A 72,089-nucleotide genomic window follows, 5' to 3' on the forward strand; every position below is an offset into this window, starting at 1 on the left:
CTTCTGAAGGTATACATACCTCCAAAACACAGAGAGCTGCTGATCATCTTTCTTTTTCAATTGTTTCATCAGGAAAAATCTTTCTCAGGTGATGAAACATACAAGCTAAATTAAAATGCATTCGACTCACTGGCAAGTTACATGAGCAAGAATAATGTGATCACAGTACCTGGAAGTTTTTGATTTATAACCATACTGTTCTCTACTTATATGGCTGCAGTCTAGGAGGCAGAGCAATGAATCATTACAATTGTCTATCCGGGAAATGTCAAAGGATTAAGTAAGGACAGAAGAAGAGAGAAAAGGAAGGAACACACAATTCTGAACAAGCAACATTCTTCAGTTAATGGAACTGTATCAGTAACACATGAAGCCAGTGCTATAGAAATAATAATTAAAATTTCAAGTAAAAGTACAAATAAAGCATAATGCTTAAACTTTCTGGGTGGAAGGCAGATTACCATTAGGAGCACTGATAACTAAATTATTCCTCCATCAATAACTTTACAATCTTCTTCTATGTACTAACAGTTTGATAAAACAAATTTAAATTAAGGAAATGGATTAGAAATCTGAATCAATCATCAATGGATTCAATTTTTTTTAAAGAACACACAGTTTAACTGACGCTTTGCCAATACAAAAATAAGCATCCACAGAATGTTTATTTACTGCTTAAATTATTTCATATTTTCACATGTTGTGAACAGAAAATATATTTTACCTCACACATAGTAAAAGCAAATAAGTGCAATCTTTCAAACATTAAAAACCATAATCAAATCTGTACAACAGATAAATAAATGTATACCTCTAACAGTTAGCTTATTTAAAAACAAAAACATTTATTGCCCAAAGTCACCAATTTACTTTAAATTCTACACTATCATACATCTCAGTCAAAACGACTTGAATCTTTACTACACTGCATGTCTAGATTGATAAATATATATTTTTTAAAACAGAAGGGGATAATAGGAAATACCAAAATGGCTAAAAAGAGCTTTCCAAACATTGGAAATAATATATAAAAATTAATTCATGGGGAGAAAACATATTATCCACAGGGTAACTGGTTTTACACTGGTATATAGCTTAAGGAAAACAAACAGATGGATGTTTGGCATTTTTATAAAAAGAAGCAATGACATTATCAACTATGACAAAACCCTGTCGTGGAGCCTTAGAACAACTCTGTGACAGACAAAGTGTACAAAGATTGAGACTTACATACCCGAAAACCAGAGTTAGGAGAAAAATCAAGTTAGGTAACATGTAACACCAGAACATGAAAACATATAAATTAAAGGTATACTGTTTATCACTCCACATCATTGCACATACAAGAAGAAGACAATACTGCAAGTCATTTTGAATAAAAAATTTTCAATGAAGTAGGAAGTTCCACAATGAGTACAGGTACAGTCTTATTACCACAAATTTAGTAAATATTAAAATACTCAGTGGTGTCACTAAGCTAATTAAATTATCTATCCTTTTTATTGGAAAGCTAATCATTTCCCTGCCTTCATATGTTAACTCAGAATCATTTATAAATGGAAACAGACCCGGTAGAAAAGACTTTTCACATGCAATCCTGTATGATGCATTTTTTTTCAGTATTTCACATGGGGTATGTATATTACCTATACACAGAACCACACGCGTTCAATAGACATTACTAAACTGTCCTTTTGACACACGCTTGTATTTACATAGACACTGTATCTCTTCATAGATGTTCTCTCCTTTAGGCAGACACAAAGTAAGCCTGAAGAATGTAAGCTTTTTAGGATTTTAGGAGCCTAATGTCTTGATTTATCTTGAATGGATGATAAGATGAGTAGTCCACAAAAAAATGCGGCTATACATGCCAATCTTTTCAAGAGAGATGAGTTATCTTTAGGAATAATAATAGTGGCAAGATCATTAGTGATCTGAGAAATTTCATGTGCCACACAAACAAAGATGAAAGTGCTGACAATGATGTTGAGCACAGGGTTTCCGGGTATGAGTACCAAGATTCCCCTTGTATCTGCTGCCAGCCATATGTGATATTGGCAAATGAACAGCTAGGAGAGAAAAAAAGTTAAAATTAGACACATAGACAGTACATGAATAAGTAACAGTTTTTCCTAATTTAAGGACTCAACAGCACAGGAACACTAGAAGACTTTTCAGAAACCATTTGATTCTGCCCACTATTGGCTCTGAAAGTTACTACAGAGTCTACTATTCACGACTCCTAGCTCCATACAATTTCTTATGCACCCAATGACAGAACACAACATTGACACAAGAACTCAAAGAGAAACTTATTGTCTCTATCTTAAGGTAAATCTTACACTCTAAATTGTATGATTATGCTTTAAAACATTCTGTTTCAAATAGTAAAGTGCACACTGTATAAACTGTACTTCAAAACCTGTTCAAAGTGATTTTGTAGATATTTTCATATTAAGTAGCTCATACAAAATGTAATGAGTTTAAATATTTTCCCATAATATCCAATTATTAAAGGTGAATTTTATTATGATAAGCATCACTAATCAAATTCCAGTAATATAATGCTTATTTATGGAGAAGATCAACAAATCAAGATCCTTCTAGCTTGATTTCATTTATATCTGGTCTAATATTTTTTTCTCTTCTGATCTCGGCATTTGGTTGTGTCAAAACTTAAGACAATGTGAAGAATGTTTTGAAGGACATCTACATTTAGTCATTTTTAAATTAGGCTTTAAAAACTTCTAAAATATTTTACTGTTATTGAAAATTATGAGTTTTTTGCCTATTTTCCTACATAAAATAGCTCTGGCTTCAAAAAGTATATGTCAGATTTACATACCCACATATATGTACATGTGCAGATGTACACGAACACACACAAACACAACCTTACTGTGTATGATAAAGCAAAATATTAATGTACCAACCTCTAAGGAAATTTTTCCAAACCAAGCAAAAAAGGAACTGTAAACTGAACGGGCATATCCAGGGATGTTCCTTATTAGAATAAAGGCTAAAATCTGAGGAAAAACCATAAAGGTAAATATTATTAACATACTTATTTAAAAGTATTTTATATGAAGCTTTAAGTGGCAACTTCAACCTATGTATTTTTAACTTGATACATATACAAGTTTTTAAAAATTAAAGCACTGGTAAAGATTTGTTGTTGTTTAGAGTCTAGCCAAACTGGATTTCTTAACATATGGTATTGCATATTATATACCAAGGCAGGTCTGAAGGAATGCAAGGCTGAACAGTTGTAGACTGCAGAAAACACAAACCTGCCTGATGCCCTTTGTGTAAAAAAAACTAGTATCATATTTGTGAGGCAGAACTTCCTTAAATTCCATGATATACTTTTGCTATTTCCATAATGTATGTGCCTGACTGGCAGTCACTCTGCTTATTGTCCTCAAAATCCTTTCTCCCTCTCTCTCTCTCTCTCTGTACGTAACTCTGCTCTACTAACTTGCTCCCTGTCTTGATGTTCTGCCTTACCATAGCCCAAAGACAAATGAGCCATGCGATCATGGACTACATCCTTTAAAACCATGAGCCAAAACAAATCTTTCCACCCTTAAATTGTGTTTCTCAGGTATTCTGTAACAGCAATGGAAACCTGTTTAATGCAATCCTCCTTCCACTGAAAGTCATGTTGGCATCAGAAATGGCAGGACCATGAATGTCTTCATGTACGCTTTGTGTGGTCTGGAAGATTATATCTTGAACTGCACTCACTCTCCAGCTTTTGGGATCTTAGTCTTCGCCCCTCAAATCTTTTTGTATCAGGTAGAGCAATTTTACATTTTCTAAACTTTCAATTTATAGTCTCACATCCGTCCAGTACTTACTTTATTAAGCAAAGAACTTATCCTAGAATTCACCCTCCTTAAAAACAGCAAGAAATTGTAAAGAAAAAAGGAGTTTTCACTTTCACAACTACCTTTCAAAACTTTTTTCTTATAAAAGGTTTAGAAAACCTATTTACATTTCAGAGGAAAACTCCATATTTGGTTCAGGGTCTCTGTCAAAGGCTCTAGAAAATCTCTGGGATGCATAGAAGGTTAGGAAATAGAGGAGAGAGGCGGATAACTCTAACACTGGGAAAAAGGTACCAAAGTGAACTTCTCAGGTCTGATTCAAATGAGTGATTCTCATGGACCAAACACTCAAATTGGAATTATGCCTTTTGTTTGCATTAGTTTTGAGACAAAAGGCACTTAATCTTTTGGATTTGTTTTTGCATCTATATGAATGGAGAAAAGCTTAATTTTGAAATGTGGATGTGAACATTAAATGAGAAAACATATATGAAGTGTCTGTTACATATTAATATAATACATATTGTATTATATAATTATATATTCTGATAATAACATATAATTATAATAATTATATATTTAGATATATAACATATTTTAATTATATATTTAAATATATAATTACATATTTAAATATTATAGCTATTAGAATTCATTAAAAGCATATTAGGTAATTAATAATATATGTGATCTACATTCAGTAGTAAAAACCATGAATGTAAGGCCTAAATAAAGCCTTTAATAGTTTTATTATAATTAAAATATTACACCAGCTACAATGTAAAATACATATACATACCAAATAGCCTAAGCAAAAGAAAATCTGGGAACAGTCCCAAGCAAATCACTCTCCTTCTTTCTCTCTTGAACATATTCAAGTCTTGTGTTTTGACATACACTTAGTAAACAATGTGATTGGGGAGGAGAAAATCAAAGAAACAACCATGGAGAACACAGTTGAGGTCTGAGGAATTATTCTTACTAGCTTCAAATAGATATATAATGATGTTTAAAATTTGAACGGCATTTATAACTTGCTGGGTACTGTCCTAATCACCTGTTCTATAGCAAAGTACTTCTGGAAATTTCCATCCAGACCGGCAAAACCGAAAGGTGAGAATTCAAAGACTGATCATAAGTCTTCTGATTCGGCTAGGCTGGGAAATACTTTCCAATAAAACACTAGGATTACTGTACATGTTTGAAATCCTAAAGGAGCTTCCTCAGATAAACACTCTACGATCTCTCTCTCTCATCTCTTTCATACACATACACACTCTCTCACACACACATACAAGCATATATCTCTTTCTGTTCACATCTATGAATAAGGGTGAAATGGGTCAGGATATGGCATCTGAAGCTATCTGGATCCTCGTGACTTTTACAATGTGAGACAAATGTTGAAGAGTCATAGCCAATAAAACTAATGCTTGGTTCACTCTGTGCTCCCATCTACTCTTTTACTCTGCAATGCAAAGGCTGAGGCCCTCACAACAAAATTAACTGCAAATATGAGTATGTGGAGGCTGGTGGCTGGGAAGGCAAGTCATAAGCCTCAGGACCGTTATGTTGGTGTTATTCTATATGTTGCTACTCTCTGCTCCCTTAGACTCCTGTGTATTGGCGCAATGTGAGTGATGTCCCCTCTCATCCTGTGAGTCGCAAAGTGATATCTGATATAAGTAGGTACCACTACTGTCTACAGAAGTCGTGAAAATACTGTATGAATATGGCGTAAAGTTTAAAATTTCATTATTTATTATGTTTGGGGCATCTCTCACCTGCTTGGCAATACTGAGTAAATAGAGGTCTAAAAGAAATAAAATAAACTAGGTACCAGTGGCTCACACCTATAATCCTAGCTACTTGGGAGGCTGAGATCAGGAGGATCACAGTTCAAGGCCAGTCCAGGCAAAAAGTTCATTAGACCCACAACAGCTCAGTGTGGGGTGTGTGCTATCATCCTATCTACACAGAAGGCTGAGAGATGGGGATTTGCAGTTCCAGGTCAATCCAGGCACAAAAATTCATAAAACCTCATCTCAACAGAAAAAAGATGGGCATGGTGGTACACGGCTCTCATCCCAGGCAGGAAGTGCAAAATAGGAGGATTGTGGTCCAGGCTGGCCTGAGCAAAAAGTAAGCCCTTATCTCGAAAATAACCAGAGCAAAAAGAGTTTGGAGGTGTTATTCCAGCAGTAGAGCTCCTTGAAGCCCTTCAAAACCCCAGTAACACCAAAAAAAAAAAAGTCCCTGAACTGAAGAGAAGAGCTAAGAAACTCTCCTTACTCTTGGCTGGGCTACTCATCTTTTTTCTTTTTGTTGTCCTGGGGTTTGAACACTTGCAAAGCAGGTGCTCAACCACTTGCATCACACTTCTAGCTGGGCTACTCAACTTTTAGACTTTAACTGAAACACAACTTCCCCAAGAACCTTGCTCTGATATCAAGATAGTTGGGAAGAACTCCCACATGTTTCCTAAGCCATCTGTACTTAACCATCCACTCACAATGTCCTCTGATTATCTGCAACCATCTGCAAAATGTAAATCTGACTTGAGCTGTCCCCAGCCTCTGCCCACCTCTCAACCATTACCACACACTGCTCTAGATCTGGCCGATCTCCAGCCCCATTGATCTTCTTAAGTTCCTTGGATATACAATGCTCCCTTCCACCATAGAACCTAAGTTCTTGCTGCCCACTGAGACTTTATCCCTGCATTCTCAGTTTAATTTTCTCAGGGAAACCATCCTTAATGCTGCTCACCTTCCCTTCAACTCCAGGTAGGTTATATACCCTCTCTTATTATATTCTATGATAGCATTATATTCTTTATTTATGATTACTATCTGTAAGAGAAAAATGTAGGCTCCACGAGGGCAGGAACTACACCTGATTTGGTTTCCACTGGAATACCTGAAATGGATTAAGTATCAAAATTCGGTTAGGTAACAAATAATTATTGATTCATATTGCCACTTTTGTTAAGTTTCTCGAGAACAAGAGCCATATCTTGTTTAACCTTGAGCCTCATATCTAGTATGGTACTTAACACACAGTAGATAACTGATAACTATAATTAAATTAAATAATGAAATTTGAATAAATGATGAAAAACAAATATGTGACAGGAATTAACATTTTCTAAGTGACAAATACTGAGTTAGACCATTTCCAAACATTTAACATAATAACCCTTTGAGAGAGAGATCTTAGTGTCTCTATTATTATAGAGGAAAGAGGGCCTAGAAAGATTAAATAACTTCCGTATGTTTTCTGCAGTTTAAACTCAAATCTCTTCGCTCCTGAAGATCTTGTTCTTGTCAAAAAAATTTCTGTAAGTCAAGACAATTACCTGGAGCTAAGTATGGTAGCCCAGCACTCAGAGGCTAAGAAAGGAGGATTGTCAGTTCAAGATCAGCTTGTGCTATGCAGCAAGCCCCTATCTCAAAAAAAAAAAAAAGAAGAAAAAGATAACTACCTGTACCACAGAAACAGATGGGTGGAGTTCATTACACTCTGCTTTGTTTTTACAACTGCTAGCCCAGATGGAATAGGTCTAGAAGAAAAAAAGTACACATCAGTTAACAAAAAGGTTAGACTTCAGCAGGAATAGTTCTCACATCTTTCATAGTTTTATTTACAACATTATAGTCTATGGCACTATATAAAAAAGCAACAGAAAAATTGCAGGTTTATTCATCACTTGTTTTAGTCTGATTCATTTCCAAATATGAAATGAGAGAGAGACACCAACAGAGATTTATGCTTTTCTGGAAACAGTGATCATGAGGTAGTGATATCTTTTCACATTAAACATCTTATATTTTTTTCCAAATTGGATTACATCCTTTAAAATTCCTATTTCACTAAACTCTTAGTTATTCTTCATATTTAACTTTTATGCATTCTCTTTAGAATTTATTTCCAGTTAGAAAAGAATTTAAAAAGTAAAGACATTTACTAAAAATATTTGATTACATTCCTTTATCTTAAAGTTAACTTTCTATACCATTTAAGATTTTGGAAAATTAGGTTATATTTCAAAACTTACCAAGAAAGAAACTACTGAAATAAACAAAAGGAAGTTTGAAATCTTGTTTGAGAAAAGAGGTTCACCCTTTCCTTCAGAAAGTACTTGGCGCTTCTGCAAAGCCAGATAAATAAATGCAAACAGCATTCCATGAAAGACTACCTGTAAAAATAGAGAAAATTTGTTTTAAAGTGACTTTTCAGAAACTAGCAAAATATTTGGTTAATGAAGACTATATTAATAAAAGTAAGTAGGTTTAAAAATTTAAAGGTTTAGAGTTCCTATGAAGAACTTAAACTTGAGTTTCTATGAACAACACACTTATAGAGTAGAACTTCAAATAATAAAATAAAGCTAGTGATTGTTAGAAACCATAATAAGCAACAGACAAGGGAGTGTCTCTCCTGATGGCATGAGATAAAACTGGTTCATCATTAGCAGCCCAGTGGCAAGCAACAGAAAGCACTCATTTCTTTCCCTGGTGCTGGGGAGTGCAGCCAGGGCCTTGGGCATGCTAAGCACATGCCTTGCCCTCCTCAGTCTATACCCCACTCCCAGCAACTTAAAAACAGAAACTCTCCTAAAGACACACGGCAAAACTTACACGCACTCAACTACAGAACACATTTTACATTGATACTTTCAGCCAAATAAAACCAACACTACCACCAGTTCACACTTTTAAAAAGGGGAATATATATATAAAAATGAAAAATAGTATGGTAGAGCAGAAAGCACACAAACTTTCTTTCTTTTTAAAACAAAGAATAAATAAATAGACTTGATATGAATTATCATTACAACAGACTATTTGTATTGATCCCTGCAAAAAACTCATATGCTGAAACCTAATCTCTAATGTGACAGTTTTGGAGACAAGGCATCATCCGGGAAGTGATAAGGTCATGAAAGTAGAACCTTTATGATGGGATTAGTACCCTTGCATGAGATTCCAGACAGCTCTCTTATCCCTTCACCACATAAGAACACAGTGAGAATATGGCTGTCTATGAACAAAGATATAAGTCCTCAACAAACACCAAATCTGCCAGCACCCGAGCTTGGATTTCCCAGTCACACGCATCTATGGTATCGTACTAAAGCAACCCATACAGATCAACAAGCATATTATAGTAGACTGCTATGAGACTTCAGCAAGATCTTTTATTCTTATACGCATTAGAAGCAATAAAGTGCAATGGAAAGTGCAAAGGCACTGGAAATCAGTAATGTCACAGAACAGGCACTAAGAAAACATTTGCAGAAAGGAAAAATCGGTCACAGATGGCAAGAAAAGATGAGTGAAGTAATTAGCACTTAATTAGTGTCTACTATTCTCTAAATACTCTGCTAGGTGTTTTACATTCTCAGCCAAGTGAACCTTAACCATCTTTTAAGATTAAGTTCATGGAATAATCAAATACATTGCTGTTTCTTCTTTGAATACTTCTGTCACAAAATCCACATTGCATGGTGCAGCACTCCATTATAAGTAGTAATCTTAGGTTTTAAGACTAAATCACAAAGCCTTAGAAGCCTGTTGGTATGTTTTCTTTCTCTAATATATACTTCACAACACCAACATCTAGGGCACATATTAGGATTCAATAAATATTGTTCTGAAAGGCTGAAGCACATATATATGGACCACCTATAAGTTAAAATTGTAACTCAGACAAAGGCTACTTTATAGACAACATTTTTGTAGTATTTTCTTGTTGATAAGTGTATACATGCATACTCTTTTCCTGCTGTAAAGAAAAAGGAGGTGAAGGACTGTTAATGACTTACTAGATCAATGTTTCCTTATTCTTAAGCTAAATAAAAACACATTAAAGTCTCCCAATCATTTTCTAACAATATAATTTCAAATGGTAAAACATCACAAAGTAAATACATACGTAACGGTCTAACCTCCATCTGAACCACCATTCATATACATTTCCTTTCAGTTCAAAACACTTGGACAACGGCCAAAGAGAAAAGATCTTCTCAAATGCACCCTGACAAAAAAGGAATCCAGAAAAATTAAGTTAGGATACAAGACATTTGCTTTGCAATTCTGCTGGAAAGTGTACTTTTCTAAAGTTATGATTATATAAAAGCCTCTCAATTTTTAAACTATTCATTTCACTTGAAAATATGATTTCAATTGAAATTCCTTTTAAAATAAAATTATTTTTACCAATGAGCAAAAAAGATGACTTAAAGCTTTTGAAACTTACATTTCATATGAAAGCTACTAAGACTATAAAAAAATTTTAACAACATAGTAGCTGGAAAATCATTCTATTTATGATTTCTACTCTAGTATGTAAACAGTTAATATTTAGTAATCATACATAAAAATACAAACTACTTCGGCCAATATGGTATAAATATCCTAAAGAATGATTATTAAGGTTATGATACAGTTTTTCTTTCTCTGAATGTTCTTAATAATATGTAATTAGCTATGAGAGTTAAACAAGTCCTCTGAATTAGTCACCTTAATCAAACAGACTCAAATGCCATTATTAGGCTTTGAAACAAAGTTTACAATTTTAATCTGGTCAAGTTAGAGAATGGTACCCTCTTATGAATCTGACAGCCTGGAAAATCTGAGAATGAAGGGGCAGAAGTCTTGGGAACATTCCTGCACATTAATGAAGTCTTTCAAAGAAGAGGACAAAAACCTCCATTTCCAGACCAAAGAATGACGACAAACTCTATTAAGGAAAGCTCCATTATTGGACCTAATGCCGCAGCATAACAACAACAACAAAAAAATCATGATCTTTTAAACAGTTAAAAAAAAAACTGTGAAAATAGTATTTTAGGTAATGCTGAATGAATCCTTAGGTCAGAAGAACTTTGTTACTTTAACGAAACACAATAGTCACCATTTAACCACAAAATTTAAAATGCACAGAGCAAATTAAAAACAGCTTGTATCAAAATCTATGCCTTAGAAAATTAAAAATGATTCTTACTAAAAGCTGCAATCTAAAGTGCTCAGATCTATATGTATATAGATCTGAATATAGATACAGAATGTAGTAAATATTAAATATAGATATAGTATCTTATTGATCATATATATGTAGCATGTCTGTGACATAACAGATGTATTTATAACTTAATCTTTTATTTTGAATTACAATTCATTTCTTATGTGATCAATGAACAAGTTTCACTGAGCACTGCACTGGGCTGTGTACTCTTTTTCTGTGTCTCCAGGGGTCAATGCTGACCCAAAGCTGGAGGAACCTCTTATTCTGTCTATTGAATCTCTGGTCAGCTTCCTTTCTTTCTCTCAGAAGTGCTCACAGAGTGTTGGGAATTTTAATGAACAACTGTCAAGTAGTTGTTGCCGTTACCTAACTATTTTTTTTATATATTTGCCTGCTGTTTCCTTATTATTTTGTCTCCTATAAAAAAACCTCTGATGTCATGCAGAAATAGAAGTGGTTTAAAGACTTGTAAGCATGAAAATAAGTATAAAGGCCTACAAAAAAAAAAACCCTCCCTTAAACAGCTTTGCAGAATTATACATACACACAAAAAAACCTACAGGGCATTTATACCTGACACAGTCTGGTACAAAACAGTGTACTGGAGATGCAAGTAAACTGTAGAATATGTCAAAACTATATGCATTCAAATTAAAATATTTTATTCTAAATATCATGCTACCTAAGTAAAATGTCTGCCTGATAGATTTAACCAGCACACAGATTGACACCCTGCTAAAACAACATAAAATACTGACCATCAAAATGGGAGGATAAAAGGTCAGAACTAGGAAAATGACCAAAAGTTTCCTTGAATTAAATAAATGACACACACAAACCCTTTGCACCTACATTCATTTTACTAGCTGCCAAAATTTTACTCTATGCAGTTATGGAAAAATCAAGTAATAGTTTGATGCAATGAATAATGCACTAACCAAGTTGCAAATTCTGTCAAGAGAATTTTGATTTCCACTTAGAGTAGTGTCTTATAAGAGGCATTCAATAAACGTTTGATTGATCAAAGTCAAGTAAAATGGATCTGGAACAATTGCCAGAAGAAGAGCTTTAAATTGCTCTTACAACAAAAACAGTGGTAACAAAAGTAGATAGGTCTCAAAAGAACTACACTGAGAAGGCAACTACAGAATGACACTTTTATTACAGTCATTAAAAAATGAAGCTAGGAAAAAAAAAGCTCTGACTCTTCTCACATACTTTAATAGACTTGAACTTTAAAATAAAACATTACAAAACATAAACTGAAAAGACTATACAAACCTGAGAATATGCCAAAAAACATATGCATAACAGCAAAAAGGCTAGTTTCAGCAGTAAGCCAAAATGCCAGAAACAATTTCCTAAGAGAGAAAATATTCAATTTACTAAGAAATATAAAGCCACATTGTAAAACATATTAAGTACTCTCTGTTTAACATTTTTACACCCTGATTAGTTCTCAAAATAATTTAAGGTTGCATATAGGGATACACAAAATATTAGGTGGTATAAATTATAGTATGACAAAGGGGAAAAAAAGGAATGAGTGTTGCTAGGAATAAGGCTACAATGTGTAACTGATAGCTTATACACCTGCTGCTCATCTACTATAAACATATTTAAAAATACCTCTTGGATTTAATTATATCTATTCATTATTGAAAGTTACAACAAAACGTGGAGTAATATATTCAATGTAATGCTGAAAGTCATGTTACTACTGCCTAAATATCAAAGTTCCAAGGACAGCTTAAGTTCCCCAATGGACTAGGATTTAACTATAAATTTTAACATATACATATTTAAAATTATGTGTCCAAAGTTTATATATAGATCATTTATTTGATTAATAGGCCAGGTATGTGCAGAAAAAGTACACAATAGAGGCTGTTCAAAGACACTAATGTACTTTTTTTTTTTTTTTTTTTTTTTGTAGTTCTGTAGTTTGAAAAATTCAGGGCCTCAGGCTTGCTAGGCAGGGGCTCTACCACTTCATCCACTCTCCCAGCCGTATTTTGTGTTGGGGTCTTGAAAACTATTTGCCCAGGTTGGCTTTAAATCTCAATCTTCCTGATCTCTGCCTCCTGAGTAGCTAGGATTATAGGTGTAAGTCACTAGCACCCAGCACTAATGAACTTTTTAATGGAAAATGGAATTCTTTTCTGAAAAATTATTGATATTATAATGAAAGCAATGGAAAAATATTTTTATATACAATATTTACTTGAAAGTCAAATATACTTTTAAAACATATAAATGTATTACATCTAAAAATATAAAATTCTTTATTTTTCTAAACAAAGGGGAAGCTTTCATTTTAATAATATGATCTTAAGGGGAAAAAAAAGCATTAAGATAAATGACTGCGGCCTTACTTTGAATATGACCATGGGAAATTTGAAAATGACAGGTTTTTTTTTTTTTGTGTGTACTTGAGTTCCTTATATGAAAAACAGGTTGAAAATAACTGCTTAAATTGTTGTCTAGAAGATAAATGATTAGTGCTTTCAAACTGTTTGACATACGAATGTCAAATATTTGCAAATTAATGTTTACTCAAAATCTCTCTTTCTCTTTATATTTATCTATAGCTATATATGTAAGCACTTAGCAAAACAGAGCCACCAATACTGAAGTAGATGTGGGCCCTGAAGCTAAATTTGGCTTTCCTCTCTCTATGAAAACTGTTGCATTTTTGTTACAGGAAAACATACACATAATTAATGTAAACTAGTATTCTCAGTGTTATATTATATTGCATATTATTTTCTGCAGTGAGCTACTTTGCAACTTTTTAGAAATATAGTTTAAAATATCAAAACTATATGCAAATTTAAACTGTCTACACATTTCAATAGAAAGATAGCCTTTAGCAACTAAAACAATGTATTTATTAACATTAGTAAGAAAGTATATTTACCATTTGCTTTTTTTTGGATTATTTGAGGCCAGAGTGCTAAAGTAACATATATGACAATGAACCACACAGTGACCAAGGGGACAAAGTAATAGAATTGATAAGGCCGGTCCATTACTATACATAACACCACTACCAGGAAGTTAAGACGAAATAAGACCTATGAAAAAGAAGAAGAAAATGGTTTTCATTCCAGGTATACATGAAAAGCAAAGACATCAGTTTTTCTTTCTGACAGAGCATTAACATTTAAGACTCAAATGACTGTTCAAGTATATTTTATTAATCCCTATTTATATTCATCCTACAATCACTATAAAGAGCTGAATATAAAATATTTATGTTATCATTATATTAAATCCCAGTGAAATACCAGCCTGAGCTTTCCTCTAGCTCCAACTATCATCTTGTTAAATGTGGGGGAAAATGGCAAACTTCCTTCCTAGGGCTCCAGTTCATAAGCAGAGATTGGATTACCTCAAGAAAAGGGTGTCCATTTCATCTCATTTGATGTTGATTTACCCATTTGGGATTAAACTGAGAATTGTCATAGACACAAAGTAATATTACTCATATTAAAAAATGTCTCTGGGACCTTTGTTACAATCATCTCAGATATTAGTTTGAAGTCATTCAAAAAACATAAAATTTAGGCAGATTTTTATTAGTGCTTTACCACTTACTATGTAACCTTGGGCAGATTATTTAACCTCTCTGAGCTTCAGTTCCCATCTCTATAAACATAAAATAACTCAAGGTTGCAACAGAGGGTAAATAAAACAGTGTTTAAAAACTACTTAGCACAAGGTAGAAAGCTAGTAAATATTAACCTTCTTTACAGAGAGAAGTGTAGCATATTTTAATAATTCTATGTAACTGTGTATATTTCTATAAAACTAAAGTGAATCAACAACATAATGTTGTTCCTTGTGTATCTGTGGTTTTATTATATATTGATCTGAATTATATTTTCTATCAAAAATAAATTATCTCAAATGACTAAAGAACACAGAAATGTAACTTTAAAGTGCTATTTCATAAATTCAAATTATTCATGGTTTTTTAATGAGTATATTCATATTTTCTCAACAGAAACAGAAGCATGTTGAATTTAAAGAAAAAATAACTGAATGCAGTCCTACCTGACATACTCTATGGATTCCAAAGTCTCCTTTGATCCAAAAGTATGAGAAATGCCCATATCCTGTCTGAAATAGATATGCAGCAACCAGAACTCGAATGTGCATGTACACAGGCAAAAACTGTTAACAAAAATAGGTAAAATACACAGCATAAAATACTGAATTATCATAACAAGTACATTAAAAAAGAATATAAATCATCATTTTCATTTGGCATTAGTTCAGTGAAAGGATTTATTCAACAAGTTAGGCATTATAGCAGGGATTATAAAAATAAAGACTTTTGGAATCAGATAGACCTACATTAAAATTGTAGTTATGCTACTTTCTAACCACATAACTTTTGAGTGTTCAAAGCCACAAAATGAGACTTTCACCTCCTTCATTAAATAGTTCTTACAACGAGTGGATGAAACAGGAGGCACTTGGTAGACTGCCCCAGTGAGAATTCAATACACAATAGTGGTAATCAGTAATCACCATATATCCTGATTACCCTGGAGATCATATTTTCCTAATAGTAGGTAAAAAAAAAAAAAAAATCAAACACCCACATTATGCTCCCCTTAAAAATAGAAACTGTAAATAAAATAGTCACATGGCTACTTATAATACTTAATATACCTAGGAAAAATACGTATTTAGAAAACATGCAAGCATAATTTAGAAATATTTCTATCCCACTCTTCTTCATGGAACAAATTCCTACATCACTGTCTTCATCATGATCAATCTCCTTAGAATCATTTACTATGACTTTTCAAAGAATCACATGCTCACTTGTAAGCTGAAATACAACACATTTCAAATCTACATATGTTAAGAATCACCAGAAATCCTTCCTTATTTATAAGTACTAATTTTTCACCATTTCACCTGTCTACCACTCACTCACTGATACACCTTTTTTCTGTCTTTTTTTTTTTTTTTTGAGACATGGTCTCACTATGTAGTCCAAGCTGGGTGTGAACTCATGGTTCTCTTGCTTTAGCTTCTCAAGTCTGGGGTTGAAGGCATTCATCACTGTGCCTGGCTCTTACATCACTTCTTAATATGATCTTTAAAAGGCTTGAGCTGGTGGAGAGGCTTAAATGGTAGAGCGCCTGCCTAGCAAGCATGAAGTCCTGAGTTCAACCAAAAAACAAACAAACAAGATTTGTTCAGTGCCATACAGTACTTGCAATTGATAATTTTCTGTGGCTTACATTTAAAAAATCCATCTGATTACCTCTGCAATTAAGCATTAACACTGCTAAAGTATCCTCCCTAAGCAATTCTTTGCAGGATAAAATAATTAAGGGGACACCTTAAAATAGATCATGTAAGGCAGAGCTGGATGTATCTTTTGCATGCATCCTGAAACGCATCTTCATTCTTTTTGAAGGATTATATTCTGAGAGGAAAAAAAGATGAACTTAACAATGGATCAGAAACTCTTCTACATAGCCTCTGTTCTAACCAAACTGATAGACTCTCTGTCTCCTAAACTGATCCTTTTTGTGCTTCTCGTCAACTATCTTTTGTTCCTGTTTATTCAGCCTTAGCACGTTCTTCCCCTCACCAAATTTTGCTTATTTAAACCCTATTCTTCAGAACCAGATTAAAAACCTGAATACCTCCTGGGGATGTAGCTTGGTGGTAGGGCAATTACTTGCTTAGCATGCGCAAAGCCCAGGGTTCAATTGCAGCATGTCCAAAAAAAAAAAAAAAGTTTACTGTCAGCTGAAAGTTATTTCTCCTTCATCTGAGTTCAACAATCTATATATCATGCAGTGTTTAAAATATCCCCTTCATAGATCTGTCTAAGTACTTTATTTCTTACTTACTTACTTATCATAAGGCAGTGCCTCACTATGTATCCCAGACTGGCCTCCAACTCACCATCCACTCCCCCCCCACCTCCACCCACCAAGTGTGTGGATTACAGGCCTGTGCCACCATGCCTGATAAGCAGTTTTTAGTATCAGGAACTATCCAGACTCCCAGGACAAGCCAGTCCATTGTCAGATGTGATTAACTGCTAAGTTCCTTTTCATGAAAAGTGGAAATCTAGCTATAAAAGCTGTAATTTCAGTCCTCTACAGCAGCACTGTCCAGCAGAAATGAAATAGGAGCCATGTGGGTAATTTGTTAATGTGGCTACTGAAAACATTTAAAAAGTTAAAAGAAACAGATGAATCTAATTTTAATAAACATATTTTACTCAATATATCCAAAATATTATCATTTCAACATGTAAAGAAGGTATTTTACATTCTTTTTATGTGAAGTTCTTAAACTTATTATTACCATTAATCAAACAATCTGGGATGTATCTCACACATACAGCACATCTCAGTTGTCACTCACTGCATTAAAGTGCTTCATAGTGACCCGTAGTTGCTGCCTAGCAGAGAGGAGAATTTAGCTCTAGGTCCATATGTCCCAGGTAAATCTCTCTTAGATCTGATAGCTCTACAAGTATTTGAAAAAGATGTCAAACCTCCCATCACCATTCCCAATTACTTTCACTACTCTCCATAAAACATGCTTTCAAATCCCTTTAAGACAGGGCTGGGATTGTGAAGTTCAGCTTGGTTATTATATCTAAATGGTAAATACAACTCACTTAAACTGAAAATACTATTACAACAATTTTCTAAGTTCAGGCCAATGTTGGCCTATTATAAATTTCAAGTAATATTTCTCTTAACTTTTTACTGTGAGATATTTTAAACCAACAGAAAAGTTGTAAGACCGCAAAGTGAACACCTATATAACATGCTGAAAAATGTGAACTACATCGTAGGACATGCAACGGCACAAGGTAGGAAGAGACGACAGTTTCTTAGATGACATTATTCCCATACTCAAGAAATTGAATATGATAGTGTCTATTACACAACCCACACTTAAATACTCCAATTATTCTACTGTACAATTTAAAAAACTTTTTGTACCAAGTGTGGTGATATACATGTGCATTCCCAGCACTCAGGAGGCAGAAAGCAGGAGGATAACAAGTTTGAGGCCAGCCTGGGATACACAGTGAGCTCAAGGCCAGCCTTCATTATAGTGACACTCAGTCTCAGAAAACCAAGGGATGGGGATGTAGCTCAGTGGTACAGCATTTGCTAAAAATGTACAAGGCCCTGGGCTCAATGCCCAGCACTGAAAATAAAAAAAAAAGCTTTTCATCTAGCAACCTTGAATCAAGGATCACACACTGCATTTAGATGTTCTCAGTCTTGCTTTAATCCAAGACTTTTTGTCTTTCACCAGTTAAGTATTATTTAAAACAAAATTGTACTTTTGCAAATACATTTGAAATTCTAGCTTCCTTACATTTAAGAGCTAGGCTGACTTCTGGTTCTATTCTTTTTCTAGTCCCCAAGTTTTCCCTCACAACCTTTCATTCAGGTCTCTTCACAAAACTCTCAACTACAAGTGAACACAAAAGGATCTACTGTATATATGAAACTTGCTCTCTCTCCATATTATGTTCACAGCATTTTAAAAGTATTTGACATAAATTTTATTCTAAAAGAATGTTTATGCCAACAATTACAACCTGCCAAACCATCTGGGTTATTTTAGTAATTCTCTGGAAATTTTAACTTAGTTTCTCTTTTAGCGTAAAACATGGCAAAACTAAAGTTTGACAGATTTTATTCAAACATTGTGATAAGTAAAATAATCACGACAGTTAAAAAGTGTTTGGTGAGATTAGTCTCTCAACTCCCCACATCCTGATATATGTTATAAACCATACTAACAATGCTTTGCCAATGTAGATATAGGTGATTTTTAATGACAAAATCCTACATAACAGCAGAAGATGAGTGTATTAATTAATCATTACAAACAATCTATTAATGCAAAGTATGTCCTTCCAGAACAGGCATTATTTTTTTCTAAACTGCAAATGAGAATGAATTGGAATGTAGTCCAAGAAGATGCATTAGAATGTTAGGTTGGTAAATGATTATAATAGAATGCCAAATTGCCTTCATCCTCTTATGAAATAAATTCTTTCTGAAATCACTGAATTGAGAAACTTAATCTGCCATTAATTCTTCCTACCTATTTTTTAATAAAAATATCATCCTTTAATAGGTCAGCAATTAATTATGTCTCTGAATGGTATTTTCTTAAAACAAAATATTTTTTCCCAAAAAATTAATTTGGTTTTTTACTTGTAGGTCAGAAATATTTCTGGATTCAATATTCATCTCTGTTTAATTCTTAGAGAACCTATGTGTTTAATGCTATAAATTTGGAGGTAGGCTTATAAACTAAGTCTTACCGTCTCCATCTCCACCTCACATCTCTTATATACTGTCTTGGCTCAAATACATCAACTCAAATTCACTTGTTCCAGCTCAAATTCAGAGCTGTAGTAAACACAGAAATTCTACTGTTACCACAAATATACATATCATAGCCATATAATTTTGGTAAAAAGTATACTTCATTGCTTTGCCTTCCACCCTTTAAACCATCCAGAAAATCACCAACAATTTTTTAAGACAACAGACAACAAAGATTATTTTCAAATTTTTAGAAATACCTAAAACAAAAATAATAACATTTATTTTCTTAATTATTGCTATAGAATTTTCAAAATATTCCTTTCTAGGTACTCCACTCTTATTTCAATTTATCACTCATTCTAATACTGCTTATGGAAGTTATGAACATGTACTTTATTTTATATAAGCAAGTAAGTAGTAAAACAGTTTGGTACTTCCCAAATTATGAATGAGTTTCTAACTTAAATTTTTAAATCATATATTTTAGAAAAAGTCAACTTCAATCTTTACTATAAAAGCTTGTGAAAAGTTAGGCTCACCTACAAAAGCTGGTTTTTATTGCTAATGCAGTAAAATGTTACATGTAGCTAAATGTTACATTTCAGAACCAATATATTTTTCCAAACCTTACCATATCCAAGGTAGCCACAGATCATGAAAATCCCAGGGAGAGGAAAAAAGAAAAAGAACTTTGCCTAGGTACAGAAGGCACTGGGTGACCACAGGAAGTACCCTCCACAGAATGGAGGAAGAATTACTTAGGAAGTATGGTATACCCTATGTAGTCTACAATGGCAATGCACCTGTGTTTGTATTCTCTAAACACTGGGCAAGAGAGTTGCAAGCTTTTTAAATGTTAAAAGTATAAAAGTAGTTGATCAAACTTCCTAAAACACAGTGAAGGTTAGAATATAAACTGTTAACAATCTACTTTGATTTTTTTTGGAGAGTAACTTGCCTACTCTAAATCCTTTGTCATCTACAGTTTTTTGATAACTCTGCATTATCATTAAGGCCAAATAAATCCTTTTGCTTTTAAAATTATAGATTCTCACAGAGTTAGGGACAAGAAGAAGGCAGAAAGATTTAATGGGAAATAAGAAGGGTCTCTAACCAGTAGAAAATATAGAAGAGTGCTCTTAAAGAAACACAAAAGTGACATTTCCTATATTTTTTAACTTAAATTCAGATTACTTACTGTACTTGCTCCAGAGATGTGATAAATCAAAATCACAAGTTGCATCCAGCCTTTCCATTCATCTGTTTGTTCTCTGTTTAATACTTTAGTCTGAATAAAGGAATCACAATCTGTTTTAGAATCCATCAGGAAGTAATTATTTAGACAGTATATATTAAGTATGTTAAAATTTTTCTTACAGTATATCAAGCTAATGCTTCTGTCAAAAGAATCTTAGGGGTGAGTCAAAGAACTGTCATTTTGTTTCTTGCCAAAAGATATACTAGCTATTTTAAGTATAATATGCATTTGAAAAACAACTATAAGGTAAAGGGATTTTGAGGAATTCAATTGATCCTTACAGTTTTATATTAAAATGACATTTAAACTATGTCAGATGTATTTATAGATCTCAAAAATACCATTCTATAATTAAAAAATTTTAGAATTTCAGAGTTAAAAAAAGATCTTATAGTTCTCTTACACTTTATTGACAGAAAAAGCTCTATTATAGTCTATTTTCCCTAGCATATTCTCATTGGAGATGAAGAACTGATTAATCATCCTCATATGAGAGTTATTTTTTACAACAGTCATTGTTAATTCAAATAAGTCATGCCTTGTAAAGAAGTTATACAAATATTCTGAGCAATGACATCAATTTTAAATTAGGCAATTCAGAATATCAGGTATAGTGGCCTCATCATTACGTAGTTCTAACTTGTGTGCATGTATGTCTGATAAATATATAAATATAAAATATGTTTGTGCATATAGGCATTTGTTAATGTAATTATATATTTTTTTACTGTAAAAAGGTATTACATAGTATCTGGTACATGAAGAGCATATAAAATCAGGCGTGTTCCCACTTTCTCCATCCCTGAGCCCGCAGTACAATACTAAGTCATACTTTTCAACTTTTTAACAATCTTCTCTTGGCCCTGGGAATTTCTTCTAAACTGTTTTTAAAAAGCAACACTTAAGTGAATGTAACTATAAGATTCCTTCATCCCCTGTCTACTGACATGTTTGTATATTCTGGTACAATATAATTTAGATTACTAAATCCTTAATTTAGATTTTTGTAATGAGATAAGAAGGATAACATAAGCTAAAATGAAATTGATTCTTACCTCTTTAGTACTTTCATTGTAAAATACTCCCAAAACCAAGATGTAAATAATTGGAATAAAGAAAGATGAATGTGTATAAAATTTGTTTTCCTTCATAAACAGATTTGCACGATCACACATATAGAAATAAGCCATGATTAGGCCAAGTTTGCAGAAAGACTGCAAAAGTATTTCTAATGGAGACACGGGGGTATTGATAATATTTTTCTTTTCCTCTCCACTTTCCAAATCAGTACAAGGTTTATTCTTCCGATGAGCATTACGATGAATTATATAAAAAATTAAGTATCCAATAATAGATAAAGTGAAAAAACAAGCAGCTAGCTTCTGTATGAGAGTAAGAGGAGGCCGAGGTTGACAACAGGAACCATCTACAGGCTTCAAAATCTTATTGCAATACACGTTCATAAGAATCATTGCACTCTGTGAACAAATCAAGTTATTTGGTTATTATCTTATCAGTGATGTATTTCACATTTGATCTTCCCTGTGAATATTGTTAAGTTTTCAACACTGAAACAAACTGCTTTTGTACTTTTTTGCAACCATTTCCCAAACACTTGTGCAAACAATGGTGTTCCTTCAATCTGCAACAGCTAGTTCAGGGTGTTTTAAACTTCTGGGGCTATGACCTATGTGCTTTATAATGTGACCAGGAAACATTTATAGGAAACAATACCCATCCTTACTACTTGGAATGCACTTTAATATGGTCTTTTCTTTAATAATAAATAAATTAATTAATAAATAAAAACCCATGGGTTTTATGGCTACTAATGGACTGTGACCTTAGTTTTAAAAAATACCAAAAGCTGTCAAGGACCAAAGACTTTCGAAACAGAAGATGCCAGAATACCACTCTTTAGATGTGAAAAAAGAGTATTTGTGATATGCCTTTTATTTGGATCATAACTTATAGATCATTTAGGACTATCATTTTGAGATTTCTAACATTAAATAAAAGATGGGATCTTTGAAATGGTTTGATTATAATAAAATTATTCTAGGCAAGCTATCAATATTTGTTGAGTTGAAGGTTCAGTCTATCTCTAACCTTATGAAAACTTTACTGTTTAGGTATCTGCAGAACACTCTATGATTATATAATTTACACCTGAACTTTCAAAGTACTCTAATGTTTAGGAAAGCTCATCCTTTTAGCCATGAGACTTCAGGAAGTCCTATGCCTAGCAGCATTCTTACAGATCCTGGCCTACAAGTTTCATCGTAAGTATCTTAGTCATCTTCCAGGGAGTCCACAAAGTCCCTTATAGTACATGGAGAACCGTGTATGTATGTGAATATATGCATTTTTCTGCAAGAAAGGAATGGAACCACTGCTTTTTAATCAAATATCCAAAGGGCTCCTTTGAGCCTCTATGACATATGAATGTTCTAATTATGAAGTTCTTTGACACTTAATATAAATTCCTTTCTATCAGTCAACCAGTATCTATCTACTCTGCACCTTGAATAATGCTCAGGGTATAAGAACTATAAGGACATAGAAATTATTTTATATATTAAAATACGTGCTCTTCACTGAAGTTTAATCTTGTAAGCTTAAGGTTTAAGGCAAAGAGAACATAAAGCAGTACTTTTCAAATGAGGGAACTAAGAACTTCAGAGCTCTTATCATTAGCACATTAACAGTGATTAGCACTCAAAGTTTCACTTTCTCCCTTCCATTGCTTCTTCTCTTAGAATAAACTAAAACTCTTACTTCTTATATGTTTAGTTAGCTAGATGAGAGAAAGCAAAATTATTTTCAGATGTATGTTCAGATAGAATAACTGAGCAATTAAGACTACAATAAAACAAAACTATTTATAACCATGCAATACAACTTATGGCTATAACCAAAAGAAATCAGGGTCTCCATCTACTGACAAAAATGAGAGTTCTTACAGTTTCTCGGCTTGATTCGGGAAGATGTAAGCCATCCAAAGATTCCATAATGGTTTCTTGAGCAATTAATTTGGAGACACTGAACATCTTAACATTTGACTTAGAATTTCTGGTGCTACTATTCAAAATACTGACTGCAGCTTCATTGTAGGCATCTATCTTCTCATTAGTGATCATTTTCCTGTTATCGCTTAATAGATCTTCATAAACAGGATCTGTATATGAAACACATTTTTTTTTTCATTTTTCTTTTATTATTCATATGTGCATACAAGGCTTGGGTCATTTCTCCCCCCTGCCCCCACCCCCTCCCTTACCACCCACTCCACCCCCTCCCGCTCCCCCCCCCAATACCCAGCAGAAACTATTTTGCCCTTATCTCTAATTTTGTTGTAGAGAGAGTATAAGCAATAATAGGAAGGAACAAGGGGTTTTGCTGGTTGAGATAAGGATAGCTATACAGGGCATTGACTCGCATTGATTTCCTGTGCGTGGGTGTTACCTTCTAGGTTAATTCTTTTTAATCTAACCTTTTCTCTAGTTCCTGGTCTCCTTTTCCTATTGGCCTCAGTTGCTTTAAGGTATCTGCTTTAGTTTCTCTGCATTAAGGGCAACAAATGCTAGCTAGTTTTTTAGGTGTCTTACCTATCCTCACCCCTCCCTTGTGTGCTCTCGCTTTTATCATGTGCTCATAGTCCAATCCCCTTGTTGTGTTTGCCCTTGATCTAATGTCCACATATGAGGGAGAACATACGATTTTTGGTCTTTTGAGCCAGGCTAACCTCACTCAGAATGATGTTCTCCAATTCCATCCATTTACCAGCGAATGATAACATTTCGTTCTTCTTCATGGCTGCATAAAATTCCATTGTGTATAGATACCACATTTTCTTAATCCATTCGTCAGTGGTGGGGCATCTTGGCTGTTTCCATAACTTGGCTATTGTGAATAGTGCCGCAATAAACATGGATGTGCAGGTGCCTCTTGAGTAACAGTCTTTTGGGTATATCCCCAAGAGTGGTATTGCTGGATCAAATGGTAGATCGATGTCCAGCTTTTTAAGTAGCCTCCAAATTTTTTTCCAGAGTGGTTGTACTAGTCTACATTCCCACCAACAGTGTAAGAGGGTTCCTTTTTCCCCGCATCCTCGCCAACACCTGTTGTTGGTGGTGTTGCTGATGATGGCTATTCTAACAGGGGTGAGGTGGAATCTTAGTGTGGTTTTAATTTGCATTTATGAAACACATTTTTAAAAACAAATTTTAAAAATCCCTATTCGTGGAACCCACGATCCTTTTTCTTTGGTCACTGCCTAATTTTGCAAACTCTGCTCATACAGCTCAGAGGTAATATTCAGGATCCAGGTCTGTTCATACTTATCACTGCTATGAATAATAGAAATTGAATTTTTTCTAATTTTAGTGATAGCAAAGTTAAGTACAAGTCTGTGAATAAAACAAGAATTGTGGAACAGATCATCACTCCCCTTATTTCTGTCACCTTGAGACTCAACTTGGAAGTAATCATAAGTTTCTGACAAACAACTTGAATTGCTAAAATATCCAAGGCATTACATACTGTGTTAGGCATTAAGTATGGACACTTAATAAATTCCCAAAATGAGGTAGCCTAATGTCTACTTCTTTTAAGGAATTTCATTACCAAGATAACTAGTTGGTGTGAATTTAAATATACTCGGTCAGTTTGAAAGTGTGTTTACTCCCAGTGATTCTAATATTAGGAAAGAGTTTTAATATCTTTCTCTGCACTTCCCAATCACAATAAATATACTTTGTAAAAGATTTTTTAAATCACAGATAAACATCTCATTTGCCTGATTCAGGATTTATCTCTTTGTTACATTTCACAGCCATTTTTCCTGCTGAGATTTCTTGGAAGATTTTTTTTAAATTTATTTTATACTTATTATATTATTAGACTGCTCCTTAAATTAAAAAAAAAAGCAAGTAACTCTAGTTTATTCTAATCTTGCAAACCTTATTTCAAAATTTATTCTCAGAATGCAGTAATTTTGTTTCCTGAAACAAGAACTAATAAAACCTACGCCTTAAAATATATACAAAATGACATTTTTTCATTACTCAGTTCTTACCTTGTAAGACCCAATAAACATCACTAGTCTTTGCCAATTTTTCTAGAAGTGGTGCTATAGAGGTAATGTTCATTTTGTATTGAGAAAGTGCTTCATTGCTACCATTGTGAATCTTGATGGACCACTAAGAAGTAAAAATTAAACATTAATTCAGCATTTATCACAGAAAAATGCTAGAGGCATTAAAGTATATAATTTACCTACTGTAACAAGGGTTATTGTTTCAACTTAATTTCTGTTTTTAGTTAATATTAGAGTAAAATTTGAAGGCAGTTACAGAAAGCTATTATAAAATTCAACTTTCAATATATAACATTCAAGAATACAATTCTAGACGTAATAGTGAGATTTAATATTAAGTTTACTAAGTTTACTCAGCCCTGTTTATTAAAATTCACCAGTCTGATAAATTATGATACAAATAGGAATTAAAATATAAATATAATCAAGAATTGTATTTAACATAAATCAACTTTTTCTTCACATGTCCCTAGGTGTGAAGCAAAAAGCATTTTGTTAGATGAGAACTTACTGTGGCAGCTCCTGCAACAATCACATGGGGCTTTGCAACAGAATCCTAAAGGAAGAAAAGTGACATCTAGTTCATGCAATGAATACAAGTAACATCCTTTACTTTTTTTCCTTAAAATTTAAGTTCTTCTTCCTTATAAGTAAAATTCAAGTTTCTACAATTCCTTACTGTATTGTTACAGTAAGACAGAACTAGAGATCCAATGCCTAAAATCTTACTTGTTATATGGTGAAACAGGATAGCATGATACCTATATGGCTAATTCTTTGGTGTTCTTACAAAAAACAAACAAACAAACAAAAAAAAACAATGAACTCTACCATCACTTAATATTATTCAGAACTATGAGTAAATTTCTTAGAGGAAAGCTTCAGTGTATTATATTATGTCAGTCAATTAAGAGGCATTCATGGATGCCTACAGGGTACACAGTCTAAGTGTTAAATAAAATATAAGATCGGTGCCCTAAGGAAACATAATCTTTTGGGAAAGCTAGATCTAACATGTATTTAACAAAATAAACTGATAATTATTAAAGACTGCATGAAGAAAAAAAATTAAAAGGAAGAAATCCCTAGAAAACCTCACCAACTGCTAATTGTACTATTTATAAGTTACACCATGTTATTATTAGTATAATAGGATATATATAGCATGACAATTACTAGTACATAGTAGTTTACTAAGTACTTTCTCTTAAATTATCGCAATATAGATTCTTCCCATGGTGTAAGGTAGGCGGAAAGATATCTTATAAAACAAGGACACACTGGGAACTACGACTTGGGAACTGCTGAGGCTGGCCAGGACCATACACTTGCTAACTACTGAGTTCAATGCACTTTCCACAGTTTTAAAGACCTGATATTACAATAATGTGCACAAGAAATGATTAATAAAGGAGCTAAAAATATACGATGGAGAAATAGCAGCCTCTTCAACAAAAACTGCTGGGAAAACTGGTTAGCAGTCTGCAAAAAACTGAAACTAGATCCATGTATATCACCCTACACCAAGATTAACTCAAAATGGATCAAGGATCTTAATATCAGACCCCAAACTCTTAAGTTGATACAAGAAAGAGTAGGAAATACTCTGGAGTTAGTAGGTATAGGTAAGAACTTTCTCAATGAAACCCCAGCAGCACAGCAACTAAGAGATAGCATAGATAAATGGGACCTCATAAAACTAAAAAGCTTCTGTTCATCAAAAGAAATGGTCCCTAAACTGAAGAGAACACCCACAGAGTGGGAGAAAATATTTGCCAACTATATATCAGACAAAGGACTGATAACCAGAATATACAGGGAACTTAAAAAACTAAATTCTCCCAAAACTAATGAACCAATAAAGAAATGGGCACGTGAACTAAACAGAACTTTCTCAGAAGAAGAAATTCAAATGGCCAGAAAACACATGAAAAAATGCTCACCATCTCTAGCAATAAAGGAAATGCAAATTAAAACCACGCTAAGATTCCACCTCACCCCTGTTAGAATAGCCATCATCAGCAACACCACCAACAACAGGTGTTGGTGAGGATGCGGGGGAAAAAGGAACCCTCTTACACTGTTGGTGGGAATGTAGACTAGTACAACCACTCTGGAAAAAAATTTGGAGGCTACTTAAAAAGCTGGACATCGATCTACCATTTGATCCAGCAATACCACTCTTGGGGATATACCCAAAAGACTGTTACTCAAGAGGCACCTGCACACCCATGTTTATTGCGGCACTATTCACAATAGCCAAGTTATGGAAACAGCCAAGATGCCCCACCACTGACGAATGGATTAAGAAAATGTGGTATCTATACACAATGGAATTTTATGCAGCCATGAAGAAGAACAAAATGTTATCATTCACTGGTAAATGGATGGAATTGGAGAACATCATTCTGAGTGAGGTTAGCCTGGCCCAAAAGACCAAAAATCGTATGCTCTCCCTCATATGTGGACATTAGATCAAGGGCAAACACAACAAGGGGATTGGACTATGAGCATATGATAAAAGCGAGAGCACACAAGGAAGGGGTGAGGATAGGTAAGACACCTAAAAAACTAGCTAGCATTTGTTGCCCTTAATGCAGAGAAACTAAAGCAGATACCTTACAGCAACTGAGGCCAATAGGAAAAGGGGAACAGGTACTAGAGAAAAGGTTAGATCAAAAAGAATTAACCTAGAAGGTAATACCCACGCACAGGAAATCAATGTGAGTCAATGCCCTGTATGGCTATCCTTATCTCAACCAGCAAAAACCCTTGTTTCTTCCTATTATGGCTTATACTCTCTCTACAACAAAATTAGAAATAAGGGCAAAATAGTTTCTGCTGGGTATTGAGGTGGGGGAGAGGGAGGGGGGGAGTGGGTGGTAAGGGAGGGGGTGGGGGCAGGGGGGAGAAATGACCCAAGCCTTGTATGCACATATGAATAATAAAAGAAAAATGAAAAAAAAAAAAGATTAAATAAAGTCCTGCATGGAAAGCACCTGGCACAGAAAGGCCACTAAATAAATGACTGTTATTAAATTCACATTAAAAGTACAAAAAAAAAAAAAAAGAAATGATTAAAAATGCCCCAAGAAGTTGAATTTTAAAAACCTGACCCCTGTAGGAAAATGAAAATGACAACTGCTACTTTTTGTTATAAAGGTAATATATGTTCACTGTACAATCCTACGAAAACACTGAAAATAACAAACGAGCCCATTTCCCTTCAGTAATGTGCTCTTTCCTGCCTGGTATACTTCATTTCTCACATCACACTTTTCAGGTATGCCATGTTTTTCTTTTTCTTCCTCCCTAGCTGGCTCCTTCTCTCATTCTTCACTACTGTAAGGGTGAGGCTGTGTACTCCTCCACAGGTCCCCTCAGAGAAACGCATGTGCTCATCTCTTGCCTCCTCCATCCTCAACTTCATGGTACTTTCAGCCCACCTACCCTCCTCTGACAGGACAGTGAAGAAACAGGACCCAATGGCCAACCCAACCCCCTCCCTCTCACTTCCAGAAATTTATGTGACCATAAATTTTTTCTTCTGACTCTCAGAATATGTCTTATTCTTCTCCCCCACTCTCATTCCTTCCCCTTAACCTAAATGTGTCATATCATCTTTATTTTTGAAATATTTTCCTTCTATCCATTTCACTCTTTTTTTTAAATTTAATTTATTTATTCATTTAGCAGTACTGGAGTCTGAACTCAGGGCCTCACCTTGGGTAGACAGGTGCTCTATCACTTAAGCATGTCCCCAGCCATTGTTTTGCTTTAGTGATTTTTCAGGTAGGGTCTTAAAATTTTGTCTGGGTTCAGCCTCCAACAGCGATCCTCCTACTTATGGCTCCCAGTAGCTGGGATTATAGCATGAGACACGACACTTATCTTGATGTTTGAGATGGGGGGCGGTCTTACTAAGTTTTGCTGGCCTGAACAGAAATCCTCCAGATGTCTACCTCCTGAGTAGCTGGGATTATAGACATGCTGTATCACTCTTAAGAATATTCCCTCTCACACCCTTACCCAACAGATTACTTAAAAATACTTCCTGTCCTCAGCATGCCTATTTCTTTCTCTCTTACTCATTTACGCCTCAATTTATAGGTTTTCAATTTGAACTTCGCCACCCATTTAAAATACTAGAGCCCCTATGAACTCTGAGTGGCTCAGTACTGTAGCTCCCTTCTACTTATCTAGTAAGGTAACTCCACCCACCTTTTAAGACTCCCTCCTCCCTTGCAGGTGATATTACAGTCCTTCCTCTCTTGTTTTTCTTCCTATCCCTTCTACTGCCACCCCTCCTACTGCAGAATCTTCTTGGTAATTCCATTCCTCCCTAACTCTCCACCTTAATCTCTACCTATTCACTGTCGTCTATTCAAAAAACTTCAAATATCATCTTAATTCATACTGAGACTCCCCAAATCCACCTAACTAATGACTTCCTCCACTTGAGGAATTAAATCTAAATTGCCAGTATCTTCACAATTCAGACCAATTTCCTGCCACTACTTCACTGTATCTCACTGTTTTGCTCTTGAAAACTTTCAATGGCTCTCAATTACCCTCAAAATACATTTCAATCAATTCATTTATTTGTAGGAAATACAACCTGAAGTATTTAGAAGTAGGAAAAACTACACAGGTAGACATAATAAATATGCCATAAAATATCACTCATAATCTAGTATTTGCTTACCTCATCTCTCATCAGCTCTTCCCAAAATGAAGCACATGAAAAGAATAACCAAAGAGTGACCAAAACCAACACAAAGACGCACTGACTCCAGACCCACTGAGGCTGCTGAGGCCTCCTCGAATAGACTGCACCCTATCTCACCTGTCATGTGTAGTTGTTTTTCAGAAATGTGAGTACATTTTCTCAAACAAAATTATAAATGGTGGCTAGGCTCCCACATGATCCTACAAAGCCTACTTTTTGTATGATTTGGCTTAGAACTAAACCTTTATTGTGAAAAGAGGCACACAAAAAAAAATCTATTGAAAATAATTAAGCAAAACAAAGTCAATAAAATTGAATATTGTTTTATTTACCCTCAATGCAAGAGCCTCTGAGAAGGATACACTGTCTTAAATTAAAAGACTGGGGCAGAGCTCTGCAGAGACCTCTGGAGAGAGTGCAAAGTGGATTTAGAAGAACTTAGGCATTTCTGAGGTTAGGCGTGCTTGCCCTTCTATCTAACTTATCTCCAAAGATTATATACTAAAACATAATGTAATGATAAAAGGGAAGGAAGGCTAAAAATCCAACTGAAAAAGTTTCCTTCAGTACCTGGACATGAGTTTCAAGGATAAAGAGGAAAAATGCTCAAGAGAGTATGTGTTGTGCTGGAAAGATTACTTACTCTTTTAATTTTTTTGTGATGCTAGGGATCAAACTTAGGGTCTCATGTGCCATGCGAATACTCTGCCACTGAACAATACAACCAGTCCCTGGCCATTTGCTTCTACCTTCCAAGTACTGGGATTACTGGAATATACCACCATACCCAGCTTGATTCCGTGGGTTTGAATTAGCTGAGTTATAGCTGCAACAGAAAATTTTATGTCTACATAGTTTGGTATAAGCATAATCTACCTGGTGATAACAGAGTAGAGATTATTGGATCAACACACCTTTCTCGGCAAAGTGTGAGATCAGTCCAGCACAGCTGAGTTGCCCTTAAGAAGGTGGGTATAAAGTACAGAGTGGAAGAGGTGAATAAAGTGAAGAAAAGCAAGGATTTCTCATCAGCTTTTTAATCTGGTTGCTCAAAAATACATTTTCAAATACAGACCTCAGTCCATACTTTGATACACTGTTTCATCGAACCATTAACTTCTGGATGCCACAGAAAATCCTAAAAGAGAAATGTCAGAAATAAAGAAAAAGTCAAAAATATTCTTATTGCTACCATCCAAAATAAATGTTAACATCAAAGTAAAACACCACTTTGTCTAAGACATTTCCATGTCTCATTAAATTTAAGTCTGATAGTTCTTGTGTCCATGTTTTCCCCCATCTACTCTCCACATTTTAGCCAGAATAATCTTTTAAAGATTTAGATCTCACCCCTTTTTAAATATTCAGGGACTTTCAACTGCCCTCAGAATAAAATCCAAAAATCCTTAAAACTGCTCAGAAGGTAGAGAATGTAGGCCCCACCTGTTCTTCTGCCTGTCCTCCTGTTACTTCTATCTTTGCTCTAAGAACCCTTTAGGTTTCCATCCAGCTCCTGGATGGCTCACAGGCTCCCTCATCGTTACTGGACTTTGGCACATATGGCACCTTCTGCCAGAAGGCTCATGGACTCTTCAACTGCACTGGCTAATTCTACTTACCCCAAAGCACTGGGCAAAACATCATTTCTTCAAAAAAGGAAAACTACTTTCAAGGCTTTGCTTTGTACATTCCCACTGCCCCACTGTTTCTCTTCTGCTGTCCTTATCCCACTTACATTTTCATGTAGGAGGCAATGATGACCTGCAAAACTCCATTACATCAAGAACATTCTGTCTTGATCCACACTAAATTATCACTGTAATTGGGAATTCAGAAATGTTACATATATTCTTTTAAGGACATGAATTCTAAGAATCCAAGAACTTACCACTTTAACTGATGCAATCTTATCTTCAAAAGGAATGTTTTCATGCTGCCATAAAAAAGGAGACAATAGAGAAATGTATAGATTAAATGTATGTAAATAATTCTCCCTTTAGCTTCTTTTGTTGATTTACTTTTATGCACCAAATCTCAATTATCTATACAGTCAATCTGAAAGGAAAAAAGCCTACATAGAATACCCCAAAATAAACGACACTAGTTGTTTAGACGTGATTCTCAACATCTTAGATATGATTCAAAGAAAACACCTGGCTGTATGGTGGTACATAGTAGTAATCCAAAAGAACTGAGAGTTCAATGCCAGCTTGTGCTGCATAGTGAGACCCTGTCTGAACCTCCCCCAAAAAAGATTAAGCCTGAACTTTCTGCCACACTTGCCATGGTTCCAATCTGGTCCTAGTTACTATCTGTGGCAGAGATCAATTGCTTCTCTACACTTCCTGAATCTCTTCATAGTAGGCAGGGCCATAAGGATTAGTTTTAGCCAATGCAATGTGGCTGGATGTGAGGTAAGTCACTTCCTGTCTGAATTTCCCAGAGCAACCCTCTTGTTTCCAGCTTACCTGATGCAGAGATAGGAGGCGGAATGTGCCAAAGTACAATGAAAGAAGGTAAACAGTTCAATCACAGGTATCCCTGAATGACTGTGTGGATCTAAGCATTTTGCCAACCCACCTAGAACTTGCAGCCCTAAGTGAGCAGCAACTTTTCTTTTGTTTAGATTGTTGAGGGGCTTGTTGCTGCAGCATTATTTAGCCCGGGCTCACCTGCACACTGAACAGGAATACATATATGACTCTAGATTACTGTGGGTTTCAGTTGGAAGACAGGAGACAAATAGTCCCTTTGTAGAAAAAAATTAAATTTTGAGACTATAACTTCTGTAACAAAGCATTCCACATAAAGACTAGAAATCCTTTCAGAGTTAGAAATGCTAAGGGAAGTGGAAGTAGAGGTGGGCCATAAGAAGCTAATTGTGTTCCTAAAACTAAGGTTGAAATGTTTTCATTAATTTAATGAGACAGGCAATATTTACATTTAAATCTCTATGAAAAAGTGAAATAGTCACTTTTTAAACTCTTGCTGTTTCTACTAAATCATTTCCGAAAAGTAATCTTGGGACCATTAACTTGCTGGAACATTAAAGTTTGTTATGTTATTGGTCAAATAAACTTGTGAAATTCTGAGCTGAACAATATCACACAGGTGTTGTCCTCCTCCTATCCTATCCCTAACTTTTTAAAATTTGTCCTCAGAGAAGTAATGTGTCATGAGCTTTCTTTTCTTAACTTAAATTCAACTCAGTCTCTTTATTCTTTTTCTTCAGTATTTTAACGTGTCAGCTGGTATTTTTTTTAAAAAGTCACATCCGTGACAAAGCGTAGTACAAAATAGTTATGAATCCATGACACCAATCAGAGCACTAGCAACATATTTAATTACCTATGCAGTCCTCTCCCTTTCTTGACTACCAGCTTCATTCCTTTCCCCTCATAAAGAAACAACCTTCTATGTTAAATTTTATGTTGATACTTTGCTTGTTTTTCTAATTACATATTTTATCATATACAGTTGCATCCTTAAACAATGCACTGTTTAGTGTTGTTAGATATCTTTTCAACTTTTTTTTTTTTAGCACTGGGGTTTGAACTCAGGGCCTACACCTTGAGCCACTCTACCAGCTCCCTTTTGTGAAGGGTTTTTTGAAATAGGGTCTCGTGAACTATTTGCCTGGGCTGGCTTCGAATCTCAACGCTCCTGATCTCTGCCTCCTGAGTAGCTAGGATTACAGGCATGAGCCACTGGTGCCCTCCTTCCAACTTTTAATTTTCAAAAATTTCAAACTTATAGCAAAGGTGACAGCTACCAAACACCTGAAACCATTTACCAATTGTTAACGGTTTTTATACCAGCTTCATTTCTCTTCCTCTCCCTCTATACACATATAAACACAGTTTTTCTCTTTTTGTGAACTATATTGCAGAGATCATAACAGTTTACCCTTAAATACTTAAGAATTTATCCTACAAACATGAACATTCCCTAAGTAATTACAGTGCCTAAGAAATCTGACAATGATAAAACATTATCAAAATTAATACTTAATCCACATTCAAATTGCCCCAATAATATTCTTTCCAGAACTCATATCTAGAATCCAATTAAAATCAAGCATTATTTTTAGTTGTCAAATTTCTCTAGTCTCATTTACCAGAACATTCCCTGGCCTTTAAAAACTTGTATATATTAGTCAATGTATCATTATATATCAAATAATTTATTATTCATATAGAGCTTAGGTCAGTTGATACAATCTAGATTATATACAGCACTGAGAGTTTTCTTCTTATATAGGTCTTTTAATTTATCAGTAAGAGACTCAGTAGTTTCATAGGCCATAGACTATAAATGTTCATACTCACCTAACAATGTGAATTATCTTCTAAAGACTAGAAATGCATCAAAAGTTTTGTTTTTTTTAAAATCTATGATCTAGTCAGTTTGAAATAGAAGGGGCCCTTAGGGTATCTAGCCTGTCCCAAGGATGTAAACAACAAAAAAGGGGTTTCTTTAGAGAAAGACGAGAAGTTTGAATATCCTAATCTAAATTGAAACCATTGAAGAGGGGGATATGATATACAACTCTGACCAAATTAATTTGGCCAGAGCATCTGACAAAAGCAGTCTTCCACAAAGATAATTTAAAAAATATCCAACTGTAAATTCTCTTTTAAAAATTACCTCACTACAAAGCAAGAAACCAAATTCAGACAAGGAATCATTATGCTCTTACTCCATTCAAACATATCCCTACCAAAGCTTTAAAAAATGAGTATTTCAATATATCAGATAGCAAGGCATAAGAAATGTTGTCAGATGCTTGCCTAACAAGTACCAGGTGCTGAATTCAATCCCTACTACAAAAAAAAAAAAAAAAAGATGACAGGAAAGCTCTGCCTTTGAGGTATGCAAAGATAAAAGAATACATAAAATATAAACTTGTAAATTCTCTATTAGCAGTTTGAATGAAATATTTTCTTGATAACTGTCTCCTTAACACTACACTAGTCTGTACTTGTTAAAATCCGTATGAATCAAAGTGTATTTTGTTTGATAATGTTGGAATAACTGGGCATTCCTGTAAGATGAAAACTGGAAACGTAAATGTAGTAACTAGGGATCAGAAACAGCATACCATACTGTATCTACTTTCAGTTATAGGCCAAACCATTGCTGCTTTTTCAATGAGCTATTTATTGTCAAATCCATTATTCTAATTTTCAGAAAGTCACAGGATTCTAAGCCTCAAATATTAAGGCTGATTCTTTGAAATAAGAAATGTATCCACTTGTTAAAAGTTTATAAGAGATTCCAAGATGGTGGCTAGAGGGAGGAAGCAGAAAGTGTGCTTCCTAAAGTAAAATCTTGGAGAGACGCTGGAGATACACCTTACAGGAAAAACCACCGAGACCAGGCAAAACTTTTGACTCCTCCACACATCCAGCCTGCGCATAGCATCTCCACTTCATGTTAAACGGAGAAACCAGGAGGCCTCCCGCACTGCCGCCAGACACCAGCATCCAGACGGCTTAGGAAGACGTGGACCACAATGTGAGCTAAGTGGCATGCGGTACTCCCACAGACAACCCTGGGCCAGATCAGCATAGCCCCCTGGACAGACCGACCCCCAACCAGGGAAAAAAGAAAAAAACTGAAAAATGAGCAATAGCTCACTCCTGAGATCTGCATAAATAAAGCCTCCAGCAACAGCAAGCTGGCAGCAGTGGGCAGGTGAGCCACAGCCTCAGATAGACATTCACAGAACTATCTCCAGACTCTTTTTTTCTCCCTACCTTTGATGAGACAACAACCAAACGACACCTGCATGCTGAAAAACTTACTGAAACTGTATTGCATTTGAACTTGGGACACTTTGTGGTGTTTTTTTTGTTTGTTTGTTTGTTTTGTGTTGTTTTGTATTGTTTGGTTTGGTTTTTTTCACCTTTGATGAGACAACACAGAACTACTTCTGAGACACCATCTCCAGGACTGGAGACTGAGGGATGAACACCAAAATTATTAAGACTGAAACTTTATTGCATTTGAACTTGGAGACTTATTTTTTATATTCATTTTTTATTTTTTATTTTTTTTCAATCCTCTCTCTTTCTCTCTAATGCCTGTTCAGCTTACTGTTTATATCTTTGAAACTTTTTTGTTTGTTTCTTTGTTTTGCTTTTTTCTACTTGTTTATTTGTTTTTCGCTTTCTCTTTAACTTCTTTGCTTTCCATCTCCTCTCACCCTTCCATTCTAAATATCACAGGCGTTATTATTACAAGCTAGAAAATACTTAATTGCACACAGTACAGGGACAGTAACAACACCAAAGACAATGACGGGAAGACATAAAAAGCAGGGAAACCAGTTTCCCCACAGCAAAAAATTAGTACAGGAACCAGAGGGAAATGAAGAAAAGATACTCAGACCCAGACTCCAACAAAATGAAGATAAACTATGATAAAGAACCCAATGAAGCCCACAAGAATAATCAAAAAGAAGAAATACTACAGGTACTCAATGAGAATTTTATAGAGATGTTACTGGATATGGTCAACCAAAATGTACAGGAGACACTCAAGAAATTCCAAGACAACAAAAATAGAGAATTTGAAAAAGCAAAAGAAGAAATAAAAGGAATCATAGAAGAACTGTATAAACACCAAAGTGAAACAAAGAACATGATTAATAAAGAGATAAATGAACTCAGGACAAAAATAGACAATATTAAAGAGGATATGGAAAACCTCAGAAAAAAGAACGAAACAGAATTGCAAAACAAAACGGAAGGCCAATCCAGCAGAATAGAACAAACAGAAGACAGAATCTCAGAACTTGAAGATGAAATGGTAATTAAAGGAAAAACCAAAGAATTATTAGTTAAATAACTTAAGACCTGTGAAAAGGAAATGCAAGAACTCACTGACTCCATCAAAAGACCAAACCTGAGAATCAAGGGCATTGAGGAAGGAGAAGAGGTGCAAGCAAAGGGAATGCATAATATTTTCAACAAAATAATAACAGAAAATTTCCCAAATCTAGAGAAAGATATTTCCATACAGATGCAAGAGGCCTCCAGAACACCAAACAGACCAGATCAAAACAGAATTACCCCATGGCATACCACCATTAAAACAACAAGTTCAGAAACTAGGGAAAGAATATTGAAGGCTGTAAGACAAAAAACAAGTAACATACAAAGGAAAACACATCAAAATCACAGCAGACTTCTCAACAGAAACATTAAAAGCAAGAAGAGCTTGGGGTGAAATCTTCCAGGCACTGAATGAAAATAACTTCAACCCCAGGATTAAAAAGGAAGATCCAACAATTTTTGTTTACAGGAGACCCATCTCACCGAAAGAATAAGCACAGGCTTAGGATGAAAGGCTGAAAGATTTACCAGCCAATGGCCCCCGAAAACAGGCAGGACTAGCAATACGTATCTCTGACAAAGTAGACTTCAAACCTACACTGATCAAGCGAGATAAAGGACATTCCAAACTAATAAAAGGGGAAATAGACCAAAAGGAAATAACAATTATCAACCTATATGCACCCAATGTCAATGCACCCAATTTCATCAAACATACCCTGAAGGACCTAAAAGCATGTATTAACTCTAACACAATGGTCATGGGAGATTTTGATACCCCATTATCATCAATAGATAGGTCATCCAAACAAAAAATCAATAAAGAAATCCTAGATCTAAAATATACAATAGATCAAATGGACCTACTTGATGTCTACAGAACATTTCAGCCAAAATCTACACAATATACATTCTTCTCAACAGCCCATGGAACCTTCTCCAAAACAGATCATATCCTAGGGCACAAAGCAAGCCTCAGCAAATATAAGAAAATAGAAATTATACCATACATTCTATCTGATCACAATGCAAAAAAACTAGAACTCAACAACAAAAGTAAAAACAAAAAACATGCAAACAGCTGGAAACTGAATAACACATGGCTTAATGAAAAATGGGTCACTGATGAAATAAAAGAGGAAATTAAAAAGTACCTGGAAGTCAATGAAAATGAAAACACAACCTACCGGAACCTATGGGACACAGCAAAGGAAGTACTGAGAGGAAAGTTTATAGCCATGAGTGCATATATTAAAAAAACTGAAAGATCCCAAATCAATGACCTAATGATGTATCTCAAATTCCTAGAAAAACAAGAACAAGCAAATCCTTAAACAAACAGAAGGAGAGAAATAATAAAAATAAGAGCTGAAATCAATGAAATAGAAACCAAAAAAACCATACAGAGAATTAATGAAACAAAAAGTTGGTTCTTTGAAAAAATAAACAAGATCGACAGATCCCTGGCAAACCTGACTAAAATGAGGAGAGAAAAAACCCAAATTAGTAGAATCAGGAATGCAAAAGGGGAGATAACAACAAACACCATGGAAGTCCAGGAAATCATCAGAGACTACTTTGAGAACCTATATTCAAATAAATTCGAAAATCTTAAAGAAATGGACAGATTTCTAGATACATCTAGTTTCATCCAAAACTGAACCAAGAAGATATTAATAAACTGAATAGATCTATAACACAAAATGAAATTGAAGCAGCAATCAAGAGTCTCCCCAAAAAGAAAAGTCCAGGACCCGATGGATTCTCTGCTGAATTCTATCAGACCTTTAAAGAAGAACTGACACCAACCCTCCTTAAACTGTTCAACGAAACAGAAAGGGAATGAAAACTGCCTAACACATTTTATGAAGCCAGTATTATACTTATCCCAAAACCAAGCAAAGCCACCTCCAAAAAGGAGAACTATAGGCCAATCTCCTTAATGAATATTGATGCAAAAATCCTCAATAAAATAATGGCAAACCGAATTCAACAACACATCAAAAAGATCATTCACCACGACCAAGTAGGCTTCATCCCAGGAATGCAGGGGTGGTTCAACATATGAAAATCAATAAACGTAATAAACCACATTAACAGAAGCAAAGACAAAGACCACTTGATCATCTCAATAGATGCAGAAAAAGCCTTTAATAAGATCCAACACCATTTCATGATAAAAGCTCTAAGAAAACTAGGAATAGAAGGAAAGTACCTCAACATTACAAAAGCTATATATGACAAACCTATAGCCAGCATTATACTTAACGGAGAAAACCGAAACCATTCCCTCTAAAATCAGGAACGAGACAAGGATGCCCACTATCTCTTCTCCTATTCAACATAGCACTAGAATTCCTAGCCAGAGCAATTAGGCAAAAAGAAGGAATAAAAGGAATACAAATAGGTAAAGAAACTCAAAATATCCCTATTTGCAGACGACATGATCCTATACCTTAAAGACCCAAAAAACTCTACTCAAAAGCTCCTAGACACCATCAATAGCTATAGCAAGGTAGCAGGATATAAAATCGACATAGGAAAAATCATTAGCATTTCTATACACTAATAATGAACAAACTGAGAAAGAATGTATGAAAACAATTCCATTTACAATAGCCTCAAAAAAAAAAAAAAAAAAACAAATACCTAGGTACAAACCTAACAAAGGATGTGAACAACCTCTACAAGGAAAAGTATAAACTTCTGAGGAAAGAGATTGAGGAAGATTATAGAAAGTGGACAGATCTCCCATGCTCCATGGATTGGTAGAATCAACATAGTAAAAATGTCAATACTCCCAAGTAATCTACATGTTTAATGCAATTCCCATCAAAATTCTAATGACATTCATTAAAGAGATTGAAAACTCTACCGTTAAATTTATATGGAATCATAAGAGGCCACGAATAGCCAAGGCAATACTCAGTCAAAAGAACAATGCTGGAAGCATCACAATACCTGACTTCAAACTATATTACAAAGCAATAATGATTAAAAACATCATGGTACTGGCACAAAAACAGACATGAAGACCAGTGGAACAGAACAGAGGACCCAGATATGAAGCCACACAACTATAACCAACTTGTCTTTGACAAAGGCGCTAAAAATATATGATGGAGAAAAGACAGCCTCTTCAACAAAAACTGCTGGGAAAACTGGTTAGCAATCTGCAAAAAACTGAAACTAGATCCATGTATATCACCCTATACCAAGATTAACTCAAAATGGATCAAGGATCTTAATATCAGACCACAACCTCTAAAGTTGGTACAGGAAAGAGTGGGAAATACTCTGGAATTAATAGGCATAGGTAAGAACTTTCTCAATGGAACCCCAGCAGCACAGCAACTAAGAGACAGCATAGATAAAAAGAACTTCATGAAACTAAAAAGCTTCTGCTCAACAAAAGAAATGGTCTCTAAACTGAAGAGAACACCCACAGAGTGGGAGAAAATATTTGCCAGCTACACATCAGACAAAGGACTGATAACCAAAATATATAGGAACTTAAAAAACTAAATTCTCCCTAAATTAATGAACCAATAAAGAAATGGACAAGTGAACTAAACAGAACTTTCTCAAAAGAAGAAATTCAAATGGCCAAAAAACACATGAAAAAATGCTCACTATCTCTAGCAATAAAGGAAATGCAAATTAAAACCACACTAAGATTCCACCTCACCCCCGTCAGAATAGACATCATTAGCAACACCAGAAGGATGTGGGGAAAAAGGAACCCTCTTACACTGCTGGTGGGAATGTAAACTAGTACAACCACTCTGGAAAAAAATTTGGAGGCTTCTTAAAAATCTAAACATAGATCTGCCATATGATCCAGCAATACCACTCTTGGGGATATACCCAAAAGACTGACACAGGTTACTCCAGAGGCACCTGTATGCCCATGTTTATTACAGCACTACTCACAATAGCCAAGTTATGGAAACAGCCAAGATGCCCCACTACTGACGAATGGATTAAGAAAATGTGGTCTTTATACACAATGGAATTTTATGCAGCCATGAAGAAGAACTAAATGCTATCATTCACTGGTAAGTGGATGGAATTGGAGAACATCATTCTGAGTGAGTTTAGCCTGCCCCAAAAGATCAAAAATTGTATGTTCTCCCTCATTTTCAGACATTAGATCAAGGGCAAACACAACAAGGGGATTGGACTTTGATCACATGATAAAGTGAGAGCACACAAGAGAGGTATGAGGATAGGTAAGACACCTAAAAAACTAGGTCACATTTGTTGCCCTCAATGCAGAGAAACTAAAGCAGATACCTTAAAAGCAACTGAGGCCAACAGGAGAAGGGGACCAGGAACTAGAGAAAATTTTAGATCAAGAAGAATTAACCTAGAAGGTAACACACATGCACAGGAAATCAATGCGAGTCAACTCCCTGTATAGCTATCCTTATCTCAACCAGCAAAAACCCTTGTTCCTTCCTATTATTGCTTATACTCTCTCTTCAACAAAATTAGAGATAAGGGCAAAATAGTTTCTGCTGGGTAGGGGAGGGGGTGGTGGGAGAGGGAGGGGTGGGGGGAGGGGTAAGGGAAGGGGGTGGAGGAAGGGGGGAGAAATGACCCAAACACTGTATGCACATATGAATAAAAAAAAAAAGTTTATGAAAAATTTTTCTTTACATTTTGATAATTTCATGTCATTAAATTATTGTAATTCTTCTGCATAATTTTGTGTGTATAAATACTAATGGAAAATACATTTACAAATATAAAATACATAAAGAGCTGACTTCATTGTCTTTCATGACTCTGATAAGAAACAGTTCATAAGGACTTGAGACCCACTATCATCACTATGTGAATAGCTTCTTTGGTGTACAGGCCCTAATTTTAGCTCCTTACCACGGGGCAACCTGGTATGGAGAAGCAGATTTTCCCTGTACTTTCATGAGCTAGTCTTCCTCCAAGTAACTCTCTTGTTCTCCACTTTTCCCCTTATCAGTCCCCACTTTTAATCATACGCTGTTTGCAGACAGGGATTAGAAGGTAGATCATGTAAATGTGTAAATAGAAGGATATGATAAGTCATCAGAAAATCGTTAGCTAATTAATGCATAGAAAAATATTAACTCCTGTTGGTTTTCAAAGAAAAGTATATTTTTAAAATGAGAAACTTTGCATCAGAATAACAAAAAATTATTGTTTTAATTTATAGCATGATCACCCAGTACAAGAAAGGCTGCAGAAAATTAAGTGCCAACATGTACTGCTAATTAGAATACAAATTGAAACAATGTGGGAATATAACCAGTACTTTTTAATGTTTATATTCTTTAACCCAATATTTGCATTGTAGAAATTCTACCCGAGAAAGAATTTAAAAAGCAAAGTTTTCATGCAAAGAAATAAATAGAAATGTCCTTTTCTGACTGCAAAAAAATTAGAAAACTAAAAAAAATGTGAATAGGGAAGATTACATAAAATTACACTATATCCACTCAATATACTGCCATTAAGAAAATACCTGAGTTGATTATTTAATAATATGGTGAATTATGCTAAACAGTGGGGATAAGCAAGGTATAAACTGCATATGCTAAAAGATTACAAATCTATTTTTTAAAGAGACTGAAAAGAAATGTGGCAAGATTTTAACAGGAGGGTAAGGGGCATTTTTTTTCTCCTTGTCTTCTAAGGAATATTTTTAAAGTTTTTCCCATGGTAAGAATTTTTTATTCCTGAACATAAATATTTAAAATAACAAAAAGCTTGATCCTACCTTACCCTCCTCTTCTATTGCTTATGTGCTCCATTACAATCATCCCTATCTTCTCCTCAACTTTCCCAAAAATCAAAGTAAAACTTTCATAATTCCTTCTAACACTATCTAATTGGTTAACATCCAAAACAACACCCAAGAGAAGGGACTAAATGAGTTTTACCTTATTTCCCTCTTCTTTGAACTGGGGATTAATTATTTTCACAAAAGAATAAAACAATTGACGAATTCTGGAATCTCCAATAAATGCAATGTGTTTATCTACAAGGCAGTTCTTTGCTTCACTGAAATCAACAAAGAAACATTAGTTAAAATAAGTAAGATCAACATATTGGCATTTCAAAGCACACGGCTATGAGAGAAGATATACAAGACTATTACATATCCAATCATGTTGCTTTATAACTGGATGGCCAGGTTTGTTTAACTCATCAGTCCTATACTTATTACCAAATAATTCTCAACAACAGCCCCATTCATTGTTGAAGAAGTATTTTAACTGTATTAACTGCTTATAACCATTATCTTAGAACAACTCAGTCAGGTAGGTATCCAACTTGTAAAGAGTCCTTGTTATCACTTACCAAGATAAAGCCACTTGGCCAAAGCTCTTTCTCTAAAGCAGAAGTTTTCATTTGCAACCAGACTACCTTCAATCAGGAAGTCTCTATGCCTCATACGAAGGGAAAGTATTGTACTCTGCTTCACCACTATCTCTCCACTAGATATTTAGACCCAGGCTAGGAAAGAAAACAAGCAATAAAAAGAAGAAATCTTACCTGATTTTGTACTTATGCATCATACAACTGTGAGGCTGCCAAACTTTTTCACCAAGAAATCTGCCACTTGAGAGAAGGTATTCACATGAATCATTGCCTGTTAACAGTAAACACCATGTGTTATTAACATTAGTTTATATATGTTGGCTATCCTGATCTCATTTAAGATCTTTGAGAACAAAGTACACAGTTTTCTATGCTTGTCTATACCTTCCAGGTGTACATAAACCACACAGGAGAAGCATGGTGACTATGAATACATTAATACTCACGAGGATAAACAGCTCTATAGTAGATGTATATATCCTCTTGAATATGTATATGTAGCCTCTTGAAAAAATATATATATGCATATCTGGAAACCTAACTTTAAAGAGAAAGGTTCATAGATAGGAAATCTTCTGTCCCACGTAAACTGGAAATCATTCTACATCCTTTGGCCATTTTACTGTACGTTAGCTAAATATACACAATCAAATGGATGAGAAAGTAGAGTTTGGAGGCATTAAAAAACTCAGATATGGCAAATGGATAAGTGAAAATGTGATGTTTAGATTAATTGTAGGGGTATAATAAAGATATAAATTCAATTTAATCAGCAGCTTCTTATAGTCAATAGCAAGCTAAATTTGTTTTACAATTACTTCAAGTCAGGCTAAGGAGTCTGATAAGATGAATACTGAAGAACAAGGAAAAGTGAAACTAATACTCTGTCTTGTTAGTGGAAAACTGTACAAGGAATACAGGATGCCAATGGTTACATTTTATAGTTATACAGGTAGCCTGAGCAGTTTTTTTATTTCAAAGATTTTTAATAAGCTGGTTCTAAAATAAAGTATAATCAGTTCTTAATTATTTCCAATTATTAAAAACTAATTCTAGTTGTAAAAAACAAAATTAAGCTACATAAATAACCAAGGATAAGCAACACAATTATTTTCCTAAAAACAGCATTCCTTGCAGCATTCTTTTATAAATGGTCTTTAGTAAAACCTGATTAAAGTTCTAGTAAATATTTACAGTCAGGATGAAAATTCCATATTTACTGCATTTCTACCTGTTTAGACACATCTTTTAAACCAACTTATAAGCTAGAAACACATCTGTTTTTAAGAAAATTATGAGTCACAAAAACTAGGTATTAATTCCATGGAGTTTTCCTGCCTTTTGGTCCCCCCTCCTCTCCAATTTGATCATTTACGTTTTGATTTTAATAGAACTTTAAGAGAAACACTCTTTGATCACTCCTCAGCGCCTGGGTTATACGTTCGTTACACAGTACATGGGCTATGGAAGTGTCATAACCAGTCTTTTCTCACCAGGTAACACTGCATACACCTTGTTTCTTAGGAGATCTGCTTATGGAAAACGGTTCTACTGTGCTGAAACCATATTTTAAAAATTCTATAGCAAAAGAGATTTGAAGTGGTCACTAGCCAGAAGATTCTTCAAACAGTATTTCAGAGATAACTGGACTTTCAAGGGAAATAAATCTTAAATTTACTAGTGAATGCTAGTTGATGTTGACTTGTTCTTAATATATTTCATAATGCAAAGTATTTTAGAAACCTTATATTTAAAATTAATAGTTTTTATGTCATATCAAGATCCAGTTGGAAGACAGAAATTATACGAATTATTTTGATAATCTAATATAAAGAATTGTTAGAGAAATAAAAGAACTGCTAACTAAACAAATGAAAAGGTCAGAATAGCTTTTTTACATCTGTCAGCAAAATCAAAATAACAGTAGTAATAAGTACTATTTTAATCTAGTTAAAATTGAAATTGTCCTCATCTAGAAGGAAAAACTCCACTTTATAGTTTAAAACAAGTTCTCTTTTCTTAGAAAGGAAATATTTTTCAGGTCTGAATCCTAAATGTAAATCTAGATGTTAAAATTAAGGCAATTTACCACAGTCTTATTATGTACATATGTGTAAATACCTACTGGCACATTTTATCCTTTCCAAATGTACCAAAGACAAAAGAAAAAAAAAACAGGTGTTATTTTAAATTGTCTAGTATAAATCTGATAGTTATTTAATGCAACCAATGTGAGGTGAAAGATGCCAAGTGGTCAGATAAATCAAGCTAGGAACACAATTTTTTAAAAAGCAACTAAAGAATTATCTACTTCAGCTATCTCTAATATTAAAATAACCTAGATGAATGAATATCTTCTTTATTCTGTTATCTTAAGTATAAGCCTTCTAGCCTGTCAGATTATAGCCTGGAATTTTTATGCATGATTTTTTTCAGTAATAGAAGGATAATTAAGAGCAAACAAAATAAGCAAGCAAACAAACAGAAAAGAAACTGAAAACCAAAATGCAACAACTAAAGAAAACATCTAGTGTCCTTCATAAATTATAACTTATATTTTCCTTTGAACAGAATGCCTCTGGACATTGTCTGGAGTCATCCTACCACCACTGTGTGTTTCTTCCTTAATTAACCAGGAAAATACCAGATCATAAAGCTTACAATATGGTGTATAGAATGCTTTGCCTAAAATTCGCACTTTATATTTTATTCTATGCTTTAAAAAAAACACCACTTAAATTTTTCTTTAAACGAGCTAGAAATGACTCTTCACAGGTAATATATAATATATAGATCAGGCTCTTTCCAGCAGTCAAAGAAAGAAAAGTAAGAGACTTGGCGCTTCCTTTCTTGACTTAACTTCTGAGACTTTCAGCTTCCTGTTCTCCAAAACATGCACTAATATTTAGCAATGGCATTTCATATGCTTAGTGACAGAAAGGAATTCAATTTCAAAAAATTAAGACATTTGAAGTAAGTTAACTTTATCAGTTAAAAAAATTAAAATTGATCCAGATTGCAATTATCTTTAAGGTTACAGATATTAGCCCCTTGTCACCAAAATGATGTTTTTTAAATCTGTAATCACACTGTTAATGGACATTTCATGATTCAAGAATGTAAGATTGAAAAAATTTAGAAAAAATATAGTTGAGGGTAATTACTTTTAAAAATGTCATTTTATTATACTATGTGGAGATAATAATGCAATAAAACCTCTACTTTCTAAAATTGAGATTAGAATATGAAATTCAATTAATTCACAAAAGCAGCAAATTCAGGGAGAGAAATGGAAGAAATAAAACCTTTGAAAATCTATTTGTCCAATAGGTATTTATGGAGTCCCTACTGTGTGCTAGGCTAAGATGATTTAAAGATGAGTAAAATGTCCTTGGAAGCTCACAGTCTGTGTGGAAGAGGCAGATACCAATTACTACAATACAACATGATAAATAAGTACAAGTTGCTTGTCAGAACTGACTTCCTAATTCCTACTTCTATGGAGATATTTGAACAAGGTCCTGGAGGAAAACATGTACTTTCTTTCAGGAGGAGAGAAGGTCACTGAAGACAGAAAAGCACCTATCTGTGAGAGGTGTAAAAGGGAAAAGCAATGTTTAGACTGTAAGCTTGGAGTTTTGGAAGAATAAGGAAACCCCCCCCCCAAAAAAACCCCACAGGTAACCAAAAGTAGTCTTCAGCCAGATTTTGAAGTTTTACATATATACATCTTTTAGAAAATTGTTTCTTGGATGGAAAAATAAGTCTTAGCTGGTAAGATTCAGTGTTTCTAAATTGTTGAACCCTGCCCCCCTGGGAAGTACTTTCCCACTTCATCTTCCATATATCCCAAGCTGACTAACTGGGTCCTGAATCTAGCTCAGTCACCAACTAGCATATTCTTAGGCAATTTACTTAACCTCTCTGGCCTCATCTTTAAAATGTAAATAATACTGTAATTCATTGAATCTAAGACCACTGATTATTAGACACATCATTATATTGTCAGAGTAAGAAAAAATTGTTACCAATTAAACTTTGACATGCAATCAAAGTTTTAAAGACTCATCCTGATTATAGAGATGTTAAAGGGGAAGGGAGATGAAATATGGTAATTGTATAGATTTCACAGAATGGTTGTAAAGCCAAAATGAGATAAAACATTTAAAACCCTTAACCTAACAGTGCCTGAGATATAATAAGTGCTCAATGTTAGCATGTAGTACTTGCCAAACGTTACTTTCTGTAGTGTGTAATTCTTTTTACTTTATGTAGTTTATAAAGCAATAGATACTAAACAGGTGTAACATGCAAACTGAACTCACTACAGTTTGAAGAGGCACACTCATACTCACACACCCAAGATCACGTAATATACAGCATCTAGTATATTAGATCCTTTCTTATTCTAAACATTCACAATGTGATTCAAGTGTATGCTTATCTTTGTGTGAAGGGCACTGCACCTGACATGGGTTGACACTGCCAAAGCATGAGGATGGCTAAAATGTTCCTGTTGAGCTGTTTATTTTCCCAAACAGACTCTGGCTCAAGTTCTTGACATTCGCTCTGGGCAAGTACACACACCAGGTGTACTGCTTCACACTCAAGACACTGAAGTACCTTTGGAAACTGATGACTCGCTTCTGGAGGAGGCTTTACAAACAATCCCAGATTGCTATACTGACTCACAAGGTCCCATCTGACATTCTATTCCCTTACTGATGACAGATCTTGCTAAGATGCAATATGTAATCTAAATATAAAAATTAGTATTCCAAGATTATCATATGGTAACAAGCACAATCAAAAAAGGAAAAGAAACTAGATCTTTTACCTTTAGGACAAGAGCATTACAGTTGTAAATTTTATCTCTACTAACATCACATACACATAATTGAATTAGCTTACCATCATCTCATATCAAACAAGCATAAAATGATTAATAGTAATTAAATATTTTCCCCAAATTACCAAAAATCAATGCATCCACAGTGTTGGGTTTCTCTCAGAGTAGCTACAGATGAACCAAAGCCCTGCCAAGTCACATAGCTGTGAAACTATGGGGGCCTGGAGGAGAAAGGCAAGAAGGATATAAAGGAGCTATCTTTTTAGGTCAACTTAGTGTATTTATATTAAGCGCTTCAGCCAGTATGGTACTAAAGTAAAGGATTTTTAATGCTCAAGAGTTGGTGGAAACAAAGCGGCAAAACTGATCCAAAGGCCCTATACTTTGAAAGATGTCCTGGAATTAGAAGATAGCTTAGATTCTAGTCCCAAGTTTACTTTGCCAAAGTGTACTTGAATGCACACAGCGTTAATGTGCACCTGTCTATTACACATTAGGTCTTGACTCATTAATCTCACAGTTACCAAGAACTGTCCAGATGATGGCTTCGATAATATTACGAGCCAAAAATAAAAGATCCTATCATTATTAATTTCCCTCTGCCTGTCAACCTCTGAGTGGCACTTTTGAAAGGGGGAGCCTATGTGTGTGCGTCGGGGGGTCAACAAGAGCAAGTAAATATCCCTTGATTACTAACGGGTAATTCATTGTGAAATAAGGCCCTGTTGCCTTTTTGCCTTACACCAGTCTCAAAGCCCAGGCCTGCTTTGAAACGGCTCACCATTTGCTTTCCCTGCCCACCTCGGCTCCTGTCAACTCACAACTTCTTTCCAAACCCTGCCTCAGTGCCTTTACTTGGCCGAAAGCGTGCAGCCCAGACCCTTCACACGTGCGTCACCAGGGCTGGGTGGCACTTCCTCCACTCGGACACAGGCATCTTCAGCCGGGAGTGGCCCTTGTGGCCAAGGAAAATGGGGCGGCCCTTGGCGCTGTCCAACAGCGAGGCCTGCAGTGACAGGGCAGAGGCCAGCCAGACCCTGGCCATGGAGGAGGCGCTTGGCGGGGCGGCCCCACCGCGCCCGGCCTCCCAACCCGGGCCCGCGCGGGAGCTGCACCCCGGGGGTTCCCCGGGGGTGGGAACCACCGCGCGGGCGGCTCCTGGGGTCGGGGGGGACCCAGGCCCATGCGCACCCTGGCCGTGGGACGCCCGGGACAGGTGGGGCCCACGCAGGCCGCGTCGCGTGGGGCGTGGGGCGTGTGTCGCGCGGGGGGCGGGAGGGGGGGGAGGCCGGCCTCCGGCGGCCGTGTCGCCGCCTCCCCGACCATCCGTCTGTCCGTCCGAGCACAAGGACCGTCTGCTCACCTCGGTAGCGGCGGGAGGCGAGGTGGCACGCCGCGAGCAGCAGCACGGCCACCAGCGCCAGCACCTTGGCGCTCCTCACGCTGAAGTAGTGGTTGATCTCCCGCTTGCCCAGGTTGTAGGCCAGAGCCGCCATCTTGGTTCCTCCATGACAACAGTGCGCGGCGGCGCGGGGAAGGGGCGCCGCACAGGGGCAGCACTGGGGCGGCCGCCACCGCAGCCAAGCGAGGAGCTGCCACCAGCCCCCGCTGCCCGCTGCGGACTCGGGCCCCGCGGCCCCGGCCGGGCCTCCGGCCTCCCCCGGCCCGGGCTCGGCCTCGCCCCAGCCCCGCCGCCGCTGCTCCGCCGTGCCAGCCCCCCGGGCGCCCTGGACGCCTGTCTCCTCCCCTTCCTCCTCCTCTCTAGCCTCCTGCAGTAACAGCGGCTGCGCCTGCGACGGGGGTCCAGGCTCCGGGGTCAGCGGCCTCGGCCGGGCCTCCAGGGTCACCGGGTCACGGGCGACGGCGGGCAGCGGTGCAGACATGGGCCGTGCGGGGCAGGAGCCAGGGGTGCCAGACTGGCCTGGTGGGTGCCCTGGGGCTGTGTCCTGGTGGACTGGCAGCTACCTGAGCCCAGGTTGGGACAAGGCAACTACAGAGTTCCGGGAGAAGAGCACAACGCCCCACTCCCTGCTTCCCTATCACACCCTCTTCTGAACTTTCTCTTTGCCAAACCCGCCCAGCATCCTGGGGGTGCAGTGCAAGGCCACCTATCCGGCCAGTGTGGCTGCGCCCAGGTGCAGGACAGGTGCTCCCTACATCCCAAGCCTTGAGTAAGACTGGGCCTTCACATTTCACTACTTGGCCTGTTTCCCCTGAAACTTTTTTTTTCTTTTCATGTCCGGCTTGCCCAGTACCAAGTGGGTGTGGATAGACCAACGTGTAGAGTGGAAGGCACAGATGGAGGCTAACTTGGTGTAGGTGTCGGTGAGAAAAGAACCCACCGCAAAACAAGATTCTCATTTGTGTTTACACACAGCTTGGCTAGGATGGGGGAGGGAGGTTTGTGTGTGCTTATGACAGTCGTCCCTTAAATTGGTTAATGTTTGGCGATTGTCAGTAAAGTGAGCACTCCTTTTGCTTTGTTAATCATTTGTTATCCCTACGCATATGGAGCATATGGAGAGGCAGATGACCGTGGTTATTTACATTTCCTGGGGTTTTAGTTGCCTTGTGGTAGAGTGAGTCATCGGTTAGAGGATTCTTTACGGCTTTCCCATTTAGTCATTCCTGAACTTGTGCTTATAGGGCCCTCTCAAAATTACAGAATGTCAAATAGAAGGGACTAGAGATCTTGTCATTCCCATTCTTTTCATCCAAGGACTCTTTTTATTATATTTTCAGCCATGGACCTCATATCTTGAAAGATTTTTGTCACTTAAATGAAATCACATACATCACTGTCATGGATGTAATGGTAATAAGCAATAAAGTTAAATAAGTGTACAAACAGTTAGGCACTGTTCCCTGCAAATGGTCGCTTAATTTTGGCTGTCATTCTTCTGATCTGAGGTTGATCACATGCTGGCAGAATTAAATCAGATATTGTAGCAACCAGATAAATAACTCTGCTAACATTATATTGTCTGCCAGTCACATCCTAGACATTTCTATGATGTCATCAACAGCAAATTAGAATTTCTGATCAGCCTTCAATAACCAGTGTTAACCCACAGGGTTGATTTAATGCCTGCCAAAAGTAAAGAAACTTGACATTTTATTTAATTGCAATTTCCAGAAGGCTTTCTGATATATTGTGAATAGCTTGTGAACCTCTTTTTTTCCTTCTCTCTAGTTTGAAGCTAATCCCTTTGCCTCTGCTCTCAGTCTTTTCCTGTCCCTTTCTTGTGGGTGTTGATGCCTTCATCAGCTATCCCCACATAAATCACCCTCTCCGTGTGTCCTCTTTAAACTCACTCTCTCTCTCCTGTTGTTTGTCTTCCACCAATAAATTTCTCATTTTAATGAGAAACACTCAGGGATTCTACTCCTATGTGCTTACCTCTCCCTCTCATTTTCCTCTGACAATCCTCTAGAAAGAGTAGTTTGACTTGCTCAGTTTCATTCTCTCCTCTGCACACTTCACTGTTTTTCACCAATTCTATGCAGAAGACCTGTTGTTAAATACAAGGGATACTTTATATTACTCATTTTCTACCATCTCACACTGATGACAGTTCCACATTATTTGGCATCCATCAAGTATTCTTCTTTCCTCTCTAGAACCTTTCTTTGGCCCTCCTTTGAATGATATTAGCCAGGTATCTGTTCTCAGCCCATTTTTAGCTGATCCTAAGTGATCCTAAGATCATAGCCATAATGTAGTATCCCCATCAGCCCCCTGGGATCAGTTACCTTCTGTACACACACACACACACCTATTTATATCAGTCCATATCTTTTTCCCCATGCTGTAGAACTGTCTCTCTACTGGATCTCTGCTAGGATATCCCACAGGTACATAATAGTTACCATTTCCAGTACAAACTTGTTTCCATCTGTCTTCCCCATCTACTTTTAGACTAAATGCCTCCTTTTCTCACCATCAGCACAATAATCCAAGCGAGTGTTTGTATGATATTTGTTCTCCTCTCAATAATTCTCAATATGTTGCCCCTCTATTTCTTTGCTGTTGCCTTGGTTACCACACAGTTTCTTGCTGCATTTCTTATTCCTTAACTTATCTTCTTCAAGTATGGCTGAAAAAGCCAATCCCACTCTCATTCTGCAATCCCTTTGATAAGATGAAACTTTCTTAAACTCAAATCTAATGTATTGCTGGGCACCGGTGGCTCATACCTGTAATCCTAGCTACTCAGGAGGTAGAGATCAAGAGGGTCACTGTTCGAAGCCAACCTGGGAAAATAGTTCCACAAGACCCTATCTGGAAAATACCCAACACAAAAAAGGACTGGCAGGGTGGCTCAAGTGGTAGACCACCTTCCTAGCAAGCATGAGACCCTGAGTTCAAGCCCCAGAACCACCAAAAATAATTCAAGGCAGCCATCCTGAAAAAAAAGGTCCTTGCTATAGGCATGTCTTATTCTTATAGCATAAGAAGAACTGTATCACTCCTACAGGAAGTCAAATTGTATTCCATGTATGAGATTGTCACAACCCAGCCACATGCAGGTAAATTCTGTCATAGAGATAAATGTCCAAATAAGTTTTAGCAACCCTGACAAACCATGAAAGATGGTTTATAAACTCAGCTCTTCACGTCTCAAGGAAGATCATTCAAGAGACCCTGTCTGGAAAAAACCCATCACACAAAAGGGTTGGTGGAGTGGCTCAAGGTGTAGGCCCTTAGTTCAAGCCGCAGTACCACACACACAAAAAAATCTAAATGTATCATTTCCTGTTAAAAACTAGTTAGTGGCTCCATGCTTATTTTCCTAAACTTAAGCTATGTAGAATGCTTAGCAGTTTACTTCATCTCCTAATGATCTGTGTGATGTGTGTGTTGGGGGGGGGGTGGTAAGGAGAGGGAGGAAGAGAACCTGATAGAAATTCTTTCAATGTGTGTAATACTTTTAAACTAACTGCCATGATTTGTCCCTTCCCTTCTGATTAGAAGAAAAATTCCTCCTCCCCTTTCCCAAAGCTATCACTTCATCTGTGTCCATGAGTACACGAGTATATCAATGTCATTTATATATGAACCTGGTATCATAAGTTTCCCATCTTTATTTCTATCTCCATTTTATCCCTCTTCACTGTTTGTCAAATGCTGCTTATCTTAAAGCAACTTGTTTACTGTGACACAGTCCCTCTCCTCCCTTAACCGTCAAACCTCTAGAAGAAAATTGATGGTCACTATTCCCGTTTTTTAAAACTAGTTTTTATTTTAAATGCTTGAAAAATGACTTCTGTCCCTATTTACCAGTCTTTAACATGCCAGCCACATCCTAAATGACAATCTCATGTCTTTATCTTTGCTTTATCCTTCTTGACTGTGTAGCATTGTTGATTTTTTATCTTATAATCTTCTCTTTCAACTTTCATGATACTATATCCTTCTGGCTATCTCTACTTTCCCATGCATCTCCAAGAAGACTACTTGTCTACTCATTTTTTTTTAAAATCCCTTATATGAAAGCACTTTTCAGGGTTCTGTTCTTTGCTGTCCCAATTCTTAAGAAACAGAAACTGCAAGTTAGCTTCAAGTATTATGTCACACCTGATCCATGCTTGTAACCTGGATTCCTTTCATATACCCCAGACCTTTTACACATACCTCAGGTGCAGCATCATTTAAAATCTCATAGTACCTTAGACTTAATGTGCTGTAAGCAAGTTTTATTTTTCTTTAAAAGCCATTCATCCTGTTATGGTTACTGTTTAGTTCGTTGGCAGCACTATACTTTAAGTCATTCCTGCTAATCTCTGCCTCATCTCTGCCTCATCTAAAGTACAGGTTCTCAGAGGAATTATGCATTTGTAAGACAAGGCACTGCATAATTAGAACAAAGTACTAAGATTTTATACAGTTAATTCTGAGTAATAATAAAATATACCTTCATTAATATTTAATATAAGGGCTACCCCTAGTACCCTGACTTGGTTGATATATAAAGTCATGTCATGTTCACCAGAAACGAAATTCTGAAAGGAGAGAGGAATTCATATTTGTGGAGAGATTGACAATGGTTCACTTATTTGTTCACTTTCAAGAAAATTGGCCTATGTGCCCATCAAATGGATTAATAGATTACCTATTTTTAATTAAACTCACAGAATGGAGTTACTTTAAAAGTCCTTATAAGGGAACTATGAATTTAAGATACTTCTAATCATACAAATCCTATCAAACAAGAAGAAGAGAAGGGAATCTTCTAAGACAAGCTGTTTACATTACTTGATTTAAAAAACGTGTGTATGTATGCATGTGTGTGTGTGTGTGTGTGTGTGTGTGTGTGTGTGTACAGTAAAGCATTTACATGATGACCACTTAAATCAGTCGGAAGTCAGCAAAAAAAAAAAAAGAAGTTTTCAAAACTATTTCAAATGAGAGCTTACCTCCCAACCACTGTTAAAGATGAATACTGCTGTAAGTGTACACTGCTTCAATGAGAGTTACTACTGATAGGAGACCATCAATATTAATAAGACATTTAGAAATTAAGTATCCATAACATGAATGAATAAGATTTCTATTCTTCGAGAGCAAAAAGAAGTTTATGAGCCTGTGTGTATATCTCAAATCACTTTTATTAGTACATTAGAAGAGCAGTATGTAATTTTATGTAAAAATTGAAGGGTTTATTTACTCAAAATTTTAACTAATATAAGTGAACCATCTAAAAAATTGGGACCACTTAATGAATCACCATATCTTATTCATGCTGCCTTCCCCAAAGCTCTTTATTTCTCCCCAGAATACTACCATTGCAGAATTCTACTGGCCTCTTCCTTGTCCTCAACTTTTTTAATTCTCTCTCTCTCTCTCTCTCTCTCTCTCTCTCTCTCTTTCCAAACTGCTGCTATTAAGACATATTTGATCTTGTCACTTCTTTGCTTAAAAATTTCAGTGGTTCTCTGAGCTAGAGATATAGTTCTTTGGTAGAAGGCTTGACTCACATGCACAAGACCCTGGGTTTGATTTGCAAGACTGAAAGAAGGAGGAGGAGAAGGTGAGAAAAAGAGGCAGGAAGGGAGGGAGAGAAGGGGAGAGAGACAGAGACCGGAGGGAGGAAGAGTGAGAGAGAGAAAAAGAAGGGAAGGAAGAAAGAAAGAAGAAACAAAAACTTTGGTGGTTTTTTATTGAAGCTAATGAATTCCTACCCCTCAACATGTTTAAGATTGTCTGAGAATTGGCCTAAATCTCTCTTTACTCACTTAGCTCTTATTTTCTTCAATTATGCTAAATTATGAGCCAGGAACATTACTTGTCTGTGGCTTTTCTCATTCTATTCCCTTAGCTTGAAGTACTCCCCCCATCTTATATTCTATTTAGTTTACTTACTTAAAACCTTTTTCCTTTAAAGTTCTGCTACATTTTGCCTCTTCCATTAATTTGTATTCTTTATGAGACTATTCATCTTTTCCTCTTTTGATTTCTCATAGCACTTTGTTTCTATCTGTGCTTGGCCCCATCCAATCAGAACAGATAACTTTCTTGGGCACATTGTGTGCACTGGAAAATTATAAGTTGTTTTGTAGGACACATTCCAATACACCTTATAATCTTTCACTTTCTCTGTTTATTTTCTTCTTTCTCATTCCATTTCCTCCAGGTTGTATGTACTGAGGAATAGGGATTTAATTCTTTTTGTCTTATTTGTAGGGAAAACTTGGGAAAAACTTTAAAATGAGTGTAAATACTATGGTAGTCTTTAACGAAGACTGGGTATTTTCTATGGACTCTCTGTACCTTTTATTATCTTTGAATTATTTTGCATCATTTTAATTATATAACACTTATAGTAACACAAATGACTCTTGTCTATAGAAGTGCAAATTGTATCTCATTTGGGATTCAGTTGATTATTGCCCCATAGACATTGAACAGATTTGAAACTTTAGATTAAGCAAATTTATTTCACCACTCCTGGTGACCAATATATGTATGGTTTTTTAAATTTTTTCCTTTAGAGTAACATTTTACTAGTTGCCTTATTAATTGATGGATTCAGTAAAAGCTTTGATATATATTTTATATCTGTATGAAAATCATTATTATATTTTCCTTTATAAATCATCTTTTAACACATGGATATGCCTTGAATGTAGTAAATATTAACATTTCTAAATTTCAGATTAAAGATCATTTAATGAAGAGCACTAGAGGAAATTGAAACATTTTTCTTCTTAGAATTTTTAAGATATGATAGAAAAGGATTTTCAAACTCAATTTTTGCCTGTATAAATGAAGGAACAATTTTCTTTAGAAAACTTGAAAAAAGGTGCAGGGTGTGGTGTCACTCACTCCTAATCCCAGATACTTGGGAGGCAGAGATCTGGAAAATAGCTGTTTGAGGACAACCTAGGCAAAAGTTAGTAAGACTCAGTCTCAATTAATAAACCAGACATGTTGACACACATCTATGGTCCCTGTTGTTGCAGGCTAAGGTTGGAAGATCACTCTAGGCAAAAAAACGTGAGCCCCTTCCTGAAGCAAAAAACAAAAAGGCCTGGGGATGTGGCTTAAGTAGTAGAGTGCCTTCCTACCAAGGATGAAGCCCTGATTCAAAGCACAAGGTCCCAGTATTACCAAAAAAGGAAAGAAAACTCAAAAAGACTTGTTCTTATCACAATGAACTTGACCACCAGCCTTTAGATTCTTCGGTCAATTTGAGTGTGCCCCGCACTGAACAAAAAAAAAAAAAAACCAAATTTGTGTTTATTCAATTATTTAAAAACTGATAAAAAAGCATAAACATAAGAAATTCTAAAGTATTTTTAATAATTTTATGGTTTTAGTTTTTGTAATTTGGAAGTTTTACAAAGTAAAAGTTTCATACATAATAGTTTTCAGTATTAAAAAATACAACCCGAATTTACTGTCTTTAGATTATAAACCCTTGAGATTCAACAGTAAGCCTCCACTCCTTTCTGCCTAAGTTCTCTTCTTGTCTGTGTATTTTGTTTTCTTGACTTTTTTGCTTCTCTTTTTCCTTGTTTCCTTCTACCAGTTGTAGGGTTTACCAAATTATCTATTCTTCTGAGAAAATCTTCATTCCTTGTGGTGATCACAGTTTGTTGTAATGACTGGAGCAAAAATGGGAACAGAGAAGATGAAAAAGAAGTGGACAGAAAACTTGCTGACAGATTGCATGTCGATGATAAGAGCGAATCAGAATGACTGACTTCTGTTTCAGACTGGAGAAACTGGTGGCTTCAGGTACCACTTCCTGTCGTAGGAAAGATGAGTAGGAGTAAGCTTAGGAAAGATTATCACAATATTTCTTCATCTTATACTTGTTTACATTAAAGTATGTTTAAAAGTTAAAACTCAGAAAATACAATATATATTAAAGTTTCATGTATGAAACTCTGCCTCACCCCACCATCTTTAATTCCATTTTCCCTAAGACAGAAATAAAAGAATTGCATCTATTCCATTCTCAGCTTGTACCCTTTTTTTTTTCTCGGTGAAATCAACATTTTCCATCAATGAATTAAAAAAAAAAAAACTGGAATGGTAGTGTGACAATTACTTGCCCTGAGTCTTCCTCAGAGGCTAAGACAAATTCTCCTTTCTTTCATATTGTTGGTTTAGATTGGCTGGAAATTCACAATTCACTGCTTTTTTAAAGCCACAGTATTCCTTAGGGAAGGTAAATATGAATATCTCCCATTGTTTCTAAGGTGGAGGTTGCTAACCATTCATTGATCAGATCAGAATGAGGAAATTTGAAGGAAAGAAGAAAATTCTAAATGACCTGCCTGGTTTCACAGCCTCCTGGCCCAAGTAGTACTGACATTTTCATTAGGCAGGTTAAGGAAAACAATGGAGGTTAATTAACTTAGAGGTGTTTCAGCTGAAATGGCCCAAACTGCCGTAGGCCTTAGGTAAGTCTAATGCTATTAGTTGCATCTTGCCTTCCACTTCACACTACATCACCTTTGAATGTCGGTAAACAAATTAGGATTGCTTTCTGTGAAGGAGTGTGTAGCTCACAGGGACGTGTGAAAATGTATTAGGTAATGTCTGTAAAGCATTTGAAATGATTTATTCTTCAGCCTGTTTTTCCTAAGGGATACTTTGTCTCACACACTTCTAATTGCCATCCAGCCAGACAATAAAGAGCAATCTTCAACTAAGTGGGTTGCAAGAGATGACTCATAGATCTTCTTATTTTGTGTACACATGTACTTACATTTCTCTTCATGAAGGTCTTCCCTCCTAACTAGCATATTCTTTTGTGACATTTAGATATCATTTTCAGTTTGCAGGAGTAGCAGGTAAAACTTTGTGGTTGTTGGGGAAAAGTTTTTACTACAGGGGTAGAATAATGTAGTAAAAAAAAGAACATAGGTTTTGAAAGAACATTTAGGATCTGACACCTGGCTAGAGTCATTTACTAGCTAAACAATGTAGCAAATCATTTTACCTGTTGAACTTCAACTTTCCTGCTTGTAAAATGAGAACAATAACACCTATCACTCAAGCTTCCTTTTACGACTACATAAGTAATGTATACTTCTTAACTTTTACATGATGGTCAATAAAAGAATTTTCTTTCAAACTTCATCGTCACTGGCGAATTCATGAACAGATGTTCTTAAATCTGCCCTCTGTCAATCTGTTACTACAAGTGAACATACATGCCATAGAGACTGAATGGTTAACAGAAAATAGCCAAGTCAGGCTCAGATTCGGTCCCTAATTAAATAATCCTTGGTTGAGTCTATTAAAAAACAAAACGAAAACAACAACAAAAAAGGATGACATTACATGTCCTACCTTTTGTCAATTCATCTTTTTACCCTATCTCTAAGTTTTAAATACTTTTTCTTAACAGTCCTCTGTTTTGATCATAACCTCCAGAGGGTAAAAGAAGCAAGTTAAGAAGGTGAATATGGTTGATGTACTTTCTATACAAGAATATAGAATTTTTAACCTGTTGAAGCCACCATAAGAAAGGGAGTAAGGAAAAAGAAGAAAAATAGAGGGGATGAACCAATCTGGGTTATAATACATATATACATGGAAATGTCACAGTGAAACTCCTTGTATAGCTATCTTGAAAAACACAAAATGCCTTCTTTCAAAAATGGACAGGAAGGTAAGACAGATCCTGCCTGGGGGTTGGCACCAGGAGGAGAAGATGTGGGAACAGCGTGTAGGAGGGAGAATATGGTGGAAATATTATATACTCACGTATGAAAATGGAAAATAAAATCTGTTGAAACTGTTTTAGGAATGGGGGTTTGCAGGATCAAGGAGAATGATGGAGGGAGTGAATTCAACTATGATACATTGTAAGAGCTTTGGTAAGTATCACAATGTACCTCCACTACACCAACAAAAATAGATGCAAAATAAAAATAAATTCATAAATTACGGGCACTGGTGGCTCACACCTATAATCCTAGCTACTCAGGAGGCAGAGATCAGGAGGATGGCAGTTCAAAGCCACCCCAGGCAAATAATTCCACGAGCCCCTATCTTGAGAAAGCCCTTCACAAAAAAGAGCTGGTGGAGTGGCTGAAGGTGTAGGCCCTGAGTTCAAGTACTGAAAAATAAATAACCTCCATATATTATTCTTGATCACACATGTACACATGCACAAAATTATTTTCATTATGTTTTGACCTGATTGTTTACATAGTTCAGCAACAGGTACTAACTAATCATATGTGCTTCCTTGAGCATTCAGTATTGATCAACTACTGAGGCCAAAGAATTAAATTCAGGAAGGTAATTTCATTATGGATATTGAATTTGGTAATGTAAATGTCTCTATTATTTTCCCTTCTATCTCCAAATTAGGAAACCAAGTCAAATAAAATCTTCCCACCAAGATTTCACCTCATTACTTTAGATTCTGGCAAATTCCTTTCTAGTGACATCCCCAGATTCTGAAGAACATCAAAATTCCTGGCTGGTCACTAGTGAAGCTTTAACTATGAAACAGATCTGTTTTCTTGGATGAGATTGGTAGGCATTGCTCTATGATGACGGGCTTTACATATCAACCAAATGTCATTTATTCTCAAATATGACTCCAAGTGTATCCATGTATGACTGTCAAACTTGAAGACAGTAAAATTAGTCATTGGGATGCAATATATAATTTTTTAAAATAAGAGTTTGATGCCTGCTAGATGGGGGCCAGTTTCTTATCAACCCTATGCAAGTAGATTTATTTCAATGAGAAGTATAGAGAGTCAGCAAAGATATTTGGTTCTAAATTCTAAATGGGGTTTGAAAGCCTGAAGCCATTTTAAAAATGTTTCATCTGATGTTGAGAGTTAGAAATAAATTACAAAATAAGAGAAAGGGGTTCTTCACACATCATAAAGTAGATAAATAACAAATAAATGCCAACAGTATTACAAATTAAATAGCTATAATTAAATTTCTCTTGTTGTCAATTTATTCAGTTTATGTATTCACTTATTCTATTCTGTCTTGGATCCTGAGACTGCTTTCCTGAAGTCATGTGCTTCTGTACTAATGACAATTCTGGAAATCCCATATTCATCTGATGATTGTGCAAGCAATTTTGTCTTTATGTTCTAAAGCTTTTGTACATGAACTTGGTCATTGAAATGTCAACAATTAAAAGTACCTACTGCAGTCCTTCCCATGAAGTTCTGACATTGCCTTTTTCTGTTGAAGACAAAAATCTTAACCCATGAGCATTTTGACAAGAATCAGAAGATAACAAATTTTCCATCAGTGAGACTAAATGATTATGAGTGATTTTCTGCGTAGTCACCAATGTCAAATAGTGATTGAAATACTCTATTAGGGTGTAATACATAGTTTTTAAATGAGAATTTGATCAGTGTCTTCTTGGGTGTAAGAATGTGCTATAGGCAATAAAATTACCTTCATATCTCCAGAACACAGTGGCAGAAACATGCAGATAAGTTTCTTTTTATTTACAAATTTTTTATAAAATAAAATTTTATATAATTTTTGTAAAATAAAATTTTATAAAATTTTTTATTTATAAAATTTATCCTTTAATTTGATCACCCTTTTGACAAAATTGTACTATCATGTTGAGCTATTTGTTTTTAATTTAAAGAATAAGAATTATTCTGGGCATCAATTCTTTCATAAGAATTTTCATGACTTTCCAGGAGGCTTACGAGAAATTTCTAAGTTAATTTTATGTACAGAGGAGATCCTGAGAATTTTATTTTTCTGAATCTAGAATATGATTCTGGAAAAGCAAAATCAAAAGAATCATCAGAGTAGTTTAGATCATCTATTAACACAGAATCAGGTGTGCCTGAGAATAAATTTGATGTATATTAATCAAAGTGACAATACAATATTTTAAGTAGATGACACAAAAACAAGTGTTAGCTCTTTCAGAAATGTGGAGCATTAAATTTTTGTTGCTTTATAAACAAAGGCTTGACAAAGTCAACAGAAAACTATTTTGATGGGATATGGAATTTCTGTCATTTGGGTAAATCACAAAAAATGTAAAAGAATAACTTTTTACTACCCCCTTGTTAAGGGAAGACCAAACAGTTCAGGATAAGCTGTCATTTTAATATATAGAGAACCAAATTCTAGTTTTATATTTATATAATAGTTAGCAGAAGAGAATTCATGAGCTCCTGCCCTGTTTTAAAATTATCTTAAGAATAAACCCATCAAAATGAAATGTAGTTTATCAGAATTTAAATATATTTCATTGTTTCTTTTCCAACTCATTATCTGCACTTGAGGTAAATAAAATGTTTACATGCCTATCACTTTCTATATTAATTAGGATTTGTCTTACACAATCGTTTTTTATATTCTAGAAGAGCCAGACCATTTACTTTAAGACAAAATTATTCTCTTTTCCTTGAACACAAAAACATTTCATGACCTTACATTCAGAGTTGTGTTTTTCTGCTGCAATTGCTTTAGTGTAGAATTTGGTTACTTATATGATTTTTAACGTTACCAAATTAGCTAATTTTTATCTCAAAGAGAAAACTGGATGAGAGAATAAGAAGTATCTATCATACACAGTTTAGCAAATTAATAAAATTCACAAACATATAACTCCTTAGAGAATGACACATCCATTTTCACCTTTTTAACTTAGCAAAGTAAATACAGTCATTAACATCACCAACAAGAAACAAAGGTATATATATTGAAAATAGGTTGGTGACTAAACTTCAGTATTCTATTTTGTTTTAATGTTACCAAGATGTTCAAGGTTATTTGTTAATAACTTAAGAATAATTTAAGAATAATCTAAGGCTCATTCAAATTTTAATATGACTGTCCCTGGGATCATTCATTCCCCTTACTAGTCAGTTAAACACCCTCAAAATTGTCTACATTCCCCATTCTCCCTCTTCTATAGAAAAATTGTTATAAACATCTCTAAATAATGGTAAGCAGGTGGGTGGTCATATTCCTGTGTGTTTCTCCATGCTGTGGTTTTTCCCCTTTTACACATTAGTTGGCTTTTCCCCCAAAAAAACAAACAAATAAGAATAATCCACGGTTTTATAGATAAATAAGGATCTTGGTTAACTTGATAAATTATGTCTTAGAAACCCATGCATTAACATAGTACCATGATTTAAAAATTTAGGCTGTTAGTAGTCATGTAGCTTAATGAGAGACTGAGCACTGTAATCCCCCATATTAATTTTTTTCTCTTCTTTTTCTTTTTTTTAAACCCTGTATCAATTTGACTTAACGATTCTAAGAAATTCTTGTCCAGGAGTATAACTCTATAAGCCAATAAATAATGTTGTTATTTGCTTCAAGAAGTTCCTGAAAAGGAATTTATAGACATAGTTTATTTCTCTGGCCAAGCAACTCTCTTCTCAGGGCAGCATGCTGGGGATTGAACTCAAAAGCCTTGCACTTGCTAGGCAAGTGCTCTACCACTTAAGCCACACTCACATGTCCTTTTGCTTTTAGTTCATCTGTCTGAGTCTCGCACTTTTACCAAGGCTGACCTCAGATGCGTTCCTTCTACCTCTGCCTCTTGCATAGCTGGAATTACACGAATGCACCACCACACCCAAATCCTTAGGTAGCCCTTAGGTAGCTTTTATTTTTAAAATTATCTGTCAAAACTCATGTCAGGCTGGGAGTGGTAGGTCCTTGCCTAGTATGCATGACACCCTAAGGTTCAATCTCCTGTACCACCAAAAAACCCCCAAACCAAACCAAACCAAAGAAACAAAAAACCAAAACAAAACCCTTATGTCAAGAAGCTGGCCCATTCCTTAACTATTACATCATGGTCTGTCCTCCAGTTCAGTTAACTTTCTGCCTTGACAAACCTGCCTTAACTACTTAAGCCTAGATCCTCAAGCCTTAAAAATATCATCCTCTCACCTTCCCATTTTGAGACATTACTAGGATCTCTCAAGGTGATGCCTTTTTACTGTAGTGCACCTAACGTATTATTCAGCTTTAATTAATCAATAGGAACTATGAGTTAATAAATGTTTGTTGCTTTAAGTTGAGGCAATAGGCCTCATGGATAAAAGCATAGCCTTTTCAACCCAAAAGTTAACAAACAAGCCTAATCTGTAAAAGAGTCACATTCATAGCATGAATTTATATTTTCCCACAAACCTCCTCCTGATCTTGAGGTTTCCGCAAGAATTTTTTGGGGGGGAATACTGGGGTTTAAACTTATAAAGTTCACAAAACTAGGCTTTATGCTTGGAGAGCAGGCACTCTACCACTTGAGCCACACTTTCAGCCCATTTTGTACTGGTTATTTTGGAGATGGAGTCTCAGGAACTATTTGTTAGCCTTGAACAGCGATCTTTCTGATCTCAGTCTCTTAAGTAGCTAGTATTACAACAGCCATGAGCCACTGGCACCCAGCTGTAAGAATTTTTTAAACCTACTTTTAGACATTCAATTTACTTATTTTCTGAGAAATTTCTGAACACTAGAGTTATATAAATTCTTATTTTTCTTTATGAGCCAATTAGAGTGAGGTTCTTTAGATGTGAGGGTCTTTATACTTTATTTATATGCTCCAGAGGTGGAAAAAATAGGAAAGTTATGTAATGGAAGATAAAGGTTTTTCACAATTAAAGATAATACTGACTAAGAGCTTGCATTTTCTGCTCTACAACTTCATATAAGTCAACAATAATATCATTCGCTGGTAAATGGATGGAATTGGAGAACATCATTCTGAGTGAGGTTAGCCTGGCCCAAAAGACCAAAAATCGTATGTTCTCCCTCATATGTGGACATTAGATCAAGGGCAAACACAACAATGGGATTGGACTTTGAGCACATGATAAAAACGAGAGCACACAAGGGAGGGGTGAGGATAGGTAAGACACCTAAAAAAATAGCTAGCATTTGTTGCCCTTAACGCAGAGAAACTAAAGCAGATACCTTAAAAGCAACTGAGACCAATAGGAGAAGGGGACCAGGAACTAGAGAAAAGGTTAGATCAAAAAGAATTAACCTAGAAGGTAACACCCACGCACAGGAAATCAATGTGAGTCAATGCCCTGTATAACTATCCTTATCTCAACCAGCAAAAACCCTTGTTCCTTCCTATTATTGCTTATACTCTCTCTACAACAAAATTAGAGATAAGGGCAAAATAGTTTCTGCTGGGTATTGAGGGGGGGGAGCGGGAGGGGGCAGAGTGGGTGGTAAGGGAGGGGCTGGGGCAGGGGGGAGAAATGAACCAAGCCTTGTATGCACATATGAATAATAATAAAAAAAAAGTCAACAATAAAAATGCAGCACCAGAAAAATCACTAGGGAAATGTTAAGGAGATGTTTTACCTTCAATGGTACAAAATGTTTTTGGGATGGAGGGGGACTGGAGGCATGGTTCAAGCAGAAGAATACCTGCCTAGCAAACATGAAGCCCTGACTTCAAACACCCACTACCATCCAAAAAAAAAAAAAGGTTTTTTGAATTGAATTGAATTATGCTCACAAATAGTCAAAAAGACAACCAAAATCTAACAAACCAGATTTTCCATCATCTCCCATCCAACAGAAATTGATCTCCATTATATCCTGAAAAACGTCACCAAATGATTACACCATAAAACTAGACCCCCAAGTACTGCTGTTCCAGTGAGGACCTGGCCATGCACAACCAGGCTCAGGTACATAGGAGATGCTTTCTTGACTGTGAAATCAAGACTGTCTCAGGGTTCTGATGCACCTACCCTTCATCCCTGAGTCTACCTGTGGGGTTAGAGAAGATGTGAGCATCTGAATAGTTTTGACCAAGAGCCAGAAAAGAAGAAAAGGAAAGCTCCTACAGTATACTCAAAGATCAATGATACAGGCTGTGTTAGAGCCAAAGAGTTTACATGGGGAGAAGGATGGCCAAAAGGGTCAAATCACTGATGACCTTATGTGTTAATGAGTGACACTACGTATCATTGAGTGTGTTAGAGTAGAATTCTCTTTAAAAAAGGTAAAGTACATGCTTAACATGTATGTTGCCCTAGGTTCAAGCCCCAGCACCAAAATAAATATGGTAAAATAACTTTCATAGTAATAGAAAAATTGGCATATGTTAAATATTCTATTTAACTAAAGAGGGAACAGGAGAAATAGCACCAGTTCAAGAGAGAATTATTTTAAGTTATAAATCAGCAATATTTAAATTAATGTGTGAATGAAGGTAAAACTTTTGGTCCCATGGGGCAGGTGGGAAGGAAGGAAAGACAATTGATTCCATCAGACAGAATTTACACATTTATAAATGATTATTATGATGCAATGCAACCTTACAGAGTTGTAAAATAGCTCAAGAATAATGAAAGGCAAGGATTAGATACCTGGAAGGCTATCATCTAAATACTGCATATTTGTATACACTGAAGAACAATTCTGTCCCTACCATGAGCTGGGCTTTTTTGACGGTAGGAAGTCTTGGGACAGATCTGAGAACTATTTAGGATTAGAAACTACACAAATCAGTAGTTTCTTGGATGTAGTGAGTGGGAAATAGGATTTAAAGATCATTCATGACAAATGTGGCAGTTACCAAAATGTTCTTGGGTTGCTTCATGTGGGCTGGAATAATGACTTACCTGATGTTGGGGACAATAATGGGAAGAGGGAGGAGATGTTTTAAGAAGGATAATTTTGGAAATTCAAAGTCTGTAATATTGAAATAGTCTCTTGGGTAGGTGTTGGCACCCACTCCGTGGTGATTAGCTCTTCCCTCTTAAGGCCACCTCAATTAATAAGGCGATCTAAGTGAAAATAATGCACCTTCTCTGCCTAGCATCACTGGGTAAGTCCTTAGCTTTCCCCTTCAGGACTGTCTGAGAATATACCACCTCTTTTGATGCATTTGATCAGAATCATTTACAAATCCACAAAAAAAAATTTAGAAAGGAATTTAGAAATGTCTGAAAGTCAACCAAGCAACAAATGGCTCAGAATTTTTTTTCTAGTGTGAATTTGATATAAAAATATTCTAAGTTTAAACCTGGCACCATTGACTCTTATTTATAATCTTAGCTACTTGAGGGGCTAAGATCAGAAAATAGAGTTTGCAGGACCCCATCTCCAAAATAACTAGAGCAAAATAGACTGGAGGTGTGGCTTAAGTGGTAAAGTGATTGCTTTGCAGGTGCAAAGCCCTCAGTTCAAACCCTGGTCCCACCAAAATAAATATATAAATAAAGGATATTCTAAGTATTAAAAAAAAAAAGTAGAAAGAGGAATTAAGAAAATACTATCTTTTTTTTGAAAGTTTGGGTGAAAAGCTAATTATGTGACCAGGAATCCTTTTCATATTGAAGATGAATGACATCAGATTCTTTTTTTATAGCTTTGTTACTGTTTGCCTAGCTTAAGGTCACTTGAAGTTAAGTTTCAGATCAAAGATTGTTCTGACCAGTCAACTCACTGTTCTGGTTTTCCAACATTTCAAAATTTTAACTTAAATTAAAATAAGTTCCTCTGTTTATTTATGGGGTACTACTTTTGTTGTTCCATCTTTAAGACAGAAAAGCTAAAGGAAGGAAAAGGAGGAGGAAGGGAGAAACAGAGAGGGATGATGGAGGAAAAAGGGAAAAGAGGGAGAAGAAAGTGAAGAAGGAAGAATAGGAGGGGTTAAGAAAAGAGAATTGCAGACAATTGAAGCAAAGAGAAGGAGAGAAAGGGAGATGAATTTCAACAACAACCCTGACTTGAGTTCCAGTTTGGATACCAGTGTGTTACAGAAGAGTTGTCTGGCCACTATCATAGTCTTTTCTTTTTGAGCCCTGAGTCCTACTGACTCAAACCATTATTCTAAAGATGGCATCAGAGAACTGAGAACAGACATCCCTTAAAGGCTTGTGGTTGCTTTGTGGGTTCTCTCCAACTTCAAGCCAGCTCCCCTTTATTCTTCTCCATTCAATCTCTATTAGAGGGTTCTAGAGAGAATGGGGAGAGAGAAAAACAGCTGCCTGAAGTGAAAGTGGTTGGCATTTGTTTGTCCTCTACTTGGTGGAGTTTTAGAGATGTCCCCTAAAAGTCAAGCGAGCATTCATTAACCCCCAACGTCAAATGAGAGGAGCTGCAAGAGAGTTACCCATAGAGATTGGGGGTTATCTATAAGAAAGTGAGACTGAAGCTTGTTTTTTGTCAGATCATCGGCTTTTGCACGTATTTGTAGAGCTGTCTCTATGCCAGGTCAACACAGAATAAAACAGACTGAAACAAACAGCAGAATGGAAAGAGCAGTGGTCCATCCTTATACCTGTTCATGGCAAAGATGGGAGGGTTCCCCAGTTCAAATAAATACTTTGAAGAGTAGATAGTCTTGAGCTGCCTCCGGGTACTTGGTGAATAAGAACTTGTGGTACACCACAAGGCCAACCACTGTTTGGGTTACAAGAATTAAACCAGAGGAGCATTGTCAAATGGAGGAATCCCACAGGGTGCCTTGAAGGGCTAACAGACGGAGGTTTGCTTCAGGGGATTGTCAGAGGACAGGTGATTTTACCCCTGAGGAGCCTCAGTGACCACGAGGGAATGAATCACTACTGATAGGTTGCCAGCAAATTCCCCAAAATTTGGACTTTCAAACTGTTCCCCCCACCCCCCGCCAGAAGTTCTAATATTGGATAAAATTGGAGAGGTGTGGAGGAGAATATGGGGACAATACATCCTGTGAAAGAGAATGAAGCTGAGTTTTAAAAATGAGCCAGGCTGGATTTTTAATAACTGAAAGTGACCCAGCAGCTTTGAGAGATGCCTGAGTTGTTGTGAAGAGGCAAGGAAGGAAAACTGCCCAGTATGAGGTTGAAGACAATGATTGGAATGTTTGTTCCTCCATAGAGATCCATCCATAAACAAACTTAATACAAATAGGTAGGGTGACATTGTCTCGTGTTAATTCTTATGACATGAACAGAGTAATGAGTAGAAAGCCCCTGTGAGGATGGGCATGGGGAGGAGGCTATGTAATTTGTGATGGTACAGGAGAGTCTCTGAGTTGAGAATTTGCATGGTATGAAGGAGCTACTCCTCCCAAATTCTGGGGAAAACATGTAAAATGGCCCACGGTGAAGATTGAGAAGGAAGACCTAGGTGAATGAAGTTTACTAGGTAAGGAGAGGTAGGCAGTGATAGAAGATATTTCTGGCAAAGTGGGCAGAGGCCAAGTAACACAAGGACTTGGGAGCCATGGCAAAATATTTGAAGGTAAATTTGCTTTCTTCAAAAAACTTTCAGCGTGTTTTTTTTTTTGGTCCTTGAATCCTTATAGAGGACTCTGGATTTGTTAATCTAACTTTATTTAATTGATCACACATATGTAATTCTAAATAATTCTGGTCAGGTAAGAAACTACTAAGATATCTCACATTTGTTTCCTTGTGATCTTTTTGGTACTAATATACCTAGATAGTTAGCAAAATTCATTTATGCTCTTCCAATTTTCATCTCACTCAGCTCTTCATACCCAAAGATTATATCCTTGCCTGTCACGTATATGCATATACTCAAGTAGTTACAATTGACATCTAGGATCTGGATGATATAACTGTTTGTTAAAAGATTAAAATAATAGGTTCCAGTGTTGCTATAAATAGTTCATATTAATCATGCCAAGCGCCAGCTACTGATTTTCTAGAATAGAGAAAATATGTAGAAAGTAATGAAAATATGGTAGCTAAAAGTTCTGCTCTTTGATATTTATGATTTAAAACTCAGAACAGGAAACTTATCCTCCTTAGACTTAGCTTCAAACTCCAGACATAGAAATCTCTGCCAGGAGCTGTTTGCATCATCCCTCATTAGAGCATAGGTCTATAACCACACTAAACAATGCACAGACTGCAAGAGGCGTGTGCTTAGCCCTCTTGTAGCAATGATCCTGGTTTCTTCTCTAATATGAATTACAGACCTCTCAGCACAACCCTTAAACTTCTACCTGCTCCACTTATGCAAATAGTCACTCTGAATCCAACATGATACCTTTTAGCTAATCCGGGAACATTAGGTATTGCAGCTGTCTTGTGGAAGAAACTGAGAAAAAAATGTTCTGTTCAGAATGGAAATACCTCTGTAAAGCTCATGATAAATGAAGGCTTATGAATAGTATATCAGTTATTGAAGTCATCATTATAGTAGTATATTTCCTTGGGTTCTTATGGGAAATTACTTCCTTTGGCACATTCTTGGGAATTATTTCCTGTGTTCCATTAGCTCCGCGGGATGACATCCTAAAATGACGGATGCTGTTCTATTGTTTTGTTAGAGTACTCTGTAACTGCTCTTAGGGCTCCTTGTTTGAATGTATATTATATTCTCTTTGAATATTACCAGAGAATATGAATCACAGTTTAGGCTTAATGTTTTGGGGAAAAAAAATCACTTAATGAGCAAGAAGGAAGCTTGTTCTCAATGAAAAAGTGATAAACAGCAGAACTGGTAATCCTTGTTCTAGTCCCAATTCCACTGCTATGTGGCAAATCTCTTTGGCAATCATGTCCACTTCTTCATCTGTAACTTAGTTTTAAATTTCCCTTTGGTTTATGTTTTCTATTACCCTAAGATTTTTAGTACTTACTAAATATTAACTAGATAACAACCTGCTGGTGAGACAAAATTTAAGTATAAAAATTATGGAAAATAGATAAGCAAGTGCTGGCTCACATGGTATTTTAGTAAGGCATATTTGTTGCACAGAACACAAGTCCATTAATTAAATTAAGCAAAAATGGAGTTTGTTTCAACAAATGTCATGTACTCTCAAAATCAGTAGGAGAGTGGATAGAGCGTCAGTTTATGGTCACTCGTGTGAGAGAGAACAGTTAACTAACACTACACACTCAGCCTAACGTTCTTTTGTCTTCTGGTAACAGATCACTCATTCTTTTTCCAAAGGCATCTTGAAAACACATAGTCATAGTCCTCAGGGCACCGAAGAACTTGTGGTATCTCAGCCTTTCCAACCATTCAGAAGATACACCATCCCCTACATTTCAGAAACAATAAGCATAACAGTCTACATTAAAAAGAGCTAATACAAGATGTAAAAACTCATACCCTTTGTTATGGATGTCGTTTATATTTAACTTTTTTCCTTTTCCTTTTCAATAAGCACTTATTGATGGATTTGAATAGGTTGGCTTATCCAGAGACATTGCTTATAGCATACAACAACAGATGCACACTTTCTTTCCACAGGACTCTACGACTATGCATGACAACAGCAATCTCTTGATTATGTGGACTCAAAGGTTTTTAACGACCAATAGGAGCACAAAGGAGATCTGTGGCTGATGATTTTTTGAGTTAAGTTTTAATTCTGTTTTATCTACCATACAGTTCAAACTGAGGCCTACAGATAAGTTTCATTTTTCACAGAAGGCTTTTTATGGTAGCAACTTGAGATAAAAAAGGACTCCCACCTGTCTCTCTCACAGCATAATTTCAAATAAACACATAAAACCTACTGCAAATGTAGCATTTTCATACATATAAACTGGGGATCCCTGTGTGCTGAGCATGCATATTAGGGACTCAATGTATATCAGTTGATTTAATTCACAATAGATCTGGAAATTGATAAAGCAGTGCTTCCTCCTTCTGATTGTCATAAAATTACATTACTATTGTTTGCAGTAGTCTGGCAAAGTAGGGCTCTCACTTTTCCCCAGGAATAGTAGGAAAAGTAAACAATCCTCCACATAACATAAGTAAATGTGAATGAAGTATATTTATAGTGTCCTACTTTGATGATGAATTTGCAAATCTGTTTTCAGATGTTCAAGGCACAGAAAAAAAATCCGTATTTCCTTCTCAGAATTCAACGTATAGTAAATTGCAAAAAGCCTGTGAGTCTGGAATATTTTTGAAAAAATGGTATCTTTTGTGTGTTAGCTTGATGTTCTTGATGGCCAGGGGAGGGTGGTGATTATTGACTTTCTCAACCATAGTTTAGATTTTCTTATTGAAAATGACAAATGGACATAAGGTGGGCTGAGAAAACCACTAAAGCTCATTTTCTCCCGAGTTAGATGTGAGCAGTATGTTCTCTATGTGGTAAATTCCTGTGCATAAGGCTGACTAGGATGCCAACAGTTAATGGGATGCTGTGGTTAACACTATTGCTCAGAAGCAATAGAAATGTGAGGACAGAACCTGACTAAGTGGCGTGTTCTCAGGGCCAGAGCAGCAGCAGTTTTCTACACCCCTTGCAGGGTACTGTGAGGGGTCTTTCTTTTGGTGAATTTA

At 35.9% G+C, this 72,089-nt stretch overlaps 1 protein-coding gene across 1 annotated transcript; it reads right to left on the reverse strand.

Moving 5' to 3' along the window:
* Positions 1 to 646: 646 nt before the first annotated feature.
* On the reverse strand, positions 647 to 49,996 carry Casd1 (CAS1 domain containing 1). Its single transcript, XM_074064731.1, has 18 exons — positions 49,716 to 49,996; positions 43,678 to 43,774; positions 43,062 to 43,182; positions 32,187 to 32,231; positions 31,374 to 31,436; positions 26,081 to 26,125; positions 25,549 to 25,672; positions 23,435 to 23,649; positions 21,527 to 21,949; positions 20,412 to 20,501; positions 14,922 to 15,041; positions 13,783 to 13,939; positions 12,144 to 12,223; positions 9,771 to 9,872; positions 7,891 to 8,031; positions 7,318 to 7,395; positions 2,937 to 3,029; positions 647 to 2,072 (listed from the first exon to the last, which is right to left on the reverse strand). Exons 1-18 carry the CDS (start codon positions 49,846 to 49,848, stop codon positions 1,806 to 1,808), a joined length of 2,394 nt encoding a protein of 797 aa, XP_073920832.1. The 5' UTR covers positions 49,849 to 49,996; the 3' UTR covers positions 647 to 1,805.
* Between the last annotated feature and the right edge of the window lie 22,093 nt (positions 49,997 to 72,089).

Source organism: Castor canadensis, chromosome 2 (genome assembly GCF_047511655.1).
Source record: "Castor canadensis chromosome 2, mCasCan1.hap1v2, whole genome shotgun sequence".
NCBI lineage: Eukaryota > Metazoa > Chordata > Mammalia > Rodentia > Castoridae > Castor > Castor canadensis.

Coding starts and splice junctions, on each gene's coding strand:
- Casd1 (XM_074064731.1), bottom strand. CDS start 49,848: ATGGCGGCTCTGGCCTACAACCTGGGCAAGCGGGAGATCAACCACTAC. Junction 20,502..21,526: donor ACAATGAAAGTACTAAAGAG/GTAAGAATCAAT, acceptor TCCTTTATTCAG/ACTAAAGTATTAAACAGAGA. Junction 13,940..14,921: donor GAATCCATAGAGTATGTCAG/GTAGGACTGCAT, acceptor TCTTTTTCATAG/GTCTTATTTCGTCTTAACTT.